The 72,089-nt window shown below is 43.0% G+C and overlaps 1 protein-coding gene across 1 annotated transcript; it reads right to left on the bottom strand.

Moving 5' to 3' along the window:
* Positions 1-19,628: 19,628 nt before the first annotated feature.
* Positions 19,629-64,155, bottom strand: CHST15 (carbohydrate sulfotransferase 15). Its single transcript, XM_051618969.1, has 8 exons — positions 64,075-64,155; positions 38,367-39,442; positions 37,220-37,559; positions 33,851-33,997; positions 29,301-29,457; positions 25,257-25,413; positions 21,484-21,631; positions 19,629-20,274 (listed from the first exon to the last, which is right to left on the bottom strand). Exons 2-8 carry the CDS (start codon positions 38,952-38,954, stop codon positions 20,084-20,086), a joined length of 1,728 nt encoding a protein of 575 aa, XP_051474929.1. The 5' UTR covers positions 38,955-39,442; positions 64,075-64,155; the 3' UTR covers positions 19,629-20,083.
* Between the last annotated feature and the right edge of the window lie 7,934 nt (positions 64,156-72,089).

Genomic DNA, 72,089 nt, shown 5'->3' with positions numbered 1-72,089 from the left:
GATAGAATTGTAAAATGTTGATGTTCACTGGCTTTGTAAATGAGTTTAAAAAATATCTGTTTAAAATTATTATGTAGTGAAAGATTTTCCCCCTTAGTTTAAGATGAGAGTAAACCAGGGAGTTATCATGGATGGACCATCACAGTCATCTTCCCTGAGAAATGTTTTTTTGGTATTTGGTTGTTTTTCATTCTTTGTCTGACTTCAGTCTCACAAAACCAAGAGTTGAGGGACATTGTTTGGGCTTTGGACAAGAAAAATAAATGCAAGGCTGTTTTCTGATCTGCTCCAGTTAGAAATGAAATGGATTGCTCTGTATTTTTTTTTTTTTTAACATGTCTGGTTAATTTTGGCTTTTTGGGAAAATACCAAGCCAAAAGTATTTCATATGTTCCCAAGACACAACAGGGTAATTGAAGTTGAGTTGTCCTATTTACTGTTCTCTTGGAGGAGCTGGACTTTTCTGGCTGATTTATCTTTTCTTCTTTACCATCACCACTAAGTGATAAATGATACTTCTGAAATGTGTATTTCAGGTCCCAAAGAGCATGTGAATTTAAATACCGGGTGTGGGAAATATTTAAATGCAAAAATTTCACAAGCCCCTGGGAAAATGTCACCAGTACATTTGGGACAGATATCTGGAATTGTCAGAAAAGGTACAAACATTTTGTGTGCAAAGGTCACTGAATCCAAACACTGCTGGTGTGGATGCAGCAATGCAAAGAATAAATAGCCCCCCCCAGGACAGACTCAAGAACAGGAACATTAATGAAGCTTTTATTTCTTTTCTTAAAGAACTCTGTTCATATTTCAGAAGGTAAAACCATTGTGGTTTCATCACACAATATGTCCAAGGAGGGCAAAGATTCTTTAGGTTAGAAAATGCATTTTGTTTACCCTTGTATTCTCAGGGTAAGGATTACCCTAGATCTGAGTTTCCTGCACTTTCTGCTGTACAGGCTGGTTTGTTGTGACTCACTGGGGACTATATTTTCTGAAAGAAAAAGCTTTTTCTTGGGAAAAAAACTGACATGACTTTCATCCAGCTGACAAAACAAAACAGTGAACAGCTTCAGGAGTATGTAAGAGTGGGTTTCGGGGCTTCTGTTTACACACAAGAATTACTTCAAGCAATGAATCAAACTGCTGGCATCTGGTTTTGTCAGGGCCTTATAATATCTTTTTCTTTGTATAATAATATTTACTCTCAAAGCACCCCTAATGACAGCCTGAAATGTCAATGCAATAGATACATTTCCCATAAAAGTTACAGCAGACAATTCCTTTTTTCCCGTACCATGAGGCTGTGGTTTCTGCTTCAGATTCCTTCCCTTAGTTCTCCTCCTACACTCATTTTTCTCCAGTGCAACTTCCACAAAGTTATTCTTCATATCAATCAGTGTGAACAAATGCACACACAGAGACACAAATATTATTGATTTCTTTTTGCACATCTCAAACACAGCCTGTTTATTACATTTAAATAAGAACAGATTTTTCCAGCTTTGCAACCACATCTTATTAATAACCCACAGTACTTCCATAAACTGTATCTTGCTGCTTGCAGTCATTGTAGGCTTTCCAGAGGTTGTTGCAGTAAAAAGAGCACATCCAGATATGTTCCTTAAGTGAGGTGCAGAAAAACAAACAAGATGAGCCCAGCAGAGAGATTTCAATGGCACTCCTCGATCTGCACGACTTGAAATCCTGATTCTTGGTGCTTCCCCTAGTCCAGCTGAAGAAATGCACTCTGTGCCTTCGTGAAGGTTTCTTGAGAAGAGGTCAATGCAGCACCCACATGGCTCAGGCTTTGTGATGGCCTCCCTCAAAGCCTTCCTCTGCTTGCCCCCTGCACTCCTCGCCCTGCAGTGCCCAGCAGAGGATGCCACCGTCTGTGGAGGAACAAGTCCATGGTGTTTCTCAGCATCCTTTTCTCCTTGTGCTGGTGACAAGGATGCAGGTCTCCAAGGACATGGGACGTGGGACAGTTTGGTGGCCCACCTCTGAAGTTACCAGGTCCTCAAGCCATAACTGTGCCGTGTGGTAGATGACTTGGGCAACGTGGATAGAATTTGGTGGCACCAGCTCAGCAGTCAGGGACACATGTCCCAGTCACTTCATTTGGACAGGACATTCACTTGAAAAGAAGATTAATACAATTTTCAGATTACTAAAAAAAACAAACAAAAAACCAATAATAAATATTATTATTAACCTCAAAAGGTAAAAAAATAAATGACATAAACAAATGTCATTTTGAGACCAGACAAGCTAAGCGAGGTCATTGTGTTGCAACCAAGAAAATAGATTCAATTTCATGAACAGTAGAGCCTGTGTTGTTGTTGTTATTACTATTATTATTAGTGTTATAAATGAAGGAAAGAGGGAACAAAAAGAAGAATAGATCTTATCATATTTCTTAATGTTCTAATGAGTTCTGAGTCAGTTTTTTCTTCTCAGGTTAGAGCATTAATAAGAGAGTAATTTTCTAGCTGGCTGTGAGCCAGGAATATAATTTTTATACTACTTTTTAGAACAATTAACAGTTAAAAGACTGTGATCGTGTTATTTACTAATCCACAGTAACTATGGCAGGAATTTCCAGACACAATAACCTCAAAATCCCTCTCTTCTATTTACTAATTTAAAATGATGCAGCCAAGAAGTCATGTGCTCATAACTCTTTTTTCTCTAGATGACATAAATCCATGGATGGACATTGTTATCAGCTCAGTAATATCAAGAGAGCTAACTAAGCATTCCTCTCTCTGAAAGTCACTCACCAGCTCCACCATCCTTTGGGGAACTGCCTTAAGGGACTGGGAACTGGCCTGTGACAGCAGCAAGAGGTGATAAAAGTTAAGGTTTGAGGTTTAATGGATCTAAGCTCCCTGGCCAGTGCTGAGAAAGCACTTTGCAGGCTTTCATTTTGATAATCTGGAGCACTGGAAAGGTATTTAAGAGTCTGAGGAACATGTAGCCTGTAATTTCAGGATGGCATGCTATGGTCAACTTTGCAGCTTGGAGATAATGACCTTGTCGAGAGCCTTGACCACACCTGGGGAGTTTCTCCTTGGTGACATCAGCTGGTGTTGACAAATCCCCTGCTCATGCTGAGAGGGGTGAAGAACTTGCATCATTTGGAGTGAGTCAAAATACAAAGAAACCAGCTGGAGGCTCAGGACCTGTCCAGGGCCATGTGGCAGACCCTGATCAGCCTCATTCTGCTTCCTTAAGCTTAGCAGAAGGGAAGTGATAAAGATCCTGGAATAATGAGCCAAAATAAGATCGTGTTTTAGAAAGACAGTTCCAGTCCTGCCATCCACAAAATAATAGCAGTATGTAACTGGGCAAGAGCTGACTTTTAATAGAAGCCATAATAAATATATTAAATGAAAACATGTGGTGCTAATGGGTTCAAAGCCTGCTCTGTTCTCTTGTATTGGCAGTTGCTCTTCCTCTAGCTCAGCACAAATTTGGTATTTCCTAAGAGTCTCAGGTGTTAGAACAAAAAATGCATTTTTATTTATATAGTGTTGGTCATGGTAAAAGCATAGAAAGACATTGTTTTACAGCCAAAAGAATAAGCAGAGTCTCTTGTGAAAATGAATTAATGCAAATACTTACTTTTGAGGAGCTCTACCCATAGAGTGACCGACACACCTGCAGCAGTAACAAGGCAAATCCATGGACCTGTGCTGACTGTGTTGGCTTCCAAGGTTTGTCTCAGCCTTGGAAGAGAGCTGGAGGTCAACCAGCCACCAGAGACCCACACAAACATGAGGAGAAGCCAGCCCATGAAGAACAGCACCACACACACCACAGCACTAATGCAAGATTATATTACAAGCCACCTGGTAACAGTATTTTCTTTAGAGGTCCAGTAGTTAAACTTCTTTACTGGGTGAGAGTCTTAGCTTTCTTTTAAAAAGAAGTACCTCTCTAGCCCACAAACATGAAGGCAAACATGAACATGAAATAGACACCCATGGATAACAGCTTCAGAAAAGGCCCAAATGTTTTTCTTTAATTAATCTCACATTTTGTGGGATTGGACTCACATTTTTCAATACACGGGCTCAGCAGCAGCTCACATGCAATATATAATATTTTTTTCTTTTCATTAAACCTGAAGTAACTTAAGCTCTAGGATTTCTTAGGTGATCAAATGCTTTTAAGGTTTTTTCTGCTTTATTGCAGCTCCACTGTGGTCCGAGAGTGGAGATCCTCAAACTGATCCAGGAGTGCTCAGTAAAACTAACCTCTCTCAGAAGCCTGAAACAGCAGCTTTACAGAATCAGATGCTGGTGCTTGGGCTGAAACATGGCTTTTGTAAAAGGTAAGATGCTTTCCTGGATTTTCACACACTAAAGTTGTGTGCATGACAGTAAAGACTGCTAGGAACTGAGGATTAATAAGAGGCATCAGCCTTGTACTTGCTAACGTCAATAAAATTCAGGATTTTGGATGGATTAACAAAATCAATCTATTATCAGCAGCCCCAAGTCAACTTTCCAAGACAATTTTTCATTTGGACCTTTGTGCAGTCCATTTAGAAGCAGCAAAATAATTCACATTTGCTTCATCTAGTTAAAATTCTAGTTGGGTTTTCTTCCACAAGCAACAGATTAAGCTGGATTTCCTATCAATCCCTTAGCCTGGAGTTACAGTACAATGAATTTGCCCTGGAAAATAAAAGTGCAGGACTCTTATTAATGTTAAGACTACTCAAACAAATGAGCAGATGCAGAACATGACTCTCAACTAAAAAGGCACAGCATTCAATAGATGAGAAACAGGATTATTAGAGGAAAAAGCTGAAGGGACGAATATATCAAGACATAGAATGTGCACACTTGTGGTGGAAGTGCCCTCACTTTGCCCTCTCAGAAGACCCAGAAGCTGGCATGGTGCTTTCACCCAGGTCCCACACAGAGCTGATTTGCAGACCCATTGTCCTTGCAGTTTGACACCTGAAAAATACTAGCTTGGCATAATAGTTATATAGAACTCTTCCTATTAATGACTAGCACTTTGAGGATGAGAAGCAAAATAATAATGATGAAAATGATGTTTGGAAATGGTATCAATCAGCCCAAATTAAGCTAAAAACATGGTGTTTCTCAAGTAATTCAAAGATGAATAGAAACAAGACCACATCTCAGTGAGGCAATACTGACCTGGAGAAAGGTGCTTCCTGACAAATGGAAAATTTAAACCTGGCAAAAATGCTTATAAAGACAGAAACAGTGATAAGTGATAAATTTCTCCAAATGGTGAGATTTCAATAGGAAATTCTCCTTGGCTTGAAGGTTTCCCCCGTTCTGAAAGCAGCTCTATAAAAAGTGGTCCAGTTCTAGTGCAACAGTTTATACAAGAGTTATAGTAGCTAGTTAGTATAACAGTTTGAGGCCAAAAAAAAACAACTTCTCACAAGCAGACTGAGAAATGTAGTTTAAATTTAGTAGATGAAATGTCAGAAATAAGCAAAAAGGAACTGTTGGAAAATGAACTTCGGGTGTGACAGCAACAGATGATGGTTTATCTCCTGTCAAGGTTCTGAGGCATAACACCCCATCCACTTGCACTATGGAAAAGTCTTCTGCAGAGACATCAGTGGCTCAGTCTGGCCACCAGGCATCTTCAGGGATAAGTTAACACATCGGGCTTCCTACTGCAAGGGGTGTGGAGTACAGCCTGCTGTCAGCCAAGGTGTCCCACCACATGGTTTTGACTTCGAGCTCCTAACAGAGGTGACCCAGAAGGATATTCAGGCTCCAACACTGAACCAACAAGGACCCATCTGCAGAGCTGGTGACTCCAGAAGGATCCATTTCATGCCTGCAAATGCCCTTCATCATGCCTCCCTAAGCACAGAGGCCAGCAGAACACATGCAGCTGGCAGCCACCAGTGAGGGCTTTTTTTAAGGGCGGGAAGGTCAATTCTGAGCAGATGGTTTTATTTATTTACATCTCAGCAGCCCTTTTGCTGCTGTATTTGTATTTATGGCAGGGGTTCTGTTCGTGCTGCAGGGATGGTGCTGGTGCTGTGGGGGTGCAATCTGATCAGCACTGACCATTCTGCTTGTTGAACAAATGACAACTGGCAGCTTTTGCTGCAGTTCCATTTCATAACTGCTTTCTGCTGTCTCTTTCCTTGATGAAACACATGGCAGCTCCCAGCAGCATAGGACCACCTGCAGCACATTAGCACATTTAGCCAGCTTATCAGAACTTTTTCAAGTGGGGAGAGCAGGACATGCAAACCTCACCCAGTCTTTCCAAGTAAAAACACTTCCAAGCATTTCCAAGCTGTATTTTAGCATTCCATAACTTCCAGGTTCACTAGGTAACTGTGTGGGCAGAGAGAGTTGGGGCTGTTCAGCCTGGAGAAGGTTCCAGGGAGACCTTAGAGCACCTTCCAGTGTTTGAGAGACCTACAGGAAAGCTGGGGAAGGACTTCTGACAAGGGCAGGGAGTGATGGAGTGAGGGGGAATGGTTTTAAGCTGAAAGGGGGGATTTACAGTGGATATTAGGAATAAATTATTTGCTGTGAGGGTGGTGAAACACTGGCACAGGTTGCCCAGGGAAGCTGTGTCTGCCCCATCCCTGGAAGTGTTGAAGGACAGGTTGGATGGGGCTTGGAGCAACCTGGGCTGGTGGGAGGTGTCCCTGCCCATGCAGGGAGGGTGGAACTGGATGGTCTTTTAGGTCTCTTCCAATCCAAACCATTCTATGAATGTGTATCAGAGGCTCTGAAAACTGCCGGGAACAGCAATATTGCTGCCAGGAGAACAATTGTACCTGTTAAATACTATAAATGCTATGAAATCTGAGCTAAGAGGAGATCAGCCTCTCAAGGGTAGATGCTAGAAGCAGGCTATCCAAGGGACTAATGGATCCTGTTTTTCCAAATTTAAATTTTATTTTTCCAGAACTTGTGATGATCTTTTGATCATGATCTTTATACATCTGCCTGCAAAGGATAATATGACTATATGATAGAATCAGAGAATAGTTTTGGCTGAAAAAGACTTTTAAGATCACCAAGTCCAACCACTAACCCAGCACTGCCAAGTTTTGGCAGAAGGCTTGTGCCCCCTCCCCTGCTGCCAGTGCTGGGGGTTGTTCTGTTCTCTCTGAAGCTCTCTGGAGATGGCAAAAGATCTCCTCATGGACCCACCTTGGTTAGGTCAGACTGGGTGGTGCTGAGGCTGATTTCTGGTCATAACTCCTGCTGGGCTGAGGTGCTACCAGCAGACAGGGCAGCACCTGGTTTTGGTAGGTAATTTGGGGATTGCCTGGGAGGGGCCTTCTGACAATTAACAGGGCCCCAGCCAATGGGGTGTTTTGGCCCAGGCAGAACAAAGAATGAATGAGCACAGGTCAGATCTGACCTAATCTTATTAAGAGAGAGCTCACCAGCTGGGGAGTTAGTTGGATTTTCCCTTGGAGTAGCAGGTCTGTCAGGATGCCACCTAAGGAAACTTCTCAATATGGAATGACCTCATCTTTGGTGAGTGATATATTTCTTCTGGATGTATCTTTGAGTAAGCCTGGTCCCTGTTGGACAAGTGATTCCAGGTACTCGAGGGGGAGGCTTTCCCCTTTGTCTGAGTGAGCGGGCACAGGTTGGATTACTGTTGTTATTATTTATGTTGAAACTAGTTTCAAAAGCTTAGGAATTCTTTAGTTGTGCTGTAGTGTTTTCATATTCATGACATCCAAATTTGTGGTATTATTTTTGATTGAACACAGGGCTAAATAGTGTTCTTTGGAATAAATATTCATTCTTAGTCAGCTCCAGGGTGGTTTTGTGTGCTTCCATCACACAGGTCCACCTCTAAGCCATGTCCCTCAGCACCACATCTACACTGCTTTTAAAACCCTCCAGGGTTGGGCGGGTCTTTGAGCAACCTGGCCTGGTGGGAGGTGTCCCTGTCCATGCAGGGGGATTGGAACTGGATGATTTTCATGGCCCCTTCCAACCCAAACCATTCTGTGATTCTATGAAGGAACAATGTGGGAAATTCCTAGTTATTCTATTTCCCTGCAAGAGCAACAGTGTTGCTGTGGGATAAAATTCCCAAATGTGTTTACAAATTTCCATATATTTTAAGTAAGTTCCTCAGCTTTTCTATTATTTTTCTTCTATCCCTGGATGTGCACTTGCTGATTTTCCAGTCTATTCTCATTTATGCTTCTGGAAATGCCTTGTTTATAAAATACCAAGATCCCAAGGTGAGATAAATTTTTGATGAGATGTTCTCACAGTGTTGAGCAGATTCAACATTTCACCTGAAAGTGCCTCTTCTGTTAAAATTAGGCCACTTCAGGCTATCAACTCACATGGCCAAGACAGCAACCCACACTTTCTGTTCGGATTTGCTGGCTGGTAAGAACAAGTTTCTCCTCCAGCAGCAGCCAAACGCCTTCACACACAGCAGACTGCTCCCAGCAGATCTGTTGGATGCACATCTGTTTGCTCAGGACCTGCTGAGCTGTGCATTTCCCCCACCCCTTGGTGGGACCACCACAGGGGAAGCACCTCCCACAGCTGGGACTTTCTGCTCTTGCAAAGCGCCAGGTCCTCCCAGACAGAGGGAGGTGGCTTTGTGCCATCCCACCCTTGCACGTCAGTGGAGAAGAAAGAAGGTCTTTTTTCACCAAAATAAACACCTAGAGGCCCAGGTCAGAGCTTTGGAGAGCTTCCCAGAAGCTTCTGCTGTTGTCTCCGGGGATGACTTTGGCACTGCCCCGTCTTCTCCTGCTGTCCCTGTGCAGCCACCCCGTGCACCCCATGGTGCACATCTGGGGCTTGTATTCCAGGAGGGATGTCTGTGTTGATGAGAAGCAAGACTGAGGCACTCTCTCTTACCCACCATGAGACTTGAGCAGAGGAGGCCCTCAGAAATGATCAGAAGGCTGGAGCACCTCTCCTATGAGGAAAGGCTGAGAGAGCTGGGGTTGTTCAGCCTGGAGAAGAGAAGGCTCCAGGGACACCTTATTTAAGCCTTTTGTACTTAAAGAGTGGTTTATAAGGAAGTTGGAGACAGACTTTAAAAAGTAATTATAGAAACAAGATAGTGATGCTGGCAGTGAGTGTTGCTGTCCCTTGCAGTCCTGTTCAAATTGACTTTAGCCATGTGAAATTATTTTTGAACTGCAATGAACATAAATAACTACATATACATTTTAGACCTCTAAGTTTCCTATTGTGGTTCCCCCAGACATGCTTGTCCTGGGAAATATTCTCTAGGCTTGCATTTCAAGGTATCTATTGTCCATATCCTAAAAATGGAATAACTTTGAAACACTGGAATTCTGGGGTAAAATACTTCAATGTCCTTCCCGATATGTTACAAAGTGCAGGAGAAGATTGGCATCAAAACATGAGGTAGCAGCTACAGGTCTGTGCCCAGGCATCCAGCTTGGCTCTCTTGCAGCCAAAGGTGGTGGCACCTTTGGGCTCAGAAATCTTGGGTTTGTGTTTAAAGACAATTTACACTTGATTTTGGGGTTATTAATTATATTGAAGATTTCTTCAAGTGGCAATTGTTGTTGTTTTTTTAAAAAAAATAGACATGGTGCAAGTATTTGCACCAGCCTCACCTGCAAACCTGAGCTGGTGTTTTCTGGGTTCCATTTGTTCAGGAAAACTGGGCTATTGTGAAAAATGCTTTGAGAATAACCAGGAACCAGCTCAGCTTGTTCTGGGAACTCATGTGAGCTGCAGAGCAGAAAATCTGCCACATGTGGGGAAAAACAGGCCAAACATGTCAGGAAAAGCAGGCCAGAATGGGGATAAATAAAAATGTGGTGTTTCTTTAGGGTAAGACTGGAAACATGTTTTAAAATCCTCTAGTAAATTTAGAGTTCTTTTAAAGCACATAGTAGATATAACAGCAGGTCAATTGGAAGGCCTCTTAAAAGACTAATCTTAAAAAGCATAATGCAGTGCTGAAAGCTTCTGTATCTGTGTTAATTTAGCAAAGTATCTATATTAATATTACAAAGATGGCACAGAGAAAACTGGAAGTGCTGCACTGGTAACTGATGCTCTTAATCACAGCACCAACTGCTCTCAGAAATCCTGGAACTGGTGATTTGCAGTGGAAATTGAAGCCTTCTCAGAATCTTGTGTCATTTATAGATTTCTGGCCTTCTGAAGGAACGATTTAGAGAATTCCTCCCTTTTTTTGCCATTGCCCCAGTGGGACAGCAGAGACCTATTTTTTTTTTTTTAAGTGCAGTGAGGATCTATTTTAACTGCTTATCAGGAAAAAGAGGTGAGGGGATGGCTGTAGAGGAGAAGAGTGCAAAATTATGCTTCCTTAACAATGTGCATGCTTCCAAGTATAGAAAAGAACAGAAAATCCCAATATTTTCTTGGGTTTAGAGACAACCATGTTTTGGCTACCCTCACAAAACTTTGTAAAAACCTCTGTGTATTCAAAAAACTCAGGATATTTTTCAATCTATGTGTTCTCTTTTGCCTTAACCTTTTGAAGCAACCAGTCAAGCAAATATCAGGCTGGTGTCTTGCACCAGAGGAATTTGTCCCCATGCCTCTATGAAAGCCCTTGAACCTCTCTAAGATAATCCTTCACTCTTCCCATCTTGATCTAGATGTGGTCTCCTGTCCATTCACTGTCTGGGTTTCCTTAGTAGCCTTCTTTTTTTCTTCTAGTGCCAAGTAACCTCATGAGACAAAGAACTTTTGGTGATATTCTCCTCTCAGAACAAGCATTAGTTTAGGTGTAATGCCAAGCCAACCTGGCTGATTTAGCTGTTTACCAGACCTGGAGCCTGGGTTGGTCCTGTTAGAGCTTCCTGACTGTCTGATGGGGGCCTGGGGAAGACATGGTCATTAAAATGTTCTGAGTTCCAAGGAAGGCCATTAGTTACAAGAGCATCTTCCTTTCCTTTAGGTTAGATGACTACAACCACGAGCTGAACATTTTATTTTTTCAGGAAAATCCTTGATGTGGCATTCTTGAAAGTAAAGAAAATGTGAACAAAAAAGAACACACAGCTCTTCAAAACAGTTGTCCTGAGGGCAGCAATGGATTTTTTGAAAGACCAACAGCTGAGGTCACTTCAAATTTTAAAGCTCTGCAGTCTAAAATGTCTTAGATACCTGCCAAAATAACAGTGACAATTCTTGCTAGTTCATTCCTTTCACAATTGGAGGAATAATTTACTCTGGCACAAGTCACAGTTTCTCTAAACTAAATCAAATTTCCTCCACCCTTGCTAGGGCTGTGCTTGCAGCCTGTCATCTCTCTCTGTCCTGACTTCTCCAGCATTTCAGTTGCTGAACTGTACAGTGTTAAAATTCCCAATTTCCTGACTCTGCTAGCAGTTATCTTCAACAAATCCTGAAGTGCTGGGTTTCTGAATCCAGCAGTGCCTCCTGTAGTGCTGGACACCTACAGCTTCTGCCTCCTGTGGTTTTAGCACACTTCTGCTAGTCCTAGTGCTTTAAACCTTCTGGCTTCAGAAGCCCAGGGTTTTGATTGCTTGCTGAATTGTTCTGTTCCAAATACCTGCCTTAGCTCATGCTGTGCTGCCTTCAGCCCCCCAGCCTTTAATTACACAGCAACCTGAACCTACCAGGGTGTTCATGAAGTAATATGCACTTCTGTAGCACATACAGAAGAAAAGAAAACGACATAAAATCAGATTAATGTAAATGCAGGAATTGAGTACTTCTCAAATGGAGCATTGCAAAAGCTCAGCCACATTGAGAAGGATAGGACTGCTCTGCAGCACCATCTGCTGCACTGAAATACACTGATCCAGTTTCAGAAAGGCACATGCTCACCCTTGAATCAGGCCTGACATCATGCACACCTAGCTTTGGGTTGGGGAAAAAAACCTTCCAGTATTCACCCTGGGCTATATGGAACAGCACTGTCAAGGACTGACCTGTTTGGAAGGTGGCATTTAAATGTGGGGGGGCTTTTTTCAGACTAAGAAGCTTATTTTCTGGTTTTGATAGTACTATTGAAGCAAAAGATGCTTCAACACGGCTCAGTTTGGTAATATCATTGTGAAGCAACACAGAACTTAGTCATTATTGTTTAATGATGCAATAAACACTGCCTGACTGCTGAGAGTGCATGTCTCACAGAAGGATTTTCCAGTGAGGGTGAATTGTTCCTGTGTCCTTTTCCTGAAATACTGTGCTACAGGATAACTAAATAATAAATAATAAATGCAAAGAAGTTGGGCTTATCCTTGACTGTTGCAATAAGGAAGTAGGGTTTTCATTTTGTACCTTCAAAGGCCACGTTAGTTGTGTTGAAGCTTGAGAAGAGAGCATGGGGCAGAGTGAATGTCAAGGTGTGGGGCCTCCCGAGTCCTGGTAATCTCATGCAGGAGAGAGAAAGGGGGTTGTGATACCAATGTGTCCCTGTGAGTGGCATCAGTGCTATGCTCTGTGTACAGGGCAGGTTTCTGTCCCTTTGCCTAATTCTCCCGGTGCTCCTAGTGTTATGTTATGGTAGCTATGTTGAGTTATGTATGAGTTATGTTGAGTTATATGGGAATTATAAAATCTTAGAATGGTTTAGCTTGGAAAAGACCTTAAAGATCCTCAAGTCCAACCATTCCCCCAGCCCTGCCCAGGTCACCACTGCCCCATGTCCCTCAGCACCACATCTGCATGGCTTGGAAATCCCCCCAGGGATGGGGACTCCACCCCTGCCCTGGGCAGCCTGGCCAGGGCTTGACAAACCTTTTGGGGAACAAATTTTCTCTACTATCCAATCTAAACCTCCTCTGGCACAACTTGGGGTCATTTCCTCTTGTGAGTCACTTGTTACTTGGGGGAAGAGACCAAATCCACTCGCTCCAGCCTCCTCTAATGGAGTGGTAGGGAGTGAGAAGGTCTCCCCTCAGCCTCCTCTTTTACAGAGCAAACACGCCTGGTCTGCTGAGTTGTGTTGAGTCACACATGGGTTATGTTGAGTGGAGTTATGGATGTGTCTGTCTTATGCAGCATGAGAACCACTCTCCCTTTACCACTCGGAGTGATTCTGGAGAAATCTCTGATAAAAGTTTTTTGTGTGTGGCCCCCTCCTAGGCTTGGAGCCCACCTGGCTGCAGTCACCAGCAGCCTCACCCCTTCTCTCCCCCTGGTTTCTTCTGCTGCCTCCCGGGTGCCCTTGGCTTTGGCTGGGCTGCCCATCCTACACCAGCCTCTCCAGCTGAATTTCCAGATATTGCCCTGCCCTCTTGTGGCATCCTGCTGGCCCAATCACACCTCATTTCTAGCTGGTCCTGCACACCCAGAAAATAAATGCTTGGTGACCCTTCACAGCAGCAGCTGAATAGTGCTGTGCTGCACCAGCCTCTCTCTGCTTCTGCCCCACAGCAGCAGCATCCCACCTTGCCACTAAAAATCACCAGTGTAGTTTCCCACAAACAGAGCCTAAAATAAAAGGCATCTTATTTTTGCCATCTGTTACACTCACTCTGTACTGGACTCCTGCCCTTAGATGGGTTCACCCCTCCAGACCCTGCATGCAGGGGTGGAGGATACCTGAGAAATCTCCTGATGCCAACCCTGTTCTCTTCTTAGCTATAAATGCAGAATTTAGCCCTCTTTAAAACTCTAAATCTAATCAAGTAGCTCCTGTTCTTATTTCAGCCTGTCCCCCTCCAGAAATGTTCTAGTCCCTTGTCCAGGTTTGAGCCAGGATCAAGCCAGTTTTCCTTAAGACAGTTTGATCCTTCCCAAGCCTAAATGAAGTGTTATACTCTGGGGTACAAGCTGTGCAGAGGGAGGTGAGGAACCCACACTTCTGCACATCCCACTCCCTCCTGACTGTGAGGTTAAACCTGCTAGCACAAAAAATTCCCTTACTGGAAGGGTTGCCAGGCCCTGGCCCAGGCTGCCCAGGGCAGGGGTGCAGTCCCCATCCCTGGAGGGGTTTCCAAGCCGTGTAGATGTGGTGCTGAGGGACATGGGGCAGGGGTGGCCTTGGCAGGGCTGAGTTAACAGTTGAACTTGATGGCCCTAAAGGCCTTTTCTAACCAAAACCAACTCTATGACTAAAAATCCATATTTTTTGTTTTAATCCAACAGTTCTGCATCTCTTTCTACTTATTTCTGTCTGATTTCTTTGTTGTCTACCCTGCTTGATTTTTACTTTCTTCAGTGCAATTTTGGCTGATCAATTTCTCTCACTTCTCCAGGATTTCATCTGACTCAACTGCAGGATTTCTTTCTCATTCCTCCATCTCCCATCCCTTCCTGGAGCTGTTGTGTCTCAGCCTTTGCCTCCTTGCCCTACTGTAGGGCCATGCTGCTCCATTCTTATCAAACAACAGATTTCATTGCTCTCTAGCTCTGATTTCAACACGCTAGGAGGAGTTACCATGTGTAGACACAATTAACCACCAGACTAATTGAGACCAGGGGGCAGGACAGCACAGAAGGCAACCTTTGGCTTCTTGCAGGCCTGGGATAGCTTGGCTGGAGATACCCAAGTGTATTTCTTCTTTAATGCCTATTTAATGGCAGTGAGACTCCTCTCCAAGTGGGGAGCTGGTAATCACTCTTCTCAGAAGATCTGAGAAAGCAAGAGTCACTTAACTGAAGTCAATTCAGGCCCAGAGAAATAGGTACAAATAAATATACACACACCATGTGTCACCACAGGGGCTGAGCTGGGAACATAGAAAAGCTGGGAACGGTCTAAATTATAAAGTGCACTTGTCTGGCTTATAGCTGTGCTCAGTGAGTCTATAAAGCCAGAAAAATAAACAGTGACATTTTAAACACTTTCTTTTTTCTTCCTACAACCACTTTCTTCAAAACCTTAGGAAAAAGACCCAGTTTGGTTGGGTAAACTGTGAGCAGCCAGTGAACAATGACATCTTGCTACGTGTGTGATGCAGGCAGCCCCAAACCAGAGAGCCAGAGTCAAAAAAAGGGTGAGTGGATGGGTAGGCAGAGGACAAGGGAGTGTGCAGGATCCTCTGCTGGGCTGGGGATTCCAACTGAAGGGCACGGTTACTCTGGGTGCAGGGAGTGAGGTACCTGGTGCAAGCAGAGGAGACCAGAGGTGACAAAACAGTCACAACATGGGCTTGGGACTTGACGCCTCTGCAAGCATCAGGGGTCAAACCCACAGTCGTCGTGGTACAGATGTGTACAGATGTTCCTGCCTTCCTGCAGCCTTAGACATCATTGGAGAACAATGCATTTGGTGGGTGGTAACAGGAGAAGGCAGATGGACACCTGGGGAGCCCAGGGGTGGGAGCAGCCCCTGCCAGCCCAGCCATGTTTGGGGGTGGGTGGAGGGTGAGGGATGGAAAGTGTGTCCTTCCTCTGAAGTGGGAGATGCTGTTTGCTGTGAGTGTCTCTTCCAAACCTTATTTTCTGCTAATTGTAATTTAATACATACACAGCAGGCCTCTAATTTTCAAATGCAGCTTTCAGCCCAGCAGTCCATTAAGCCCCTGTCACGCTGGAAATAATTTTAAGGGCTTTTCTACCGATGGAGGCAGCACAGAGAGCTGGGAGTCCTTAGAGGAGCTGCAATGTTGAAGCAGGTGTCCCCAGCAGGACAGTGCCAGAAGAGGCAGAGGTGAGCATCTCTCCAGCTTCTGCCACTGATGGCACCTTTCATAGAATGTTTTGGGTTGGGAGGGACCCCAAAGACCATCCAGTTTACTTTCTCCTAACGTTCTCTTTTCCCTGAGGCACATGGAGAGCCAGCATGACCAGAACCATGGACCAAAGACCTTCACAGCACTGCTGCAAACTGGGCTTCCCAGGCCACCACCCGGGAGCTGCTCTGAGCTGACTAACAACTAGAAGTACTACCACAATACCATGGCCCAAAAATACTCCTTCTGTGCAGAGGTACACGCTGCCTGATGGTCTGCACTGGTGCTGCCAAATCCTGGTGGGAGACTGTAGCCCACGTGGGACTCCTCGGCAGCTCCCCAGAAGGGACCACAAGGATGAGGCTGTAGCAAGGTAGGATTGCTCTGTTATTCCAGATAACAAGTGGCAGCACAAGAGGGAATGGCCTCAAGTTGCACCAGGTGAGGTTTAGTTTGGATATTGGGATCAATTTCTTCACCAAAAAGGTTGTCAGGCCCTGGCCCAGGCAGGGGTGGAGTCTCCATCCCTGGAGGGGTTTCAAAGCCGTGTAGATGTGGTGCTGAGGGACACGGTTTAGTGATGGGCTTGGCAATTTTAAGCTTAAAGTTAATTAAACGTGAGCTTGAAGGTCTTTTCCAACCTAAATACTCCTCTGATTCTATGATGCCGGGTCTGTGCAGAGCCAGAGCTTCTCCGCAGGGTCCCCAACTCCTGGGATGCACTGGAAATGATATTCCTGTGAACACCTGAAAATAAGTGAAAACTACGGGGTTTTTTGCACCTGCCTCTTCAGTGCAGCAAAAATGCAGGGTTGGCCTCGGCACCGAGCGCTGCTCGTGTTGTCCAGCAGATGGTACTGCAGCTCCAGCGCTTCTGGTAGGAACCGCAGCTGCTCTGAAAAGGCAGCACTGAACACGCCTGTGCCTGGGGTATCTGGCAGGAGTAACTCTTTGTGACACCGGGGTGCTCTGTCCTTACTAGAAGTGTGTTTGTCTTCCTTGGCAGCTGGATTAGGTCAGCTATATGCAGGAGTGTGACAACCTCACCCTTTACCTTCAGCTGACGAGCTGAAGCACGCACCGGGCGCCGGACTCTGCAGATGACAGCAAAGCATTTTCTGGGGAAACCAGTGCCTGTTTTTCTTAGCAGGAGACCTTTCGTTTTTCCTGTGCTTCCTCCAGCCAGCCAACAGCCTTGGCCCGACCACGCAAGGTCTTACAGAAAACACATTTCACATTCCTCTGCAGTAGCAGCGCGGACGTTTGGAAACGACCCTTCCCTCGGTGCCTTTCGCTCCGGGAAACTGCAGCTCTGCCTGATGACTTTTGTTCAGCAGAGATAAGAGGAAATGCAGCGTGAGCCACACATTTTTTCTGAGCTCTTTGCAAAGAGCCACTGCTACGCTTTTTGGCCAACGTGAAAATACATTGTTTTGGGAGTAGGCCCAATTTCTTAGCAAATGACTGCCTGGGGATGCAGGTCGGCTCAGTGCTACGGTGAATAACAACAATATGGAATTCTTTCACAGCTAGAATTGCCAATGGGAGGGTAGAGGGAACTGGAAGAACTTGGGGTGAGCTTTATCCTACGTAGAGATTTGCTGTGAAGTGGGGGTGAAGCCACAGTACCACGGTGGTCCTGGCAGCAGTATCACCAACAGCCAGCACCACAATTTCACTCAAGAAAATCAAATGTTGTTTTCCTCTCAGTCACCAGATCAATACTATTTTTACAGTCTGGACTGGAGAGCAACATCCTTACCTCCAAGATGTCCCCTTGACAGTTAATTTGCTTCTCTTTGATATCTAGTATAAGGGTGCAACGTGTTAAACGAAGAGATCATCTTTTGGAACTCATGAAAGAGATGAAGACATGAAAGCATCCTCACTGGGGACTCCACTTTTGGAAGGCTCCTAACAGATCATCTATAGCTACTGCCTCACATCCTTTCTCCTCCTTCTGATTCAGAACTAAGTAAGACCTCAACTGAGCAGGGTATGATCCAGCCTGAAGTAGAAATTTTGACCATGCAGCATAATTGGTCCTAGGTTGTATACACAGGTAAAGGGCAGAGACCATTTCCCCAACCACTGTAGACTGCATGGGTTTGCTGGTAGAAAGGGGTCTGTGAGGACAAACATTTTAGCAGGCCCTGTTAAAATGGGACAAGGGGTAATCATTTTAAACTAAAAGAGACTGGATTTAGACAAGATATAAGGATGACATTTTTTACCATGAGGGGGATGAACCACTGGCCCAGGTTGCCCAGAGAGGTTGTAAATGTCCCATTCCTGGAAACATTCAAGACCAGGTTGGATGGGTCTCTGAGCAACCTGATCTAGTTGATGTTGCTACTCGTGGCAGGGGGGATTGGACTAGATGGCCTTTAAAAGTCCCTTCCAACCCAAACAATTCTGTGAAATAAGAGTTCAGCACTACCCACCAGTGTAGTGCAATTTGTCCATGAAGTTCATGCTCACACAGATGACAGATACATTCATCAGCTTTTAGGGCTGGATAATATCAATATTAAGATAATACCATTAGATCATGATTGTAGCTGACAACTCATTGGTAATATTTGACCATGGCAAATCAGGTTAGCAAACGTTCTATAGAGAGTCATTCTGACCAGGCAGTGTTGACTCTAACTCAGAGCACAGCTGGCAGCAGTCTTTAGTGCAAAGAAATTGTTGACTAGAAATTTTGCATTTGCAGACAGTGGTGAATTCATTCTGATTTTTTAGAGTCATGTTACCATGACACTTCTTTTGTACTGCTAAAATAGTCCATTCTCAGTTCTCTAACCGTTTTTGGTCTGTAAGCATTTCTGAACTCATTTGTTCTGGTTGTCTAGAACTGCTTCCCTAAATGACTTGTTTTAGGCTTTCCAAACAACCAGACTGAATCCTTTTTAAGCAGGTGTCAAAGGACCCCAAAATGGCCTTCTGTTAGAAAAATCTCATGCCATCAGTCACATTAACATGTGTGAGATGTTCAGGACTCACGAAGTTTTCAGCATTAACTTCTTATTTAGAAACAGAGGAGGAGAAGAACATGCCACCACAGAGAAGAATGCTGAAGAGTTACATTTAGTAATTGTAAACATATTTGTGAGTCTGCCTGCACTTGGGGGCGGGGGGGGCAACATAAAGATTGAAAGGGCACGTTAAACCAATTAGAGACAATTCTTTGGGCTTTTGATACCTGCTACCTAGATACCAGCTTCAGTTGACCCACTCAATATGCCTTTAGGGAAGAAACAACCAATTTAGCCTTTGAAAGGAAATTATCAACAGGAATTGTTTTCATTTATGTCTTTAAAAAGTCTCTAGCTCAGGTAGACCACACTGGCCAGTTCCACCTGCAGGAAGATTGGAGTCTGTAGCTGCCAGTGACCATAATCAGCTGTGTTTGAAATCAAATATTCCTGAAGAGGGAAGCACATAAAGTGCAACTAATTAATTAGTTAATATATCCTTTTTTTATGAGGATGCAAGATATTGTCCATCCTGCCTATTCATTTAATAACAAGATTTCATGATGATTTTCAAATGCACATTCCTTTGGAATGGAGAAGAGGAATTGTGTAGAACCTAACAGAAGACTCTCTAAAAGCTCTCCAGGGCCAGCAACAGACTTTACATACAGCCCATAGCAGGTTTTCTGTGGAAAAATGTCTGAGGGATATGCATAAATGATACATATTTATTTATATGAGCAAAACATGAAAGACAGTGGATTTGTTATGCTAAGGACTAATTGGGCCTGTTGGTTAGATTTCAGTCATCTGCTCTTACCTGAAATATAAAATGTTCCTTTGCAGGAACTGTGGCTAGGGAAGTCCATTCAGCTTGAAGTTATAAATTAGACTTGGAAATAGATGCAAATGCAATTATCCTTTATCTTTGTTTCAGAAATAAGGAAACCTAAAAACCTTAGTGAGAGTGAAGACCATTTGTGAATATGCTGAAAAACAAAACAAAACAAAATTTTAGGTTGAATTCAATTAAAAAATTTAATGGCTAAATGATGCTGATAGTTTGAAAAAATGAATGAATAACATATATTGAAAATGAGATTATAAGTCTAACTGTAGGAAACTGATGCTAATTGTGTGTTGCAGCATCTTAGAGAAGGTTAAACTTCAACATCCCCGCAGAGAGTGCAAGACAACATCTTTGTACTAATGCTTTTCCACTCTCCTCTTTTGCTGGGGTAAAAGAAGTTGCAATAAACTGACAAGCAAGATGCTTTCCATTCTCACAAGGAAAATGTGGTATAACTGTAGTGAAGTGTGCTGACTGAAGGTGAGAGTCTGAACTCCTCAATCAGCTTCTCTTTGGAATGGGGAAAAAAAAAACCAAAACAGTAAATATCCACGCACAAAAATAGAATTTAAAAAAATAAAAACTCCTTTTTAAGCACTGTATTTGTGGCACCAAATTTACATATTATGTCCTCTTCCATAAAAAAGCATCATCAAAAAGAACTTGTGCCAGTTTCGTATTAAAAGGCCTATAGAAATCTTTTAAAATTGCCCTTGTTGTTGGCAGCATAGGTCCCAGATTTCTGTCCTCAGGTCTTCTAGTGTTTGATGCAGGACTCTTTGTTATTAGAGCTTCTTGTTTCTCGCTGAGAGGTCCTGTGGAAAAATAGAAAGTTATCTTAAAATATTTCAGCAAAAATGCCTGTGCTAAAGAAGACAAATGACTAACTTGGAAGGTTTGCCAAGGGAAGACAAATGGAATTTGTGTTAGCAGTGATGATGTTTCTGAATATTGAGAACCAGCTTAGATTAGTAAAATACATCACTGTTAGTAAATATGGAAATCATATGTTTTCATTTCCCTTTAATTAATCATCTTTGAAACAAGCAGCACAAAACATTTTGGAGGGAAATAAAAAACATGTTTTCAGAAAACAACTGAGATTGAGTACAACATCCTGTCCATGTTGGAGATGCTAATATTTTATGCCCTTATTTCATTTTGTAATGCAAGTTGTTTAATACGAGGTAGAAAACCCCACAAGCCTCCCTCACGGATGCCCTTTTATTTTTTGAGTTTGGGTTGGCAGTGGGATGGAAGTGATGCACAGGCAGAGTGATGCCCCTACTCCAGGAATAAACGTGAGCCTTTGACAACCTACTTCAGCAAGATAAAAACTCTCAGACTTTTCCAGCATCAACCATATTCAGCAAGAAGATGCCAAGCTCTTCATCTGTTCAATCTGCTACGTTCAAACTTTCTCATCATCTAGACCAGTGTTTGGACCTGCCAAGCTATTTTGAAGCCACATTTTCATCCTCTTGCTACTGTGGAATCAACATTGGGCAACATTTAGTCTGCCAGCGTTTCTCTGAGGATTAGCAACAGATGTCTCAAGCCACACAGCAAAAACACCCCATTTCCTCCTTCTTCATGGCTGGAAACACCACCTTTCCTCATGCTTAGGTTGAGATTCTGGACTGGTGCAGGCTGGCAGCAGCGTGCACACCACAATAGCACTTCAAGTTGTTTAAACTGTGTGGAGAGCTCTTGCACCTGTGGAAACCTGTGGCAAACAAGCCCTGAGTGCCTTCAGAGGCAGGACTGGCAGCTCTAAGGTAAAATAGATCCCTACAATTTAAAGGGGTTTGTGGTTTTTTTCTTGATATAGTCTTATTAAGATCTTCTAACACCACGCTTCAATTTAGGAATTTGAATTTTGCTTGACTCCAGGCAAAAAGATTAATGCATCCTTCAAGACAGATTCCCACAGTTCTGTTTTGTCTCCTAATAAAGCAAAAATCACCTAGAAGGATAATAATGATTTTTTTGCCTGTATCTCAAAACAGGCAGAAGGCACCTACCCAGATCCAGAAACTGGAACACCATGTGCATGGTGTATTTCACACTTGATGCATGATCCTCCAAGCGAAGAACAAGTATCTGATCTTTGTCAAAAACTGTCAGCCAGTCCAAAAGATACACAACATAGAGCCCAACCTGTAACCTCACCTGCAAGCACAAAACAAACAAACCCAAACCAAAAATTAATTCATCTCACAACCTTCTAGCAGTAACAAAGCAAAACTCACCTCTGTCTTCTGGGCAAAAATCCCAAATATGTGTCTTTGAGGGATGATGAAAAGACAGGAGTTGGACATTTTTTAAATCTTCTTCTCATTTTTAGTGCAGCTTAAGGAAATGTTTGCAAAAGGCCTTTCTGCTGGTTAGAGATGACGTTTTACTAAGGGCTTGGCTGTGCACTTGCTACATCAGCCACAGGGCTGCATGAAAGCCCTGACAGAGACAACCACATGGAGCAGGATGCTTGGCCACCTCACCTCCATGCTCCTCCATGCTTGGGATGAGCCAGTCTTCATGGAGACACTGAGGGCTTTCAGTCTCTGGCTAGACAGCAGTGGAAGATGCTTAGTCCTGATACCTTCTCCAGGCCCTAAGGCTGCTTATTTCACCTTGATTATCAGCTGCACCTGGTCACTCTGCCATGAGTAGTACAAATATTCTTATTCGGTGTCAGGAATTAGATTTGGGTGCATTTGCTTTGTCCTCTGATTGCAATAATTAGATGCAGATCTAAGGTGAAGCAGCAGTGGCTGCTAGACAGTGTTAAAGGTCCATTATTTGAGTATGCAATGAGAACCCTGACTATGTCATACCAGAGATGTGAAGAGCCAGATTTTCAGCCTGTCCTGACCTAATCTCTGTTTTTATTCCCTCCTCGATTTTATATAACAAGTTGAAACATGGAAAGGGTAGTCTGATGTTCTTAAAAGTCCAGTCTCCAACTGTGCTTATAAATATTTTTCTAAATCCCCTCAGGCTCAGAAGAGAGAAACATGAAACCCAAGTCATAAGTATCTTTCATAAAAGAGACTTAACGTCTTCAAGTCACATTACCACAGAAGTCAGATAACAAATAATCTCTCTCACTATTTCCACTCACTGGTGTGACTTACACTGATACCTAAATTCCACTAAAATAAGCCATATTGTGAATGATTGATAAGTCATTTTGATCATAATGGATGATTTGGATGCATGTCTTTGGCTGCCTGCAGCAAGAAGCTCCATATTTAGCAGATTTCTACATATTTCTGGTACAGAAAGATTTGAAATTTGAAAAGGATTTAATCAAATATGATTAAAACATCAGCCTAAGATACAGAATCCAGCAGGGCAGCAGTTCAACCCTGATGGGTTTTCCTTTTCTTTCTCCTGGGAGATGAAGGTGAGTGCAAGGAGGATGTGGTCTGGGATTGCAGTGTTTTCCCAGGTGGGCTCCAAATCTTTTTTAAAGCTTTTCACTGGAAAGACAAATTTTAAATAATATATCCCCCTCATTTTCAATTTTTGGGGGGATCAGCAAGAACCCGGATTTTCCTACCCAGTGTGTTGTACTGACTTCTTCTTCATCTCTGCTCTTCTGAACCAAATTGTCTCCTTCCATAAAATTCCAGTGCTTTCCCCTCTACATCAAAGGCATCAGTAGGTTTTCTCAAGCTGTTCTCCCCTCCATTATGCCCATTTCTGCACTTTCAGTTGGATCACCCTGGCTCAGCCTGCCTTTCTCTGGGTAAGATGCTCTTCACTGACTCTAAGTGAGGAGAAGCTGGCAAACACCCCTTTCTTTACAGGTCGCCATCTAGCAGCAGTGACAATGTCTGCAGCACCTTTCTTGTTTCAGGAATATATCAACAAACAGCAAAACAAAATTCTTCTGGTGTAGTTGCTTAATTAGTAATCAAATGAGCTCGCCATGGAAAATACTCCCTATTTTTTCCATACATAGCAAACCATGCACACAACAGACTTCAGCAACTTGGCTGAAGAAGCAGCTATAAAAGGCCACAGAGGAGCACACTGAGCATTTTTGTTTTGTTATGAACACCTGCTTGTGGCTCTCTGGAAAGAGGCATCCTGGAAAGAGGGCTGCCTGAGACAACAAATGAATCATCCAATCATAGACTTGTTTTGGTTAGAAAAGACCTTTAAGATCATCAAGTCCAACTGTTAACCCAGCCCTGCCAAGGCCACCACTGCCCCATGTCCCTCAGCACCACATCTACACGCCTTGGAAATCCCTCCAGGTATGATGACTCCACCACTGCCCTGGGCAGCCTGGGCCAGGGCCTGACAACCCTTTCAGGGAGCAAATTGTTCCCAATATCCAATTTAAACCTCCCCTGGCACAACTTGAGGCCTTTCCTTCTTGTTCTATCACTTGTTCTTTGGGAGAAGAGACCAACCTCTCCTCAGTCCAACCTCCTCTCAGGCAGCTGCAGAAGGTTGCCCCTCAGTCTCCTTTTCTCTAGGCTGAAGAATTCCAGTTCCTTCAGCTGCTCCCCATAAATCTTGTGCTCCAGCCCCTTCAGCAGCTCAGTTGCCTTTCTATGAACACACTCCAGCCCCTCAATGTTGAGAGACCCAAAACTGATCCCAGGATTCGAGTCTCACAAGTAAGATTCTGGTTCTGCACCCTAAGGACAAAGATAAGAAGAAAAGCTTTTTCTGGTTCTCTCTCTGCCTTTCTGTCCTCACTCTGGAAGAAAAGTGCTTGTGCAAGCAGATGACTTGCACCGTGGTACTTCCCAGCAGCAGCTCATGTACGGGGAGGTCCTGGAGTCTATCACCAAAGATCAGCAGCTCCTGTCTACCTGCCAACGTAAGCAAGAGGATTGTTCTGTTTGCCCTACTGCTGTGGGGCTCAAGCATATCCAATGCACTCCTTAATGGTTATTTTATCAAGTGGAAGAGGCAATAACTTCACCCTGGAGACAAAAGAGGGAAGAATTCCCTCTGAGTCCTTCATAGCCTGAGTAAATAAAACAGGATTTAATGGCAAACTGGCCAGATGGGATACTTCAAGTCAATCTCTTGCATATTACTCTCCCCCCCTCAAGCAAAATTTGAAGTAAGTTCTACACTAAAAATATGAATTTTGGAATACTGAGCCTGTAATACTTATCCATTCTCCTGCCAGCAGTTTCTGTAGTTCTCTTTATCATTTTCTGATGTGCATGATTTTTTTTAAAAATGGCAGGTTATTGGTAGCCTTCTCTTGTAAAAGAATTTATAATTGATTCTGATTTTGAGGCAATTTCATGCCACGAAGATCTCTGCCAGAGCTACTTTTTGGAGAGATCTGCAATCTTAGGAAGCACTTCCTCAAGGAAAGGGTTGTCAGACATTGGAATGGACTGCCCAGGGAAGTGGTGGAGACACCATCCCTGGAGGTGTTCAAGGAAAGGCTGAATGTGGCACTTGGTCTGGCTGATATGGTGGTGTTGGTCATAGGCTGGACTTGATGATCTCAGAGGTCTTTTCCAGCCTCAATAATGCTGTGAGTCTGTAACCTTCACTAAATGTGCTCTCCATAGACTTGCACAATAGAAAGGCTGCATTATTACTGTTGGCCTTCATCAGGGAACAGACTGAGGAGACAGCTGAGCCACCACATCAGCTTTTACATGCTTACATATATATTTATGTCATCTGCTTACAAATTCAAAGGGAGAAAGCTCTATTTCTTGATGCTTATTTGCCCAGTATTTTAACAACCTTGCCACAAGGCGACCATGGAAGAAGAAAGGAATCAAACGGTCTTGGAAATACGTACGGGCATGGCATTGTTCAGGGTGTTGTTGTAGACACAGGCTCTCAGGGAATAATCCAGCACACAATTTTCAAACAGCTGCAGTGATTCTGCCACCTTTTCATGAAAATCTTCTGCAGATTTATTAGCACTGGCAAAGTAGAGATAATCCGAGTACAATCTGTGGACAAGATACACACGTGAAAGCCAATGAGGCAGAAGATGAAAGAAGATTTCTTTGCATGACAATGGCAATCAGTGACATGAATGGAGGGAAAGAAAAAGTTACACATGGGGAAACATTGTCCACTTTTGATGGCTTTTGGCTCAGAGTAACATGCAGGTTGATATTGTTAAACATCAGCTCTGCTTTGAAGGTCAGCCTCCCTTGAGAACCTGACCTTAGTAATGGTGCAAGCCAATATTTTCTCCTGAAGGCACATTTCTCAAATGTATATCCTTTAAATTTATGGAGAGTAGAACTGTCTCAGCTGACACTGATACCCCTCTATATCTGGCGCCATGGATGGAAACAGTCCTCCTATCAAAAGCTTAGAGCTGGTTTCAAAACAACAGAGGGCTGGGATGGGTTGGAAAGAGTGATTTTTATATGATCACCAAGCTGGCTACCATCAAGAGCATGAAAGAGTCCAGATTTTCTTGGGTTTTTTTGTAGCAAGCTCCGCCTCCAAGCCTACAGTAACTTTCCACCAAAAACTTTCAATTTACAGCATTCCACCTCTTGGGTTTTTTTTAAGCTGAAATACTACAGCCACGTGGATGGTTGACATTTGTTCTACAGGCTGTAGTGCAGCTTTCCCCAAGTAGTCCAACCTCACTCTACTTTGAGGACACCAAGAGATGAGCCCGTGTGTGTTTCCTAGGTCACACTTTGAGCTCTATGTTTTCTGCCTTTCTGCCTTTCATAATTTCATTTCACTTCACCATCTTTGATTGAAGAAATGGTTCATCTAGCAAGGTGAGAAGTGGCAAAAATCACCGTGTTGTTCAGCCCAGAAACAGAGATTTCTGTAAATGAGAGCAGAGGAATTCCCCCTCATCACACATTATTAGAATAAGTTTTACAATTGCTTAATATTAATTTTAAAATATTATCTAAAATCAATCCCCCTTGGAGGTGGTGGTGGTGAAACAACCCAACCCCTACAGGCAAGTAAAATACCTACTTGAGAGTTAATCCTTGAAACTTTGATTAAACTTCTCCAAGAAAAACATGGTTCCAAGAGACAAAGGTAATGCTCTGACATGGCATAAATATTAGATCTCCTGAACATGGTACTATTTTTTTATTTCTCTCCTATTTGGACCTAGAAATTATGACCAGAACTAAAACAATATTGAAGGATTTGGAGACATTTTTGTAACGCTTAAGGAGTCACTTGCCTGAGTCTGTTTGCAGCACAAATATTACACCCCCATAGCACCCACCTCTCAAAAAAAATCCAGAACTCCTAAAGATCTTTCAGCCTCTTTCAAGAAAAAAACCGAACACAAGTGTCTAAGACCCCCCCACAATTGACTCATTTAGGTGTCATTGCTGCAGTAACCTTCTGTGTTGCACTTACTTTATTTCTCTTTTAACTTCCCTAGATTTTCACAGGTACTTAAAAAAATCATCATTTAATTTAGAAAGTTTAGGCCCTAATCCAGCAAAGCACTTAAGCCCAGGAATAGCCCTTCTGCACTCATTATTTGTGTTAGTGTCTTGCAACAACAGGATTTTAATTCCCATATGAAACAATGAAGACTCTCTGTTCATTTAAAAAGGAAGAACAGGGACACATCTGGTGCAGGATGCTTTTAGTTCAATTTTAAATATATTTTTTAGAAGAAAAAACACAGCAAACTACAGAAGATGAAGCAGAGGCACCCGGTACTAACTATAGGAGACACCAACTAAGAAAGACAAACACTCTGGTTTTTGTCCAGTTCTTCCTAATCTGGTAAATGCAACTGGGACATTTTTCTTTAAAAACAAACCCACCAGCTCCATCTCAGAGCAGAGGGAGGCACTGGGCTTGGGCCAGACTGGTTGGGCAGCTGACTTCAAAGTGATGCCCACCAAGCACTTGAGGACCACAACCACAGCACCCCATGTGTCCCATTCCTCTCCAGTGACAGACCTTGGGTCCCTCCTGCTGCTCCCATCAAAGAGCCACCCCAGAAGTGCAGGGTATGAGGATGAGCTCGGGAGAAGCTCCTTGCTGGGGGAAATCAGCCAGCAGGCATCACATACAGCGCGAGCCCAGCTGTAATTTTATTTAAAAGGTTTATTACAACTGCTTAGTATTTCTAATCACCCATTAAAAGGAAGGCATCAGTTCAAAGACTTTCTGACATCTTATGGAAAACTATGTTCTTGGAGACAAGTTCTCTCTCCTCAGGGCAGTCAAGATTTTCTGTGTTTCTCTCCATCTGTTTTCAGTTCTGAGGACATCTGCCTGGATATAAAACCTTTGCTGATTAGGATTTCAGCTGTTCCAGCTACTTGAAGTCATTATCCTCAGCCACCATCCATTACCATGAAATAATGACACCACTGACAACCACCATCACAAACCCTGAGGTCCTCCAAATATCCCCCTGTTGGAGGATGGACCAGAACCTGTGCAGGCCAGACCAGACCCTGTCCCAGACCCTGTCCAGGTCACACCAGACCCTGACCTATGTCCTCTTGGCTACTGCAAAGCAACTGTCCTGCTGCCAGTGGAGCTGCCTGGGCCACCACTGCTGCTTTTGCTCCTCCAGTTCAGATGAGCTACCAGCGACAGTGGCAGGGGTCATTGCAAACAGAAATAAACAAATTTATCATAAATACAGGAAGGGAGATGAAGCTGACCTCTTTTCTCACCCTTCTTAAAGCCAGCCAAGAACTGCACCCACATTACAGAGGGTGGTTAAAGCAATCAGGGAACTTGTCAGTAATTTACATGAGGAAGCCACTTCAGCCAGCTCTCTCACATAAAATTATCATCTGTTAAATCCTGAGGTCAGGAGATGCTGTTAAAAGTTGAGAGCTGCATTTGCTGACACAGGAAGCTAAGTCCTGTCATGGGGGATGGTCCTCAAGGATTCCCCATCCCTTCCCTCTGCCAGGTCACTCTGGGCAGCTGCTGGGCAAAGGGGTACAGGCTGCCTGCACAGGCCCTCACCAAAACCTGGTTCCCATCAACATTTGCACCATCCTCTCCATTGTTCTGGGTGTTTCTTGGCTTTGCCCATGAGCACTGACCTAGCCTTGAGTATCCTGAATATTTCTACAGAGCTACAGAGAGGAGTTCACACCCCCTTGGTCTGATCCTTTTTGGCTCTGCCTCCATCCCCTCCACTCTCCCCATCACCCTCATCATGATCATCCTCCTTCAGTGGAAAGAAATGCCCTAGGAATCTGGGAGAAGACTGGAGAGAAAAAGTGAAATGTGAGTGGACAGAAGGGTCTCCATGGGTAACACGATGGAAACCATCCAAGAACAGCCCACATCTCTGCAAAGCAGAGTCCTGTCACTGCACACAAGGCCAGGAAGAGAAAGAATTAACTCCTGAGCAACTGGTAGCTATGCAGCCTAAAATTGTCTAGTGAAACTTGATATGAGTGTTGCACCAAACATCTTTCAGACTTAAGTTTGTATTATTTGCTGACTCTGGAGCTGTTTGCAATCTTTTGATCATTTGGAACAGCGTGTCCCTTAGAGACACAAACCTTATTATCCTTTGACCCAAATGGAAGCACTTCCCAGGACCACTTATGCAGAGACATGTGAACATGGTGCCACCCCCAGTGCAGTGAGTCCTGCAGAGAACCAGGGCATCTTAGCTCAGGTAATGGAGTCATCTTGCTTTCAGCAACATACAAATTATCACACTATCACAATTCCCTATGCCACAATAGACAGGACAACACCCCTTGGCAGCTCTCATCACAAACCCAATAACTCTGTCCAACCCCACAAGAACATCCATTTGCATCCAAGACAGAGAGTGAATAAAATTACTATAGTAAAGATATTTTTTTTTCCTGCATACTGTAGCAACATGATCCTTGCTTACCTTTCAACAGGGTCTCTCAGCATAATGATGAGTTTGGCATTTGGCTGGAAGGCATGGAGAAAATCCTGGATTAAGAAGGGAGGTTCTCCTTCAGTACTGTTGTCATAAAAGAAGATCCAAGCGTTGTTGTCCCACATCGTTGAGGCACTGGCTTCCCCTGGAAATTATAAGCATCTCTGCTAGTAACTCATGTAATTCTTTGTATTGAAGGGAAAATGGCTCAGTTTTGAACTGGTGTAGGCTGTTTAAAATGGACTATTAATTTAAATATCTTACAAATTGATCTGGCTCATGCTCCCCAGAGCCAGAGCAATCACACTGAGCTGTACCCTTGCGAACACAATGATGGTTCAGGCAGGTTTTTATGTAATTCCACCTGAAATATTACTGTCCACTAATCACACTGCTTCTCATTAGTGGTTAGGACATGCAAATATATTTGATCTGGGTTGGAACAGGCTGCTCAGAGGTTTGGCCAACCCTCCAGCTTGGAGGCAGGAGCTGCTTGTTGCTGAAGACCTGCCGTGCTCCCTGTAGAGCCCTATGGGTTGGTTTCACTGCTCCTCATCTCAGAGAAGTAATTTGCTAACAAATTGTACAACTTGACACAAACTAAAGAAAATAAGTGGAAACGACTGCTGCAGTGGGTCAAAACAAGTCTTATGAGGAGGCTGCCTGAAAGGATGTTGTAGAGAGGTTGGTGCTGGTCTCTTCTCACAAGTAACTGGTGTTAGAACAAAAGGAAATGGCCTCAAGCTGCACCAGGGGAGGTCTAGACTAGACATTAGGAAGAACTTCATCTCTGAAAGGCTTGCCAGACACTGGAACAGGCTGCCCAGGGAGCTGGTTGAGTCACCATCCCTGGATGTGTTTAAAAGTTATCTAGTTGTGGCTCTTGAGGACTTGGGTCAAGGCAGGACTTGGGAGAGTAGGGTTAATGGTTGGACTCGATGATCTCAAAGGTCTTTTCCAACCTCAGTGATTCTGTGATTCTATTAAAATATGTTTTTAAATGTACTAACCAGCAGAATTGTATCACCATGGTTTGAAATATCCTTTTCTGAGAATTAGTTGTCAGAGCTTTTTTTACATGACTACAAGTATTCATGCAGATTAAGTAAAATATAAGTATATACTAAATATTAGACAAAAGAAAAAGTCCATGGAATAAATAACACATTTGGTTAAATGCCAGATTCTGATACCCTTAGTTTCTGAAGAAGCTTACTCTGAAAGTAATGCTACAGGGAGGAACACAATCAGTAACATCTCTGCCAGAAAAGGGTATATGATACTTCAGCTGCTAAATAAATGATCTGATATGATGCTTTGAATGGTGTAATCTCCCCTGTCTGCTTAAGTGGCAATACTGCCATTTATGGGGCACACTATTCTTGAATAAATCACCTACAGAAGCTTTTGGAAACTTCCACTCTGTGACAGCCTAGTGAGAGCTGGTTCTTGTTAATGAGGTTTTTTGAATCAAAAAGAATGAGATGAAAAAATAACAACATTAAAGATTTATTGACTTGCACATGGTCTCCCTCATTTTTTTCTCCTGGGAAAGTCTAATAATGGTTTTTAAATATGGCCAAAATTCAACACAGAAAAGATGCTGGCTCTAAATTTAAGCTTAATAAAGAGTGGGAGTTGATAGAAAACACATTAATCTCATGTTTTGTTCATTTTGCCTCTCTTCAGGAGGAGATCAGGTCCATTGGCTAATGTGTCCAAAAGAGCTCTGCATTTCCATCTCTGACACTTTTATTACCTGAGCTAAACCAAATCAATGCATTTACACATAAATGGGCAGATTCTCTGGGCGTCACAGAGCAGAACACTCCACAGATGTTGTTTCAGCTGGATCAGCTGCCACCCCAGAATGTCTAAGGGAGGGACAACCACAGCATGGCTGGATCATGCAAAAGCATCAGTGGGGGCTCAAGGTGCTGCTCTAATGCAGCCAGGGAGAATCTGGGTGCAAGGAGGCAAATCTTCCCAAAACAAGATGCCTGTTTAGGATTAAGGGGAGAAAAAAACCCCAAACCCAACAGACCCATCATTCCCTCCTGACTTTTATCATTTCGAGTTCCTGAAGCAGCCAAAAATACTCCTGACAATATGACAGTGTTCCTGTCTGGTTTGTAATACAATGTTATTATCTGTAAAGAGAATGAGCCATCCTAAACATCGGATAAATTAATCACTGCTATAGTAATTATGTCAAATCACAGCAGTGCAACCAAAAATACATTAATTTTCTTATGGACTTAAGGAACATACAAATTACTAAATTGGCTAAAGAAGAGATGTATCATCTCTTCATCCAGTCATGAATGGATTAAAATCATACTGTGTTTTCCCAAGACATTCCTCTGAATTTATCCTAGCAATAATCACAAATAAACAAGACCTGCTCAGGATGCCCCAGGCTAGACTAGTGTTGTCTTTTTGGTTCGTCTCTAAGCAGATGTTGGGTTTCTTGGGAAAATGCAGTTATTATCCACTAAGCATAACTTCCACAGAAGCTTAACTTCCAAAATAATGTAACATGATAAGCTACTGAAATGTTTATAGTTTTAATTTGATGTTTATTTCTAGTCATCTCAAAGAACCAAATGGAGGATTTCAAGTGGACCTGATATTCATAGAGTCACTTCAGCCCAGCTAGCTTTGTTTGTTGGGTTTTTTTACCAAGGTCATAAACGACTGACTTAATGAGTATAATCATTCAGGAATTTTCCTGTAAACTTAATAAGAAAAGCGAACAGAACCTTAATGAGACAAGAAATGAGACTACAGGAAAAAGAAACACAAAGTGAATTCTAGAAAAAGCGGTAACGGGAGGTAAGTAATCAAAGATGTACATTGTCAATTAGATTAGTGAATTTAATTAGTATAAGCGCTTCACCCATGAAAGGACAGGAGATGTTATTGTAAGGAGGAGGAAAATCTGCAGATGTCCTTGATGGCAACATTTCTTAAGACCTCATCTTGCAAATTTTGCTCAGTGTTGAATATTTAATCAAGTGAATGACGGACTTTGATGGAGGCTGAGGAAGTACTGCACAAACAGGAATAGAGGCCAAACCTCTGGTTTAAGTACCATAAGACACGGTCACCATTTCATCCAGCCAACAATAGGTTAGATTTTTTTTCTACTAGAATGAGACCAAAGAACTAAATTATTCTGGGGGTATGCCCTCTGAGGGCAGCAAAAATCTTGTCTCCATATCCTGTAGAAGACTGACTTCAGGCCTATTTGAAGAGTCTCATTTTCATGGGGAACTGTCTCTTGCACAACTAGTATTTTCATGGACTGTGCCTGGTTTCCCTGGGAAATTTGGGGGTGACAGAACCTTCTCTTCTCCTCAGTTTTCTGGTTTTAACAGACAGCAAAAGCAGAATGTAGGAATTTCTGCTGACATTCCTTATGAGCACTATAAACTCATCCCATTGTGGATCACAGTGGACAAGCATGGTGGGTCATGGAAAGCAATCCAGGGATCTCTCTCTAGAGCCCAGTCCTAACTAGTGTCTAAACCTTTTTCTTTCTTTCTTTCTAAACCTTTTTCAGTGTTCTTTAGGTAATTTAATATCAACTGAAATGGTAAGATTATATTCATATAGTATCCTGTACAGTGCCTCAGGGTTCCACAACTGGAAAGAAATACTGTGTAAGAGAGGTTCAACTCTGCTCTCTGTTCCTGGTCTTGACACCTGAATTATCTTCACTGCTAAAAAAGCAGCTCAGGAGTTTAATCACATTCATTTCAGCCCACTATAGGCTACACAGGGATGACACAAAGAATGGTGGTCATCCTTCTGACAGGTATCTTATACTGAAGCTTAAGAAGAGCTGTGTTGCCATCAGGGAAACTGTCTCCAGTCAGCCCCAGGCTTTCTGCAGCACCCCTTCTATGTTGCAATGCCACAGTTAGTGTGTTAGCCCAGACCCAGAGTTTGAACCTGAAGCTACAATCCCATCACCACAGGCAAACCCCTTGGCAGGAAAACAAAATTAAAGCAAAGTTTGAAGGAGTCACCAAGGTCATCCTCATTCTTTTTTTTTTTTTTTCATAGAATCACAGGCTGGTTTGGGGTTGAAGGGACCTCAAAGATCATCCAGTTCCAATCCCCTGCATGGGCAGGGACACCTCCCACCAGCCCAGGTTGCTCCAAGCCCCATCCAACCTGCCCTTCAGCACTGCCAGGGATGGGGCAGCCACAGCTTCTCTGGGCAACCTGGGCCAGGGTCTCACCACTCACTTTTAAAGAAAGATTTAACTAAAAATGCTGATGTTTATCAGACATGAATTGCTTACTTAGGTGTTTTCTAAAGATAATCACAACTCTTTAACAAAGAGTAACCACCCTCCAGGAAAAGGCAAGAACTTCTGCACTATCCACACACACCAGAGAAACCCAACATCCGGGGCTCGGTGCCATAAACCATCCACACCTGGGAAGATGTCCCTCTCATGCCTTAGCTACCAATGCTGCCAACCTGGAGCTGCAGAGACATATTTCAGAGGCTGCATTTGCCCTACCAATGATGATGTTGTTCATCTCGCCGTGCTCTTTGGCTGCTTCACTCTGCAGCACCCCCTGAATCTGATGAGCTGCTAAGTCAAACAGGTCCAGGTAATCTTCCACTGGGTAGCGACTGTGGAAGCCATCCCTCAGGCGAATGATGCCTAAAAACAGTGACAAGAGAGAAGATTAGTAGTAGTAGTAGCACTGATAACGAAGTGATGATAATATCAAGGCAAGATTAACCACTGGTATAAACTTCACATGGCTGGTGCTGAGCCAGTGAACACCAGCACAAAATTAGACCAATGAAATGTAACGCAGCTAAAAGTGCCAATAATGAAGTAGCTGAGATTTGAGATACTATTTGATTAAACTGTAAATTCACAGAGATAGGAAATACCTTAAGCATTCTGTTTAACAGTACCTGCATGAACAGCTTGCATTTATTTTCTTCTGAATTTAGCTTTTGGAATTAATGTAAAAGACCAGATTCTGCATTCATTTGCATCAATATGAATTGAAGTCTTATTGGACTCCCACTAGATTTACTGTATTAAGACTGAGAACAGGCTCTGATGCCAAATATGCAAATCAATGTGCACTTATCAAAGCCAGAGAAGTGGGAAATCATTGATGTTTTTATCTTTCACAAGTATGACAACAAAGCACCATGATAACATCATATTTTTTTTTTTCCTCCCTTCCTTCCCTACACTCCAGGGTGAGTTCATTAGCACCTTCTCCCTGCATTTCTCAGCATCTTGAGCCACATCTGTGATTTTTATACTCCTTTTCCCACTCTTCTTTCCAACTCTAGTCTCACTTCTCCACTTTCGGTCAATGCTGCCCATGCTCATCTTTGCATTCTTGCTTCTCACCACATGACAAGAGAGTTTCTTGAGCAGGCAGAGGTCAAGGACAGCCGTGGGAAGGCAACAGAATAGGAGCAAAACTGAGTATAGAGCAGAACTTCTCAGCTCTCCCTCTCCTGTTCCTGCAAGGCCAATAATTATCAATTATGTGAGAGGAAGCTCAGCAAGGGAGGTGTTTTGTCCATCCTCTCTGGTTTTCCCCTTTAGGAAAGTGGTTTTAATGAGGACAAGAGAAAGCTCAGCAGTGGCGTTTTTGGTGGGTTTGTCTTTTGTTTTGAGGGGAAAAAGAAAAAAAAGGTACATGCATGGTGCTGCAGTCTGCCTTGGTTTGTTGCCACCCCACTCATGGGAAGAGAAATTGTGGCCCAGAGCCTGGAAAGGGAGACAGTCAAGCTGGGACAGAGTCCTGTAGAGCATCAACCATCCCAGCAGAACAGGAAAGTGGTGACTTGCGAAACGGGCTTCTCCCCAGGAGGGCTGTTTAGCTTCAGCTGAAATTAGTCAGTCTCATAAAAACCCACTGAATCAGAGAATGCCATAAAACAAAGAGACTTTCTTCTCCGGATAAATGCTACAAGCTAAACCAAGTTACTAGCCAGGAGCATAGGAGTCATACCTACTAGGTAGAGAAAGTAACAGTTTCATTTGTTAGTCTATTTGTCATATTTATTTTATTAATTTATATTTTTTTCTGTTTTTAAAAATAACCATTAATTAATGGGCTGTTTGGGCAGAGAGAAAGGACTGAGCCACCAGGAGCAAAACTTAATCTTCCACCCTCAATAGCAGACAGCCTGAGATGATGGTGGGAGGGTCATGTCAACAGATCTCCCTACTGTCATATCCCAAGCTCTGCAATCTTCCCTCATTCTTCAGCTTTACAAAGTAACTTAAAAAAAAAATAAATTATGCAAAGAAAGTTCTCTTCAGGCTCTGCACTTGGTCCCCACTGGTTGACCACAAGATTGTGCAAGTGGAGAGCTTGTGAATGCCAGCACAGAGGTAGGACTGAATCCTTGTTCTCTGATTCTATGCACTCCAGCCTGATTTTGTAAACTCCTCTCCCTATTTTGTAGGTCCAGCTCTGAGCTTTAGTGACTCCAGCCTTGCTTTAGTGCAGCTGGATCCACCATTTCCCCCAACATTAATTCCAAACACGTATGTTGAGGCTGATGTAGAAGCAGAGAACAATTTAGTATAAAGGATTTTAGCCTAACATTTCCATTCAGCTCAGCCTTCCCACCAGTGCTCTCATGGAAGACACAATTTTCCACAGAAAGTTTTGCTGCCACTCCCTACACCTGCACTCCCAGAGACAGGCAGCATGGCATTGGTGCTGGATGGTGTCCAAGCCTTAATTCCCCTTTCTTCACTGATCTGACTTTTCACCTTCAGATCAGGAGGTACTTCTTATTTGTCTTCAACCAACTGCTGACCGTGATGAACAAGTGTCTTCTCATGGGACTTCTGAGGCCACCATGATGCTTTTCTTGTCTGAATTTGTTACTAGCTTAGCCCCCCTATTCACACTGGTACCTTCTAGGAGTGTCTCCTACGCTGGACCAAATTAGCTCAAAAGCAAAATAGTATTTTCATCCGATTGCTTTAACTCTTAGTTTCTAACATACATTTAGAAAATGCTTAAGCAAGTATTTTAGCCACTTTCTTATGGAGTTTGCAAAGGTGATAATACAAACTCTAAGAACAGAGCAAAAGTATTTCTGTAATCATAAGACTGGCCTTCCTTGGCTCCCAGGGAAGAGAGAACAAGGGGAACACAAACACTTGAGATGGCTAAAACAATAAGCCCTCAGACACCCTTTGAAGGTGCAATCAGGAGGGATGGATATGTCTTGCTCTAGGTGGCCCTAACCTCAACTGTTCAAGTATGCCTTCAGAGACAATGGGTCACTTCATGAAATATTGGTGTCAACGAGGAGGAGAGTACCAAAAATACAGGCAGGTTCCTTGATGTGAGAGCTTTCTCATCCAGACCATCTCTACCGTTCAGTGCTTGACTAGAGCTGCAACACTAACAAGGCTCCTACCACAAGGCACAACTGTGTTTATTGAACCATAAGAACCAAAGCCACCCACATTCCAAACACTGACCCATCATTTATTCCTGTAAGAATTTCACAGCACAAAACTCAGTGCTACTCTTTCAATCTCCCATCACAACCTCATAGTTCCTCTTCCTGTTTTTACAAATTCACAGGGTTGTGTTTTTTTCATCTAGTGTCTTTATTTTTTCCCTTGTTTCACCAAACCACTGCAAATTAAGCAAAAGACACATGCATCATCTCAAGGTTTAACCCAAAACACCATCAAACAAAAGCAGCCTGGAACCTCCTGAACACACATCACCTGGCTTTTTCAAAACAGCTAATTCCAGTGGCTGCACAATAAGCCAACATGGAGCAAATCCATCAACTTCATCCCAAATAGGCACGAGAAAAGTCCAAGTTGAACAGACAACTCTCCTGATTACCAGAGGACAGGTTTACTCACCAAACCGCTTCCTTGTCCACCAGTGTGGCTCTTTGATGGCAGAGAACCGAACATCTGGATGCAGCCTGAGCCTGTCATACAGGTCTGTTGTCCCACACTTGGGCTGCCCAATGATGTAGAAGTGGGGCAGGCAGCGCAGGCGATAGTGTTTGTCCTTGTAATGGTACAAGTGGTTCCAAAACACCTTCTTGAGGTAATCAAAGATGATCCGAAAGCGTCTCGAATACAGTGCATAGGAGTTGGTGGCATAAGGGTCTGTGGTTGTGTTCCCCCTGTACTCTTCGTACCAACAAGGATTCTTGCTATTTGGAAGGAATTTATTAGGAATTACTGAAAACATCTGCAACATAAAGAACAACAGTTTCAGTCAAGGCAGAAAAAAAAATTGACAGTTATACTTTTCTAACTTCACACAGTAAGAGATCACAACAGAAACGCTACGTGGACATTTTTAACTCCTGGGTTATTTAACTACAAAGCCTAGAATCATAGAGTGGTTTCATTTGGAAGGGACCTTAAAGATCACCAACCTAACTGATTCCTTCTGATGATCCTGGAAACAACTTCTGTACAAACAACTGGATTGAGAGAGGAGTACTTTTAGAATTCCTTTGATTTTAAGGCCAGAAAGGACCTCAATAATCCCCCAACTCCCCTGCAATTGTTAAAGTCAAACACTTTAATACTCAATAATACTCAAATCAAATTAACCTCCAGTTTTTAACTCTGAAATACAAGGCTTGCACTGACTGGATTTGCAGGGAGGCACACCGGTAATCTGGTCTTAGAAAGGCTCCTTTCTTATTTATCACTTAAAATGACTGGCAAATAGAAGTCAGAATGATTTTGCCTGAGAAAAGGTGAAAATTCAATGAGGTTGTACAGCTATCTGAAGACTGCCTGACTTCTTATTTCAGGTGTCAACACCATTTATATAACTCATCTATTTTGCCCAGGACTCAGAATTATGGGATCTACAAGATCAGCTTTTCAGCTGCTGTAAATCAAGAGGTTGTAGGTGGTGTAAATCCCCATATGAACATCTGAGCAGTGGTACTTTTTTTTTAATCTGGGTAGAAGATTGACCCAAAAGTCTTGGAGTAAACAAGTGTCCAGCAGTTTCAGACACACTTTAATTCATACTTACATGTGGCTCTTGTTTCCTCAGCTCTTCTAAATCAGGGCGCTGTCTTGTTATGAACTCTATCTTTGAAGTAATAGTGTCAATAATTAATTTAATGCTTGGATAATCCTTTACATATGAAATATTTATTTTAGAAGGCTGGTAATGGTCTTTCATGTCACTAAGGCTTTCATTGTCCATTAAGCTTGGATTGCTAATAAAAGCTCCATAATGAAAGGGAGACGGTATCAGCAAGAGGCCATGCTTGGCTCCAGTCAGTATGTAGGATGCCATCACAAGAGTCATTATAATCAACCCAAATATTAAGCTGCATAGCTTCCCCTTCCTCAAGCAGAAAAATCCATTCCAGCTTTCACTGTGATCAGTCCTCACTTCCAGAACTGCGAGCAACTTCATCTGCTTGCTGTCGGTGTACAAAGGGACCTTACTTTCTCCTTTGCAAACAGGACACTTCTGGTTATTATGCCTGGGTCCACAGCATCTGAAACACTGTCTGTGCAAGTCATTTGGTAATAAACATATGCAGCAATTAATGCAATAACTCATATTACTACTGGTGAACTCCTGTATCAGTGAGCCAAGCACAGCCATAAAAACGTTGCTGAAACGTATGAGTCATCTTCTGTCAGGCTGAAATGATTCAATTCCTTGAGTGATTCTACAACTACTCAGCAATGCAAGGGGACAGGTTCAAGCCAGAATAATTAAAAGCACTCAAAAAGTGACAGTTGTCATATCAAGAAAAAGAAAATCCCGCAACCAACGCACAAAAATGGATGCACTGTGGACTTGGTTTGAAGAATTTGGCTCAGTAAGAGGAATGTGGCAAAGTAAGAATCAGCTGCAGAGCCGGCTCCAGTTTTTCCCATTGGGCAAAATGAGAAGGAAGAAAAATTGTTACGTGGCGTGAAAATATGCAAAAAATAAAAATAGCTCATTGTCCTCTGAGTTATGCTGGAAAAGGCAAATATGGGTGGAAATTCCCAGGTATTCTCAAAACAGGTGGGTTCCAAACCAAATCGCTGCTGGTGGAAGCTTCATCCTCCCAGAGGTGGCTTCAAAGATTCACATTGTCCAACCTAAAGAAGCAGAACCGTGTATATAGAGAGAGACACAGAACAGCAGACACAAAATTCCCTTTCATACAAAGCCTTCACGGCAAAGTACAACCCACCACAAGTAATTTCACAACTGGATTTGAAAGATGTCTTCTGTTTGCCACGCACATTAATCACAGCAATCACAATATTAAACCCAGGCAACGTCTGGCTTCAAGCTCACAGGGAAGTGCCCTTTCTTTAAAATCACTCTTCTGTTTACATCAAGGAGCAGCTGTTATCACAGCTAACACTACACCACTTCCCTCAGCTGCTCACCAACCCGTCTAACAGACCTTAACCTGCCCCTTAAAGAAGGAAGCATTTTTGGACAGTGTTCAGTAACACAGCTTACGTTCCACCTGTGACCCTAAATTATCTGTCCTGATGCGGGGTAGGCACCTGGTCAAGAGGAACAGGAAGGGATAAAACAACAGTCTCCTTTCAAGCATGTGAGATAAAATATAGAAATAAAACCAAAAGCCACAAGTGAAATATTCAGCAAATTGAAGGGATTAAGTAACAGACACGAGCAAAGGCTCGTGACAGGATCTCTGGTTCCTGGACCAAATGGTTCTGGGGTGAGAGCAGCCACCCGTGACTTGCAAAGCCACCAAGAAACTTTCAGCTCCACTGAGCCAAACACGTTTTGAAAACATAGTGCTTGCTAAAGATGGCAAGACTTATTATTTAAATGAAATGGGCAATTAGTACTGCAGCTTCAAGGCAAGAACTTAGATTCAGCAGATCCTTCTAATGGTCTGCTCCTTGGGAGAGGTTGTTCAGAAACTGCAGGAGGGGATGGAAGAATTCAGAAGCATGGCAGCTTTACCTGAACAGAACAATAACTGTTGCCCAAAAGACTATGGATGATGAAATGCTAATAATTGCATCCTTTTTCAGACTAAATTAATCTGTGTTATAATTAACTTCACCAGACCAGAGAAGCAGCTCATTGCTTTATGGAATATCTAAAGGTCCATCATTCACTTTTACCACTTAAATGAAAATACGTTTCCACACATCACCATAATAAAAATATGGAATAGGAGAGATGTTCAATAATTCACACTTGGGAAAAATTAGTGTATTATCGAAGTAACACAATCAAATCAGCACCATTTTAATTCCCATGTAGGTGCAATTCTCCTAGTTAAAACACACCTCAGTAACCATGTGCAAATTTTTTCCTCAGTACTTTGCAAGTGGCTCCCTCCTCTGGACAAGCACTAGTTGCTGCTTCTCTGCAAAACCCCATCTTTCCTTTCAAGGCTCAGAAGTGCTTTTAACCTGCACTGTTTCCAAACTTTCTTTCTTTCTTTTCTTTCTTTCTGTTCTCTCTCTCTCTCTCCTTCTCTCTCTCTCTCTCTCTTTCTCTCTCCCTCCCTCCCCCTTTCTTTCTCTCTCTCTCCCTTTCTCCCTCCCTTTCTCCCTCCCTTTCTCTCTCTCTCTCTTTCTTTCTCTCTCCCTTCCTCCCTTCCTTCCCTCTCCTCAAGCAGCCTTCATTCCACCCAGAAAACTCTGACTTCACTCATCCTTTGGCACAATTCTGTCACCAGGAGAAATCTTCCCACCTGATTTTGCTTCCTGGCTCCTGAGGAGCAACACAACATGCTGCTGAAGAGCACATTTGTGCAATGTCCAGGACATACCAATAATGAAAATAATTTCTCATGATGATCCAATAGCTACACAAAGGGTCCTCTGATTACCCCTACAACAAACAAAATCACAGAAGTATAACCATGACTAATTATAAGTCCTAGAATTTGGTTATTTTACCTTTAATTCTTTCAACTCTTCTGAATTATTCAGAAATGTTGATATTACACCAGATAATAACTCCTGGCTCATTCCTACAAAAGTGTGCAGGTCAGATGGGGCAGTCACTTCAGATCTTGCATTACTCCTGTTTCTTTGAGCTGCATTTTTTCTGTGAGACAAAGCCCTTTGGTAAAATTATTTCTATCGTTGATGTTTCTCCCACCTAATACTGTCACATAATGGAGAATTTCTGCAATCACAGCAAGCAGGCTGTATCTCAGGGGCTCAAGAATAATTATTTAGATAATTGCTGAACAAAAGCATTTGCAAAATACCTTCCTATGGAAAAAAAAATAAAAGTTCATTTCCTTAATGAGTTTATTCTACAAGTCAGATGAGGCCAGTTACTATGAACTGCCTATTTAAAGGACAAATACATCCATTTTCTTTCCCAATCCTCTTCTAATGGAGCCTTAAACTTGCTTAGTGATACTGACTGAGCAGAGTTATCTGAGATAGTCTTCCAGAATCAATTCAAGGCTTGTGTATTTGACATTAATTCTTAAGTTTTCAAAAGAGCCATCAGAGACTCATTAATGGATACAGGGTGCAGGATCTTAGAAAATCCACATAAGCTTCTCAGTCCTATTTTATGTCCATTTCTTTGTGATTAAAATGATACTTGTCAGATGCAGACACCTTTCATGTAACTCCAGTACAAATACTACAAACTCAAGGAAAAATCATGTCAACTGCATCTTTGACAGCTGAAGAAAATGCTTTATCAGGAAGCTGATACAAGGGGAATAAAGCCAAACAACCACGCAAAAAGAACAACCAACAAAATATGCTCAATATGCTTGGGCTGCAGTAAAACTGAGATCTTAATCACACCAATCATAAGGGAAAAGGGGAAAATTTAGTTCCACCAGCAACCATAACTCTGCCAACTTATGCACACACACTACAACAGGCTGCTTAATTAGATGATCAGCTTGATGACCCACCACGGGGCAACAGGACATATTGCTCAGCCAGTGGAACAGAGAAGTTGATTTGATTTTATTTTAATAACTGCCAGTTGCAGACTTCCCACTTCACATGACTTTCCACTGTCTTGTTCATGTAGTAAAAATACTCAACTGTAATAAACACATAAAAATCAGGATATAATTCCCTACTGCCACTCCCTTCTCTTTACCAAGAAGGTTTTAAGAAAAGTTCATTCTCTGACCATTTTACCACACAATGAAGGCTGCCCAGCAGAAGGCCAGGATCTTTCCTACAAGATATTTTGGTTTCTTCCATTCACCATTTCCAGTAGTCATAACCACAGACACACTTCACCTTTTCTGTATTTCATTATAGAAAGCAGAAGGCTGTGAACTGCAGACAGAATAAAGGTTATGGAGATTTGAGTTGGTAATAAACCATTTATGGGTTGTTTTTTTTTATTATTATTATTATAGTTGCAAAACTGCTCTCAGTTCCCTGGCAGAATATGACTCTCTTTACACAACAAGCAGTGTCTTTGTGTATTGTTGAATAATGTAGCATGTCATTTCCTCTTGTTGAAATGAATGGTGAATTATTTATGATCGTGTCTATACGGTGTTTGTCTGTTGTGCAGAAATGTGTCCCAGCTCTAACCACACAGCAGAAGTCAACATCAGCCTTTTCAAGCTCCTTGCTCAAAAGCAATCCTCCTCATAAATAAGCTAGATAGGGTAAAAATATGAATTCCACCAAAAATTAAACATGTGGGATTTTTTCTCATTCACATCTTTTTGCTCACTGCAAATATTTGAGATTCTGTTTTCTTTTAAATATATGCTTCATAAAACTTCTCCCCTTTCTCTTAAAGGATTGCAAAAGAAGACTGTAATCAAAATTACTATAAAAAGAAATTACTTTAATGTGCTCAGCCATAGAACTGAAATTCTCCCATGAATAAGACAAAACAGATGGAATAGATTTTACATGCACACACTTCTTCTGGACATCTAAGTGTCTGAACTGCTTTTCAGGTCACCAGTCTTAATATTTAATGTGCTTTCCCTTGTTCATAATTCTTTAAAATCAAGATAAAACACACTTTTGCTCATACACTTAAGGCTAAATTTTATCCTAGCCTTGTTACTTTAATCTTTGATGTCAGTGGAGCTACAGCACTTTGTTTCCTCTCTTCACACTATATAATTAAAACGTGGGACTCAGTGAGGCCAAAAGTCTAAACATATTTGAAAGACTTTAGACCATGAATGAGATTTAATCTATCAATGGCTGCTATCTTAAATTCCCAGACACTAGAAAAAAGAGAAATCTTGTAATAAATCTGTTAATACCTGTTCTTACACCCTCACTGAGCATTTATTACTGGCTGTGGGCAGGAGAGAGGAACAGAGGTGTCTTTGCCAGTTGAAGATCTGAGCAAAAATCATCCTGGGCAGGTCAGAGCCTGAAAATAGGGATGTGTGAGACGGGATAGAAAAGAATCCACCTACTCTTAGGTGAGATGGGATGATGCCCAGCCAAAGCCTGCCACTCAGCTCCAGCTCCCACAGACAGGCTCTGCAGTCTCACAAAACACATTTTCTTTTCTCTTTCTCTTCATTTTCCTAGTCCCACTCATGTCAGGCATCACATCAAGGACTTATACTTTGATGTGCTTAATAGCGCTCAGAAAAATTATCTCTTTTTCCCAAGGAATTTTATTATTTCTCAGCAAGACTAACAACCTAAAACTATTCATAATGTGGAAAGACACAAGAGCACTTCATGTTCTTGTTCTGTTGCTTCCTTGTTATGGGAAGACCTTCAGCTGCTGGGCTGTCTGTTATTTCTCAGTGTGATGAGAAGCAATTGCACCACAAGAAGATACTTCAGCTGCAGCACCACCCAAAGCAGACATGTGGAACATCTCCTCTGCAGCAGGTAGCACTCACCCCCTTCCTCTTTTGTAAATGAAAGCTACAGATGTTATAAAAACAAGGATAGACACCTTCAGTGAAAATAATAAGAAAAGGATTAGGCAAAAGATAGCACTGCTCAATCTCATCTGGTCAGTAACTTCTGAAGGAACACATGGCTCCTCATTTAATAATACTTAATATCATTCTTGGAGTAACAGCCTTATTGTTTTAGCCATAGTCTCCTAATTGTTGTCACTAATTTAGATAAATATTCTTACTGCCTAAGTGCTTTCCCTGTCAAAGCAGAAAGATTTGTTGATTCCAAGTTCTCATTTTGTGCTGCTAATGTTGGGGTTTTTTTGAAATTTCAGAGCAAGGCTGATCCCATACCCCCCATGAACACTCCAGAAATGAACTTCCCTTTGGTAATGTTTCACTCTCAAGAGCTCCTGTGAAGACAGGACGGTCATTAGACACAAAAAGATGTAGGTCATTAAGTGAAATGCTGCCCACAATCAGGCCAGGGTAAACTCTCCATGACTCACATGAAGAGGAATGGAAACATGAAAGGGCACAGTAAGGCTGGCAGTGTAAAACCTTCATCAAATTTTCATATGAATTTTGTTTTAAATAAGCAATATTTAGTAGCAGTGCAGCACAACCAGGTTAATTTCTTTTCCATTCCTCCATCACCCACTTCATCACTGCCCATGGCAGCAGGGAACAGATGTCTCACAGCAGTGCTTCAGCCTGTGCAAAAGACATTTGTGACTTCCAAATACATAAATAAAACCTGAAAAACTTTACCCTTATGGATACTTTGGAGCTATCAAGCTCACTGGAAGGGATGAGGATTGAACCAGACCTCAGGCTACACGATGCTTTTGCTCCCAGCCATGGTCTCTTCAGAACAAGCTGAAGTATTTGTACAAGTGTGGTGAAGTATTTGTACAGCATGAGGAAGTTCATCCTATTAGTGGGCAGGTTGTTCTGTTTTCATAAATAAACAGTACAAGCCATAAAAACCTGACCTAAAAAAAAAAATAAAAGAAAATGAACTCAGGAAAGGAGATGAATAATTGTAGATTTTCTCTATCCTGCACAACAATTATTGTAGGCTCCTCAAGTTAACAGTTTCAGAAATAATCTTTGCCTGAACTCCTATCTATTTAACTCAGAGAAATCAACAAGCTGCTAGAAAGAAGACAAGTCAACTAAATGAGAAAAAAGAATCCCTGACCACTGCAACATCCTTGCAAAACAAACCAAACCAAAACAAGCTATTGCACTAGTTTGGAAAAGCAGCAGGACATTAGAAAGCTCAGCAGCCTCCTGCAGACTGAAGTTGTGTAAAGCTTCACTATTTGCTTAAAAAAAAAATAAAATTAAAAAAACCCCAACTAAATCAATGAAACCATCTCTGGAGAAATTATATAAAGCCACTGCAAACATTCTCAACAGTCCCATTTTAAAAGCTGGGATATGTGGTCATAACCCACTCAACCTGCTGAACGCTTGTTCAAGTGTAAAATAACCTTTACAGGCTCCAGTCCTGGATCCTTTTAAAGCCAAAGAAAACCTCCTGCATCACCACTGAATCAGCAATCTCACCAAATAACAATTGGGGTTCATTTCACAACCCAGCCAGTCTCTTTCTCAAGATCTCATCCAAAGATGCTCTGCTCCTTCCTCATCGTGATACATCCAAAGGAAAGGCGAGAACGGAACAAACGACACTCTCCATTTGCAAAAAGAAAATCAACAAACTTCCCTAAAATCAACATTAATGCAATCATCTCAATTAAATAAGGACCCACTCTAATTATTTGGGCTGCAGTGCTCAGGAAGTAGTTACTGAGCTTGAATCACCACTCAATTAGGGCATAAACACTGCCTGAATAAACAGATTCTTGGAAGCAAGGGAAAAAAGAGAGGGGGAGAAGGAAGGGGAGCAGAAGACTGTCCTGGATCAGCTTCAGCATGGCTGTGCCTCCCCCCAGAACCTGTTACTAGGTCTGAAGTCTTGTGCAGGTTCCTAAAAATTACCAAGGTCCAGCTTCTAATGCTCCTAACATGCCACATCCACATAGTCTGAGGTGTTAGTGACCCATTGCCTTGAAAATGAAAATTACAATTAAGCCTGACAATACTCACTTTTCAATTAAACTATTTTTCAGTGAAAAAAAATATAATTTTTTAAAAATCACTAAAAATTCTATCCACTTCTGTGTTGTGTTTTTCATCCTGGCTCAAACCAGCACAGTAATTCACCTGATTTAAGTCAGCCTAGAATCAGACCCACCCTTTATTTTTGAGCTACTCGCTGAATAAAAGTTCCAGATAGGAAAGTAAAACAAAACAACCTCTGGCCTACTAAGAAACTCCAAACTTCTTTATGGTCACCCAGTTTAGACCTAAACTAGCACACAGGTTTACGAGATAATAGACTATTTCCTCCACATTTAAGGTAGGGATGAGAACTTGCCAGCAATTCCACTAACACACGCCTCAGGTCATTTTCTTCTTCCATTCTTCTCCCATGCAAGATTTGCACTGCAGGTTTTATGAGAGCTGAAGAGAAGTATCAGAACCAGCACTGACTGTCATGTCATCTCCAGGAAAGCAGGTCCAAAAACCCTGGAACTAAAAAAGCACCACTGCCAGTCACCCAATCCGTGGTTCCCCATGTCCCAGGCAGAATGACTCCATCACCCTGCAACAGGTTAGAGCTCACAAGGTATTGGAGTCCTTCCTCTGATACAAATATGGAGCAAAATTCTCCTCTTATGCATTTAGTTCAGTCTGAGGGTGGTGAGACCCTGGCCCAGGCTGCCCAGAGAAGCTGTGGCTGCCCCATCCCTGGCAGTGTTGAAGGGCAGGTTGGATGGGGCTTGGAGCAGCCTGGGCTGGTGGGAGGTGTCCCTGCCCATGCAGGGGGAGTGAAACTGGATGATATTTAAGGCCCCTTCCAGCCCAAACAATTCTATGATTCTACAATTTATAAGGATGCTCAGAGCAGGATTTTGCCCATGGTAGATGCTGCTCCTCAAACTTTTGATGAAAACTTGACTATGACGTGCAACATCTCCAGCAATTCATCTCCTAACTTCATTTCCATTCATCTCACATAGTGTCTTGCTACAGAAACACTGACAGATTTATATCGACTACGAAAAAATTGCACACTGTAGAAAATACTTTGTCTCCACATAAATTACTCCAGTGTGTGTCTGCTCACAGAAAAGCCATTTTTAGCCACTTTCAGGAAACACTATGCATGGGCAAAGTTTAGCATCTTTCTTTTTAAATGCTCATAGTCACTGCAACCTCCCAAGGTATCCCCTGCAGTCCTTGAGGTCAACCTATGAAAACAGAGATAAAGTCAGGATTCCATTATCCCAAAAATCTGGCACCAGATTAGAACATTCTAGCATGCAGAATTATTATTAAAATTATTATATTATTATATTTAAATTACTGAATCACACAGACATAAAGTACTGATAGATGGAAGGAACTTCACTTTCACCCCTTGCTGAGAAGAAGTGTACTTTTAAACACTCAGAAAGACACTGAATATCAAAAATAAGGTGAAGACAGGCATAGAAAGTAAAAATCACTTCTTCAGAGATTTGTTGTCAGTGAGAATACTTCAGGCTGAATTTGCCACATTTCTTTTCTTTTGCTATGTAGCAAAAGAAAAAGAACCCAAGAGCTCACAGTGAAGGTGAAGGCATCACCTCAAATCCAACCTCAGAGGGAAAGCAATAAGCCTGGTCTTTCCACCAATGTTTTTATTATATTTCTAATAAGATCAAACTGCTGTGGAAGTTTCATTCCCAGCACAAGGTATCACATTACCTTACAATAATATAAATTCTTGCCTGCATGCTCTCTCTTTCAAGGAATAAATCACACTATCATCCCCCACAGCAGCCAGATTCCTGTTAGAAGAACTAATGCAACAGGGAAACACGAAGCATGAAGGCGGAATCTGTTATGAGGCTCTTCCCCTCCAGATATTTTTTATCAAACAAATCCAGGGGGTTTGGTATTTGGCAGGTGGGAAAAAAAATATCACCTCTAAATACAGCTCCTGTACGCCCTGCAGTCAGACTGTAATCAAAAATAAATAAGTATTTATCTTCAGAAAACTCCAGAGGCAAATGATTGTTCTAGTAGTGACAGAGCTCACTTATCAAACATGGGCTATTTTTTGCTCCACATTTCTTTCTGACAGCTGCCCATCCTGTTTTATGTTCAAGCTTGTTCAGTGCTTGAGCCTCTGGCCAGATAATGCTGTAATTTACACAGATGGCTCTTGGGGAGCACCTTGCTCCAGAGAGATCTGGGTTTTCCCTTCGTGCAAAGCTCAGTGGTGTGAGGGCAACACGGTCCTTTTCATCAACTTATCTGGACACAGGGAAATTGCTCTGGACAGCCAGTTCCTCTCTGTCAGCTCCCATTTCAGGTTTGAGTGACTGCCTCAGATTTAGACGTCTGCCACCAACACCTCCAAGGTTAGGTGAGATGAACACCAAGGCCTCACTGTGGAAAACAAAAACAAATCTTCCCATCCAGAGCCCCAGCTGACTCTTCCTCGAGGAAGGGATGGAGAGCTAGTGTAGCCCAGTGGAATTTGCAGGAAGAGATCTTTCAGTGCTGAACAGTTATTTTAAGCCCAGGTCTTTGTCTCTTGCATCAATTACTGGTCCAGAACCAGCACAAGGGACAAAAACATTAGGAGAGTATTTCCAATGATCCTGCCAAGCATTTTCAGCCTTGTCACACTGCAGAAAGGTGGGCATTCACAGTGATGTTACTCTGATTACCATCTTGTTCTTTTTACACATTTGATGTTACATGATTTTAGCAGCTGCTATCCCCACGTTGCTTTCAAGTGAGAGACATATTCTTTCCACCAGCTGAAAGCTAATTCTTGCTGCCACTTTGCAAATGGCACACGGTCCAGATCAGTAAATCTCATGGGTTGGGAGAGATCAGCTGCTAATTTAAGGCTGCTTTTTGGGATGAATAACATGGTATGGAATAAAAAGAACATACAGAACATAATGCCTTCAGTGCCTGTTTATCTCACAGTGTGGATAAATGTTAGATGCAATAATGCAAGCAAATGATACCTACCAGAATTCCCTTGATACACCTTCACACTTCATGAAGAAGTCTTTCTGAAGGGGATCTGTCCATGCAACACTTACCATTGCTTTAAACACAATATTGTTGTGACAATTCTTGAGCAAATTATGTGCTAACAGCTGCTCATTCATTTTTTAGTGGCTGAGGAGGGATTTTCCTTCACCACCAAGCTGAATTTGCTCCATCAACTTTACTATGGAATCCTAGAATGCCAGGTTTGAAGGGACCTCAAGGATCATCTGGCTCAGCTTTTCTAGGTACTGCTATGGTTTCATATGAGGTGGCTCAGCACCCTCTCCAGCTGAGACTTAAAATTGTCCAATGTGGGGGAATTGACCACTTCCCTTGGGAGACTATTCCAATGTTTGATTGTCCTCATGGTGAAAAAGTTACCTCATGTCCAATCAGAATCTCCCCAGAAGCAACCCGTGTCCATCACCCCTTGTCTTTTCCATGTGACTCCTTGTAAACAGGGAGTCTTCATTTTCTTGGCAGCCACCCTTTAAGTACTGGAACATGGTAATACGGTCTCCCCAAAGCCTTCTTTTCCCAAGGCTGAACAAGCCCAGTTTCCTCAGCCTCTCCTCATATGGGAGGTCCTCCAGTTCTCTCCTTCTCATCCTTGTGGCCCTCCTCTGGACCCTCTCCAGCCTGCCCCATCCTTTTTGTAGAGGGGGGAGCAGAACTGAAGGCAATACTCCAGGTGTGGTCTGACAAGTGCTGGGTAGAGCAGGATGACAACTTCTTGATCTCTGCTGGTGATGCCCTTGTAGATGCAGCCCAGCATCCTGTTGGTTTCCTTGCCCTGCAGCACACTCTTCACTCATGTTGAGCCTGTTATCCACCAAGACCCCCAGGTCCCTTTCCACAGGGCTGCTCTCCAACCAGGTGGATCCCAGTCTGAACTGGACTCCTGGGTTGTGTTCCCAGGTACAAGACCTTACACTTCTGCCTGTTGAACTTCATAAGGTTCCTGCTAGCCCACTCCTCCAGCCTGTCCAGGTCATCCTGGGGGGTTGCTCTCCCTTCTGGAGTGTTAACCTCTCCACTCTCTATCTCAACACAGTCATTTGAAATGTTTTGTGATGACTCATAGATGGTACATTCTCCAGGAGATACACATTACAATGGATGGAAAAACATATCTCATCTGTACATAAGTACCATGCAAGGAGTTTTTTCATGAATGGGGCATTTCAGCTTTCATCTAGTGCTGAGTGGGTGAAAGGAAATCTACACAGCTGCACCCTGAACAAACTCAGTATTAAGAGTCTGCCATCAAAGTTTCTTGTAAATTCAAACAAAAATTAGTTGACAAAAATTACTCATTGATGACAAATCACAACTGTGGTTTGTTTAAAAAAAAAAAACACCAAAAAAACCAAAAACCTCTGTGTTCCACACTTAGCAGTAACTTTTATAAATGTTCAACAACTTGAATTCTTTAAGCAACAGCACAGCAGATAAATGCCAGCCCATTAAAGTACCAAGAAATTACACTCTTGTTCCAAAGTGGATTCAGAGTCCAAGTGGAGATCCTAAAAAGGTCTAAGTATTGTCAAGAAACTGCTAATCAGTTATCTCTGCAAGAGTAACACAGTCTCACCAGATAAAATTCCTGCAGGTAACTGTGGCTACAGTTACTTAAGAAAAGCCTTTCTGATGGAATATTTTATACTGCTTTCAGCATCTTAGGGAAGTGTTTATTCTGCACAAGTCATGCAACATTTACTTCCCAAGTCTCCTACCACTGAATGTAATTGTTTCATCAAAGGCTTCAACTCCATCACTCATCATGTGCTCTTTAACTACATAAAAGTGCAATAAATGTTTACTACCCAGCTTAAAAGACACCATCATTTTGAAGTGTTTCTGCAGGGCTATATATGCATCTTCATAGGCAGAGGACATATTTGCTGTGGAACTTAATGCCATTTGATAATGGACTAAACACTCAATCTTGTCCCCCCTGGTATCTTTGGATCATCACAGCTAAAGACCAACACTATCACAAACTTCAAAGAAATTCAAATATTCATAGAATCATAGGGGTTGGAAGGGAGTGGTATGGTTTCAGAAACATTGTAGAAGTTGGTTGGTGTCTTTTAATGCTTTCCACCCCCAGAAATACTGTTAAGAAAACATGGCATCAGTCTTTGGCTTCTTCAAAGGTCACTCCACTCCCACATCTAAAGACAGCAACATGCAACCAAGTGCCACGAGATGCCACATCTTCCATCAAAGCTGCAGGGCTGTCCCTCAGCAGCTGGCACCAGCAGCTTTGGGCAGTGCAACCCCCTCTGTCCTGCCTTATCTCCTCTGCAACTGAGGTCCCAGGAGAACAAAGCTGTCCCCATCCCACCACTTCTGGCTTGCCCCTGGTTTCAGCAGAAACAGCTCTAACACCAATTCAACATCCCAGTCAGCCGGACGTGAGGGCCTGGGCAGTGAGGTCATCAGCCAGACCTGGTGGTTTGGGTTTGTCAGTTATGAAGCATTCTGCTGCTCTTCCCATGAAAACCCTTCACTCGTTGGCAACATGACTGTCCCATGAGTTCACCTCTTTGCTGATGCTTTCAAGGGGAGTTGGCAACTCGACTGTGACAACCCCCTTCTTCAGTAGAGCAGGTCCTGCTTTGCACAGCCAGAGCAGAGCTTAGAACCAGACAGAGTCAGCAAGGGAAAGTGCACAGGGATCAGCTCTCTGGCCATGATGGAGAAACTCTTTCTAATGGACAAAAATGAAACCTACTGTGTCAATAACTGAGTCAGTCCTGCTGCTTTTATAGCAGTTACTTCACCAGTATGAGGAGAAATGAGGCATGCTAGAAAACCATCCATCCTGGCTCTGCAGGAGAAACGACAGTCTCACCACTGAGCATTTGATTTAATTTACAGCTTTCTTGCAGGTTAAAATCCCTAAAAATGCCTTCAGTATCCAAAACATTTGTAATCACAGTAAGTGACTTCAGAAGTTCCAAATCATCTACAAACTCCGAAAATTTCACTTCTCACAGAGTGAAAAAATAAATGATGTGCTGATAACGTACCTCATTTTCTATAATGCCTGGCTCAGTGCTATAAATTAGACTTTAATAATACTAGTGAATCAGAGGAGAACATTGCAATTATGTGCTTTTGCTTCCTTTACGTGTGAAAACTTGACTTTGAAGTCACTCTAATTTTTCCTCCTAAATGTTCCTTGTACAGGGCTAAGCTACTCCAACAAAGCTGATCTGGAAGAGGCCAAATCCATCCTCCAGATGTGAACATTTCAATACAGCATATCCACTGTTTTCATCATCTTCTAATATAGAAGCTTCTGTCCAAGATGAAAAATAAATTAACTTAGTAAAGGAAGTAGCTTCATTGCAAACGTTCATGCCTCTCACAGCAGACTCTGAGGATGCTGGAGAGCACTCAAATGTATCTCAGAGTTTTATTAATGTCCATGTGCATCAGACCCTTGGGGCATGGACAGTACTCACCATCTCAGCAACTCCCAGAGTGCTTTTCAATTCCTGGATGACAAAATGACAGAGAACTGACACACATCACCTATGCGCTACCATTCAATAGCAAATGCCAAAAAAAAAAAACAACCAACCCCACTTCATCTCCCAGCTCACTCTCCAGAATCCCAATACACGGGGATTCAGGGATTTTGAACAAAATTTAACACAGAAAATCACTGGCAACCAAGTTTCTAAATAAGCCACCTGAGGCAGACAGCACTGAACCTGAATTTCCCTCCACATTAAAAGGAGCCAATTTCAGTCTTTCCATGAGCTCCAAAGCCAAGAGAAGGTAATTTTTCCAGCCTTCCCAAACTGCCACCACACCCCCCGTTCCAGAGCAGTGCCAGGACCCCCCTGCATGACAGTGGCAACCAGCACTTTCTGGAGCCAAAGCTGGCAGGTGGCATTTTCAGGAGCAAAGGTGCAAGATCTGCAGCAAGGAAGTGAAACCCTCAGTCTCATAAACAACTCAGTTAAGACACTGGAGCCCTCATTAATGTAATTGGTTTCAGACTAGCTGCTAAATCACTAATTCACTCCAGTTAGAAGTCAACACACCATTTCTACTAGTTAAGGAGGGCTTTGCTCACCTCTATTTTTGCTTAAGCATAGAAAAAAAAAAAAAGGGAGAAAGTCTGTCTCATCCTCTGCCTGCAGCTAGTGCATGCCATGCTACAGTGTATTTTTCACCACAGGTGAAAAATTGAAGACAGGTAAGTATTTCAAAGCAGCTGCTCCTGAGGACTCAAAAGGAAAACCATTTGGAGAGCAGCCCTCACATCCTTCACTGAGAGTGATGGATTTACCTCCCCCAACCTGCCTTAGATCCACAGAGTGTCAGTCAATCCCCAACTGAAATCTGAGGTGGAAGACACATCCAAAACATTACAACAAACCACAGTACTACCAGTGGAAAAACCAACCACTAATCATTCCCCTTCAAGAAATCACTGCATTTTCAGTCTTTGTGCTTCAAGTACAGAAAATTAAATTTCCCCTTTCTAATGGTGCTGCCTTTGAGTACAGACCAAAAAAATAGATGAGCACGAGGCTTCTGCAACCATGGAGCAGGAAGAGGGTCTGCACCTGTCAATTTAGCATCTCTTGGTAATGGAAATAAAAAACCACCAACCCAGATCACAAGCCCTTTGCTCACCTCACTGGTGAGCAATTAGTCATCTCATCCTGCTCCTGAGACTGTTCTTCAACTTTGGGGTTGGGAAAAAAGAGCTTTGTGTTGGGTACCAAGTGTTCCTTTCCAACTTTAGGGATATATCCCCATCTAGCTGCCTTTATTTACTCTTTTATTTGAAGCTTTTAAACCCTGAGGATGAATTGCACCCTTCTACAACTGGATGCTGTTCCTTGATTCTAGAAATGGTCCTTCCACCTTGGTTTCAGTCCTGCTTGTCTTTAGGACTCATCTCACTCCTTTTAGCTTGCCTGAAGATGAACAGATATTTAAGCCTCTGGCTAAAGTGTCTCTACTGATAGTGCAGTTCATAATAATAAAACTGTACATAAAATGTACTTTCACCCTTTTGAAAATTCAGTAAGCCTATTCATTATTTTCTTAAAGTCTGAATTTCCAAATGTGGCTGCTGACATTTAAGCCTCATTAAAAACACAAGTCTATCTTATCTATGAGAAACAAGTCCCTACAATCCATCTTAAGATGAAAACATTTCTCAACAAAGACAGTTGCCAACTATGAATACAAACAGAAAGAAAGCCACTTGTAGCAAGTTGCTCTCTTTTAGCTTTTCCATACCAAGGGCAGAATTCTTCCCACCACAGTGGTGCAGAAAATAAGGAACATCTGGTGGCTGTATGCTTTAATATAATAAGGCAACTAGTTTCATTTCTGCTAACCAAATCAATTTTTAAGTTTACTGCTTCTTAGCAAAGCTTTTCAGGGGTTTTATTTCTTTATTTTGACACAGATACTTCTGAGACTCCTGGGCATCACCATCTTCATGCATGGTGACAACTGCTGTTATCTAATTAAAGTGGGATTGTCATGTTCACATCAGGAAGGAAAACAAGGCTCCAGAAAGGAATTAGCAAGGCATAGCAAACCAGCACTAAGATTCAGCTGGGCAACAGCAGTGAGAACTGTACAGAGAGCAAGGAAAAGCTTGAAGAATGTTGCAAAGAAAATCCTTCAAGTGCTCTGAGTAATTAACATCAATTCAGGTTTCCCTGATTCATTTTTTTGTTTTCTTTAATTAGATTTGAATCAAGCAATAAAAAAAAATGCCTGCAATTTTCATTCTGAGCAGCAGCCTGGAGACAAAAACTTTTGCCAATTTGAAGCAGCCTTTCCACTTGCCACACCTCATTGATCCCCGGTGATGGTCACATCTAATTCAGCCAAGCCTTCTGCACCTAGACCTGCACCTCCAGACATAAAGCAATTACAGCTCCCTTCTAACTCCTACAGCCTAGAAATAAAGTTGTCTTTTAGAAAGCTAGAAGCCTCGGTTGGATAATTAATAAATACACTGTTAGCCAGTGACAGCTAAAATTACAAAATTGCAATTTCACTGCAATTTCTAGGCTTGTAACACCAATTTCTTCAATAATAAGTAGTTACGGAGAAAGAAAAAAAATCTGTAAGCACCATCTAACAGAAATGAGATGAAATCTAAACAGACTCTAAATATTTACCAGCAGAGGAAGTCCAAAAATACCCCTACAAAAATAAAGCGGATGGGCAGGCTAAATCCAGAGCCACTGAGTGTTCTTCGAAGGATGTGCTGGGAGGAACTTCAGTTTGACAACGTTAAATCAAATTAATTCCTTCCTCCTATTCAACTGCTGCAGACAAATCCTTGATGCCAAAAGGCCAAAGCTAAAAATGCCCCCACAAGCCATGGCTGGGTGCTGCAAAGGGCTGCCCAGCCGCCTCTCCCCGCCACGCACCAGTGCCGTGTTTTAAACAAAGATTTGGGTCTTTTCAGCACTTTTAAGGCCTAAATACCCTCAAGATGAATGTCCACCTGCACGGTCAGCTTCCCTTAGCACTGAAACAGACAGGTCTGCAGTAACAGGGGACCTCTGGGACAACACAACTACCGATATATTACCTCAAAGAGAATTATTATTTCCTTTCCACGTACTCTCATCCCCACCAGACGTTCCCTTCACCTTAAGACTTCCTGGCTGTACCAAAGACCATATGTACAGAAAAGTACAGCTGAATAACTTCAGCTCCAGGAACTCATCAAGAAGACTTTTTAAAACCCTATTTCCATTTATTTTTTTTTTAAATCCTGGCACGCTGAAGTCAGCAGGAAGACATTTCATTGCCTTTAATGAAGCCAGAGGTTCATCCTGAGAATTACAGTTGGGAATGAACACAGCATTTATATTATCTAATTTGAAACCCTCCATTTTATTTTTATTTTTAAATGCAACTTAATGATATTGGCTACATCCGAATTATTTTGTATCTTTAAAGCCCCACAAAGAAGGTTATTAAAGTCCTGCAGTGTATCCTTTTTTTGTGTGTGTGATTATGGTTGGAATAGTCTGGTTTCACTAGCAGGGAAGTGTTTTTAAAGGGCAAATATAAATGGTCATAAAGTTTCTGTTTATTTTCTAATACTGAAAAGCCTTAGAACCTAGGAATTGTAATAGTTCAACAAAAATAACTGTTGGTATTTGCGTGATCATCTGCATTTTTACAACATATTTTAAAATAGTTCCTTTTTTTTCATTTATTATCCAATGAACTAGTACAGCATGACAAAAATGAAAAACTGGATAGATTATCACACCACTTGATGGGCACCACTAAAAGAAAAAGCTACCAACACTCAGCAGAAGCTCTTTGTGCATTTCCCCCTCTTACAGCAAAATTCATCATTGCAACATTGCAACTCTGATCTCAAAGGACAGGAATTGTTACAGCTGTATGCAGAAATAAGCAGCAGGTGATTTGAAGCCACCTAGAGAAGGATATTTTACCCAAATTGTTTGTTTTCTTAAAAAAACCAAACTAGTGCTACAGCAGATGGTGGTTTTGGTTTGCCAGCCCCACCACTACAGTCACACTCTTTGTCAAGAAGAGGACCCAGAAGTTTTCCAAAACAAATGGGAAACATTTTTAGTGCCCACAACTTAGAGGTGCAAGATTCTGGCCCCCCTTTACAGCAGCGAAAACCCAGGGCTGAATGACTTTTCATCTCCCCTAATGCAAGAGAAATCCACGTGGGATTTCCATGGATACCAACATATATTCCATCCTACTATGTGGTGTGTTTTTTCATTGTGCTGATCTCCTGAGCAATGTTCAAGTGTCTTCTCGGAAGAGTTAAAACACTTCAGTATTTAAAATAACCTGATTTTAGAAAAACGATTTTTTCCCATCATGAGATGGATGAGCTCTGGTTGCCTCCAGTTCACCTCTCACATCTCATTTCTTGTTGAAACTGCTTTAAATCTGGTATAAATAGCTTTGCAAGGTAATTCTGATACTAAATGTCAAGAGTAATAGTGGTTTTGTTCTGATTTATCCTTATCGGTTCGTCAGACAAGTCAGTCCTCAACCTGAGATACTGTTTTCATTGCTAGATACATGATTTTATGAACAACAAATGAACTATAGGTTTCTGGTATGAGAATAATACAGATTTAGAAAATTTAGAAAATTAAGACATACACACACCACTTTTGATGTGTTTTTAAATTTACCTATGCATTCAAGACATACATTTCAGTAAGAGTAATTCTATCAAGGCAGGATTTTTGGCTGAGATAATTTATCCTAGAAAATATTTGAATTAAGAAAATGAAAAGTCACATCCATTCATAAAAATTTACTTGAATTTTTGAGCGAAAATCTGATCTTAAAATGTATACATATAGAGACTATTGAGGTTAATAATCTCTGTGTTAGGTAAAAACATAACAAAGGGAAGAATTTGTTCTGATTTACTCTCATCGGTTCGTCAGACAAGTCAGCCCTCAACCTGAGATACTGTTTTCATTGCTCTATAATTTCTTAATATTTTCACCTAAATTATTTACTTTATGAATGGCTCTGATGAGTTGCCCAGGGTGTGAAGCTGAAATACTCAATGCTAAAGTGCTCAGGAACATGTTTTTGTCTTTTTAGATGAAGAGACCACCACTGTATCTCATGTAACTGCTCTTATATCCTCTAATTATCCATGTATCTTATTTAACATTAGCAATACCTATTGAACACTATTTAATATCTCTATAGCTCAATTAGAAGACCAGCTTCTCAACTAACAAGTAGTCGAAGAGGCTGGAAAGGAACATCAGATATTTGATGGATTCGCAAAAAGTGTTGGTTTTAAGACCTGTTAAAGAATTGTCAGGAGATGAAAGTTCCCAGGGAAGAGCTGGCCCTGCAGGCAAACCCATCTCATCACACAACATACACTCCTAACAGTCTATTAAACTGCCCTTTTCCCTTTCCTCCCATTTTTAGCCTCACAGAGTCAAACCTCCTGGCTGCACCAACCAAATTCCTTCTCCCCTGGATAAACGAACTCTGGCACTCCCAAGCTTGCTTGGGCACAGCAAAACTAGCACCAGACTCTTACATTTTCTTCAAACCATGTGCAAAGCCTTCCAGAATCCTGAGTTCTATTACTTTGTTGTTGTTGAGGTCTCTGCTATTTGTTTGCATCTCTCTGGTGCCAGATCTAAAGCATGAATTGAATGAAATGCTTTTTGCCCTCCAAGACCTGGATGTCATCTGGGCACATGGATCAGATAAGGTCATTGTCATCTTCATCTTAAACCAGCCAGTATTACAAACCCACACCTAACATGCTGCCCACTTTCATAGCTCTCTTTCAGCACTACTATCTACCAGGTCTCTCTTCCATCCCTAAATACACACATTGCAGAAAATATTTATTATTATTTTCCCTACATATCTTACAGAAATTCGTGGTGGTTTTTTTTTAATGGCCTTATTTTTTTTCCAAACAACCATGAATCTTTTTCTTCACTCTTTTTGTTTGATCTCACAGTTCTTCCCAGGTAGGACTCACCTGTGGGACAATGACTGGCATTGTTTGAAAGAAAGGGTTCTCCTTAAATTCCACAAAGTCCTGAGGAGTTACCAGGTCTAACTTGAGCTTGGCAGATTGAAGCCATGCACTGATACATGCAAGAACATAATAATACAAAAGTCGTTTTCAATCCCCTCATTTCTTCTAATTTTATGGTAAGATAGGAGGACACATTCACCCACACTGAACATCAAGGTTTATTACAGGAAAAAAAAAACCTCCTTGTGAAACATATTTTTCCCTACTGGAAGGCGTGAAGCAAATGAAAAATGTCAGTTTTGATATTTTGCTATTTAGGTACAGATCTGCACCTTGTACAGAGAGGAACAACCTACATTAACTACAGAGCTGGCACAAAGAAATCTTCTTTTTAAAAACTACTTATTTATAAAACGGTGTGCATATTTGATGAGTCCAAACGACAGCACAGTTTTAGACTAAAAAGTGTGTATTTAGTAGTGCTTGGCATATAAGATAATAAAGGCCTGTGTCACTTCCCAACCTCTCCATCACATTTCTCCACATGACAGTGTTCACTTGAAAGGAAACCCATCACACAGAAGGCAACCAAGTGCCTTTCACCATCCCTACAGCTGCAGGGGCTTTAGCTGCTCTCTGCAAGCCAAGGAGAAATGGTTGCAGCCCCAGAAGCTCCAAAAATGTTTGTAGAGCTGAGTTAGCTTAGGTGTTCTACCACATTTCTTGCGAATTCATAAGGAAAGCAGCAGGCTTGCCACTTTAGGAAAATATGCATTTTAGCCAGGTGAAGCTATTGTGGGAATTTTAAGAAGCAGGATCTGGAAATGAGAAGAGGGAGGGCAATAGGTTTGGAATTGCAAATCCATTAAGACGGGCTGAGAGAGCTGGGGTGTTCAGCCTGGAGAAGAGAAGGCTCCAGAGAGACCCTAGAGCACCTTCCAGTGCCTGAAGGGGCTCCAGGAAAGCTGGGGAGGGGCTTGGGACAAGGGCATGCTGATGGGACGAGGGGAAATTATTTCAAGCTGAAAGAGAGGAGATTCAGATGAGATCTTAAAAAGAAATTCTTCCCTGTGAGGGTAGTGAGACCCTGGCCCAGGTTGCCCAGGGAAGCTGTGGCTGCCCCATCCCTGGCAGTGTTGAAGGGCAGGTTGGATGGGGCTTGGAGCAGCCTGGGCTGGTGGGAGGTGTCCCTGCCCATGCAGGGGGTTGGAATTACATGATCTTTAATGCTCCTTCCAACTCAAACCATTCTGTGGTTCTATGATTCCTGTGCCGAGGACCCTAGAGCTGGATTAAAGAACCTGGGAATGAGAAGAAAGTAGGCAATGGGTTGGTGGTTGGCGGGTCCATGACCTCAGTCCTGCTGTCACAGGAGGACAGAGGACACTGGGGCAGAGCCACCCATGGACCACTCGCTCCCATTCACATTCATCATCCCGTCTGTTCTCAGCACCCCCACAGCTTCCTTGTCCTTGCCATCAGCCACCAGGACCCAAATGGACCTCACTTTCTCTTTCTGCTTCTTCTCTCAAGTTATCAGGCCCCTTATCTGGTTATCTTTTCGTCCAGAGTCTGCCAGACTCCTTAAAACTACTGCTTACAAGCCACATCCAACAGCTGCTGGAAACCAGGTGTAACACAAATGAATAAATATTCCATGGAAAAGCTGCATTAACTTGCCTCTAAAGTGCTTTTTAGTGGCATGTTGGGCCCAGCTGTGTAACCAAAGGCTTACAGAGCTTCCATTGCAAGTGTTCTCTGACATCCATGCACATCCATCCTACAGCTTTTTAAGGGAATGGGTCAACAATGCTAAACATGATCAGGTAACTGCAGTAAAAGTGGAGAGATCAGTGTAATGCAGGCTGCTCTGAGATAAGAACTTGTAGGAGCTTAGAGAGCCCTTCCCCTCACCTGAATAGCTGCATTTAGATTCCAAACCTGGCACTGCACTCATCAGTAAGAAAAACAGTGCACTTCACTAAAACACATAAATAATAAGAAATACTAATTTGTGGGGAAAAGAAGTGAAAAAAAGCCACAACAAAACCCACATGTTCTCTTATTGGAAATACAACTTGTTTTTCCACAGCACTTCGGATTCTTCCAGCTGAGCAACATCAGTCTAGCCAACGAGTACGATTGGAATTCAGAGTTATCCCTCACTGTGCAAAGCAGGGAGGAAAATAGGTGTGTTAAGGGAAGAATTGAAGCCTGAAGACAGCAATTAAAGAGCCCAGTGGGATATACAGCCTTTAAGGATACAGTAAGTGCAAGGGTAATTAAGACTTGGGAGGGAGAGGGAGTACATTGGCACCTGTTATAGCCTATCTTCACCCAAATGATGCATCTGTATTGAGAGAGAAATACAGCTGGATATTCTAACTTCCTAAATCAATGTCTTTTAGGCAAGATCAGGCAGATCTCTAGAAAAAGTACATCAGAACAGTGTTAAAAACACAGAGCATAATGGTAAAAAAAAATGCTGAGTTTCAGCTTCTTAAAATCTGAGCACACAAGGAAGGCCTCAGCATAGGAAAAGTAGTTAGTAATAATTATTCCCTTCCTGGTCAGTAGGGGAATTTTATAAGAAATCCTTATTGGAGGGTGAAGAGATTGCAGTATCACAGTGAGCAATGTCCCATGAACTTTGGAAGAGTTTGCTGCCACCCACCTAACAACTTGATCCGGAATCTAAACAAATACTTTGGGAGACACTTTAGCCTTGGGACACAGTTCCAGCTTTAAGAACCATGTGCAGTAACACTGAAATCAGCTGTTCTACAAACATCATCTCTGCCCACTGCAACTCCTGGTTCTCACTGAGCTCCTGCCACAGGTTGCTTAAAATAATGCCAAAATATAAGCTGTATCTTCTTTAGTTCTCTGTGATTATGCCTACATAATCCCATCCTTGCTAATGCTGCTGGTGGGTTACATAACCTCATCCTTCCACTGAAATCACATAAAATAATTCAAATACTAGAGTCTGCTTCAACCTTCTCATTTATACAGCTCCCAGCTACCTACTTTTAGTTGAGCAAAGCAGATAACATCCATTACTGTCTTCCATTGCATTAGTGGAATTAAGTGCTTTGCCATGTAAATCTCCACTGTTCCATCATGTCCCTGTTACCAACCACCAAATAAAACACTCTGAATTTGAGATTAGTCCTCCTGTTACAAAAGCTGAACCATAAAACTATTTTGTTATTGATTGCAGAACTGCATGGTGACTGCACTTACAGACACAGGATCTAAGTGCCATTTAAAGGGGGGAGGGGGGGAAAGGTAGTTTCACCACTAAATCTTCACACAAGCAGTTTCCCCTTTTCTGCATTCAAATTGATTTTCTTTCTTTTGGCACGTGAAGAGCCAGATGAAGCCTTTGACTCAATGCCCAAGAATGAAATGGCACCAGCAGCAGCAGAGAAGCTCTCAGGGCAAGAGATGTGTGACATCATTTTAATCACTGACAAAATAAAAGCTTCAAGACAACTATTCCAGTAGCATTTACTGTTTACAAGTGAGTATATAGATATATGTGTGTGTGTATAAAATATATCTGTGTATATACAGCATCGACATAAATACATATTTATATTCCATATATAAATTGTGACCTCTTGTTGATGGAAATTCCACTCTTTTTTTTGCCAGAGATCAAGTAGCCCCCGATTAGTATCAAGTTCACAGTGCTCTTGAACTAGGCATTTCTTACCCAAACGTATGACTTTCAGCTAAACCTTAAAAATCTTTACTCCTCATGAACAGCTGTGGCAAACTTGGAGTTTTAATCTGTAATCTGCTCACCTGACTACTCTGCTTGCTTTTTATTTTAGCCATGAAAAACAAAAGGCACACGTTTGTTGTGCAGGAGATGCTAAGGATTTTTTATCGGGGTGGTAATTCAAGAAGTGAAACCCTTCTTATGTCCTAAGCAAGCAAATCAATACCAAGAGAACTTTAGGCCATAGAATCATTTAATAATAAATTTATAAATGCCAATATATCTCCCTACCTGAAAGTTTGGTGGGTGTTTAGATGCACCATCCTAGAAACACTGTCATCTACCCTATTAACCTACAACCCCAGCTGTGTCTGAGAAAGTCAGTTCACTGCAGAGTGAGGCTGTAGTAGAACAATGAAGCAGCACAGGAGAAAATAAACCACAACAAACCAAAACAACAAAACCCAACCATAGATGACACCATCAAAGTTCAGCTGGTGAATTGTTGCTTAACAGACTCTAACCATCATAACCCAGGGCTGAACCTTGGCTGCATTCTCAGCAAAAACATGCCATGAAGCTATTTTTAACAACCAGCAGCTTGCATGTAAGAAATACCCCTCTTCACCTCAAAATAAGCTTCAGTGAATGGCAACATCCATCCCCGGCTTGAATTCCAGGTAGGATGCGCTGCCGGAATTCAAGGAATCTTTCAGAGAAAACGGCTTGACAAGTCTCTTCCCTGCCGAACCACCGTAAAACCAGCGCGATTTGCCACGGAGCGGATCCCAGGCAGGGGATCTGCCCAGCGCAGCCGAGATGACAGCAAATCGCATTATCTTTGTCATCATTCCGCCCTCCCCGGAGCCCTGACCTGGGCTAAAAGACAAGAAACCCCCCCCCCCCCCTAACTCCAGCTTCTCCCCTCTCCGCTCCCCCTGCCGCCAAGAGCCGGGGATGCTGCACCCGCCGGGCACACACCCCGCACCCCCGGGACCCTCCCGCCCAGTAAGGGGGACCCCCCCACACCCGTTTTTTAGGATGGCACATCCAGGCTTCACCCTAGAGCAAGGCGGGGGGGCGGGGGGGCCGCCGGGGGTGTCTCCGCATCCCGGGATGCTACACTCTTGGGGGGGGGGGGGGGGGGTACCCCGGGATCCTCCCGCGGAGCGTGTGGGGATAAGACACTCCCGACCCCCCGGTTGCTGGGGAGGCACCTCCAGCCTTCCCCCTGCAGCAAAACGCGGGGGTGTCTCCGCACCCCCAGGGTTGCACCCCCCCCGGGCGCTCTGCCCGGTACCCGGAGCCGAGCCGAGCCGAGCCGAGCCGAGCCGCCCGGCGGTACCGGCTGCCCGCCCAACTTCCCGCAAAGTCCCGCAGCCTCCAAACTTGGGGAGCCGCGACCCGGGGAGCAGCCCCCCCCCCTGAACCTCCAAGGAAACACCCCTCCACCACCACCACCACCACCACCCCCCCTAATCCGCATCCCCGCACCAACCTCCGCCGCCCGGCTCTGCCCCGCACCGCGCTCGGTCGCTCTCCCGTCCGTGCCCGCCGCCTCCGCCGGCGCTGCCCTGCGGGGGGGCGGAGGAGGAGGAGGAGGGAGGAGGAGGAGGAAGGGGGAGGGAGGGAGAGGGAGGGAGGGAGCAGCCCCGCTCTGCGCAGCTCTGCTGCCTCTCGGCTCGGCCCCGCGGGGGCGGGGGGTCCCCGGCCGTGCCCTTCGGGAAGGGGATGGGGATGGGGGGTAGAGCAGCTTCACTGCCCGGGTCTCCTCGGGGGATCCCCACCTGTGCCCCCCGGGGATGTATCTGGGGTCAGAGCAGCCCCGCTGCCGGGGAAAGGAGCGGGGAGCCCCCCCGGTCCCCAGCGGGGTGGAGAGTGGGAGAGGAAAGATTGCGGGGCGGGGGGTTCCCGCTGGACATCACCCCCCCACCCCCGGCAACGCGGCCCCCGGCAGCGATAGCTGCTCGAGGAGCTTTTTGGATGGAAACGTGCCTGTCCTGAGCCATCCTGCAGGAGACAGGAGGTGCCCCAAGCCAACGGCGTTTGCGGGGAGGGGGGGAGCGGAACCAGCACCCCGGGTTGTGGTGGGGCAGGCAGAGCTCAGCCCCAGGGGACACATTGCTCAGACGCTGCCCGGTCCCCATCCCTTCAGCAAGTCAGGCTTTTGTGCCCCGTTCCTTGCAGGATTGCAGAGCCACGATCCAATTTTCAAACGGCGACAGCAGCAGCGTCGGCTGAGAAACCAAAACCTTGTGCTCAGGAAGTGCAAAAAGTTCATTCCCCAACCAAGAGCGACCTACCACCCTGTGTATGTAAATATACATGTAAATGTATAGTCTGCTTAGGAAGTCACCCGTGTGATGCGTGTGTGGCGTGGCACACACAGTTCCACAGGCAGGTCTCATGCACAGCTGATGGTTTCAGAGGTCGCTGAGCATCTTCTGACTGCCTGTGGCTGGGCAAGGTTTGTGCGCGCACACCACAGCAGGAGAGCTCTTCCTATTTCCCTCCTAACACTAAGTGAACCCACCACTGGGCTTAGAACTGCAGGTTTCATACCCAGCAACATTATTTCTAAGAAACAGAAGTGCAGAAGCATGGGCTAGATGTGGAAGTACAGTGGATACTGTGCTTTAGTTTTAACTTTCATGATCAAGTCCATCTCTGGTTGCAGCTTTCAGAGGCATCTAAAACTTAATTTGTGGGAATCTGTTTTGAAGTGAAACTACATGCAGCTTAATAGCAAAATACAAAACAGAAGCTTCCCAGTTACACAGTTCTGACTGAGAGCTAGACAGTTTAAGGCTTCCAAATGGGTGATTATGCCATAAAACCATATACAAATAACTAAGAGACTGACTTAAAAATCACCTATGCACGATTTCTCTGCAGCACCATGTATTGTACCTCTGTTCAGGTCACATTTGATTCTCACTGAATTCTTTCTTAGCTAAAAAACCCTCACAAATTAAAGCACCTGATGAGGAGAAACCTGGAACTTACAGAATATTCACACATATTCAGAGTTTCTGGGTCTGGGTTAAATATTCTGCCCTCCAAAGCCTATTTAGGCCTCCTGGGATGCACTGAGTAACAATTATGCTTTGCCAGATTTCTGCATTTTATATATATTCCCTTCCTTTTTGCTTTGTTTGTTTGTGGGGTTTTGGTTTGTTTGTTTGTCTTTAAATTAAAGAAGCTGGCATGAAAACATGACATGAAAATGAGATCTTCCTTCCCTGGGGAAGCCTCTGTTCACACTATTCCTCACCAGCCATCAGGTGGAGTAAATACCTTGCTGCTAGTATCTAAATGTGGTACCTCAGACTTCCAGACACTCCATCAGGTTCTGTCTACCCATCTCATGGACACTTCTAAACTATCTTCAACATTACCCGGTGAGATGAGGGGGGAAATACAAAATTTTATGGCCTACTAAACCACTGTCCAAGAACTAGTTGTGTCACCATGAACAGTCAGAATAAATAATCTAAACAAATCTATAAAATAAGACTGGACTTTAATTCTCATTATTCAAAATGTTCAAAGTGAGAGGAAAATAAGATATTTCAATATAGAAATCATAGTAGAACTGTCTTGAGCTGGATTGGTTTTCATAAAATGGAGGCTTCTGACCTTCACCTTTATAAATGTGATTTCTGCTGGTTGCCATGCTTACTCTGCAATGTATAAAGGATCATCTCACTTTCAAAACAACTTTGTACAGATTTCTTAGCTCTGATCATGTTTATCTGGTAAAAAATATGGAAGAGCCCTTCAGTGGTGCTGGAAAGCAGCACACAGCCAGTAGTGCAATTTTAAAGATGACTGTTTTCCTTACTGCTGCTGACCATGGCTTGGGCAGAAATCTGTTGAAGGGGTCCAGTGGCTGGGCTTGATAGCAGCATTTATAGCCAGATTTAATTCTGGGATAAGCAAATCAGAGTGTGTCCTCAGAACACGCTAGAATGGGATGCTAATCCAGGGAAACAGGCTGCTCTTCCTCCACGTGCCTATCACTGCATCACCAGCCTTCAGTTGTTCTCACAAAGAGGGGTTAGAAATACAGATGCTTCTGCATCCTCTCTCCCAAACTCAAAAACCAGAGGGAGAAGCCCATTGCCTGCAAGCACCCAGGAGCCTTTTGCTTCCCGCTCCTGCTGCTTCTGGGGACTCCTTTTCCCATGACACCCCCACCACCTGCTGCTGCTTTCCGAAGTTTTCTCCAGGGATGTTGCTGCAGGGAACTAGCATAAACTGATACTTCAGATTGCAATCTCACCCAGAACGGATGTGGGTTGTGACAGGAAAAGGCAAAAACTTGCCCCAAACGTCTCTGTCCCGCTTCTGCCACGAGCAGCGAGGAGCCAAGGGCCATCCCGAGTTCCCCACGGGAGCTGCCTGAGGGAGCAGGTTCAGGATTCCCCCTTTGCCTGGAAAAGCCAAGGGGGAGCTGGTAGCAAACCATTTACTGGGTGGGGACCTTGAAATTTGGCCCGGGAGTTTCCTTGCAGTAAATCTGAGAAACCACCAGGCGATACGTATGTTGTACTTAGCAGGTTTAGGACTTAACCCTGCCAAGCTGCTCTGCTGATCCCAGGCACGACTCCCAACTTCCCACAGACATTCAATCCTACTGGACACACAGTCGCTGTCTAACCCAGGCTGGGGTTGGGATGCACAGCAGCAGCATCCTGATGCCCACGGAAACTATTCCCACCCTTCCTCCAACTCTGAGGCTGGGCTCTGAGCTGTAAATTGGGGCTACAAGAAAATTGCAGAAAGGCTTATTCTTCTTTGTGGCCTGTTCTTGCATTAAAATATTAGTCTCTAGTTCTCCCTGGAATTAATGGAATGTGTATGTTTTAGAGAAATGCATTATTACCTTTATTTTCCCCACGGTATCCTGGCAACAGACACATTCCTAAAATATAGACCACTAATTTCATATCCAATACATCCTTTGGCTCTCAGTAAAGGGTATATCAACCTTCAAATACTCAGAAAGCTTTTTTGCTGTCTTCCCAGCTTGGGTTGGAAATTATTCTTCTCAGCATGCACATCCCTGGACTGCATCAGGGAGTTCTTGCTCAGCCTTTAATTGAAGACAATGTTTAATTTCCTAGAATAGGCAAAAATTAATACTGAAGGGATAAATGTGGCAGAATTTGCTTTCCCACAAGTGGTCTGTTAGATTTTTATGATGTCTGTCTGGAACTCGTTTCCTTTTCCCTAATGCCATTCTTTTATCCCAAGTCATATGCCCTTAAGCACCCTGAAGAAATTCCCTTTTATTTGTGATATTTATGCCCTCCAAGTACTTGTTGAAGGGTAACATCTCCCTCTTAGTCATCATTTAGCCAAGCAATACATATTAAGTTCATTTAATCTTCACTCATAACTCAGTCTCTTCAGACCCTTAATCATTTTTATTGCTCTTCTATGAATTTCTTCCAATTTCTCTGCATCTCGCTGGCAATGAGGCCCCAGAATTTAATGCCTTCTTTTAGGTGTGATCTCCCTGCAGCAACAGAAAAGATGTTGCCTCCTGCTACTTTCATTTACCACTGATTTCACAATATCCTGGTAGCCAGGAATCAATTAAAATAGATTTGAAATGGTTCAGAGCTCAGAATTAGCATAATGCTTTTGTGGCCCCACATGGAATGAGAAGGCTTGAAGCTGGTTGAAATCTTTTGGAGACATCTGTGTGTGACTTCCAGGGCAGGCCAAGCTTTTAAAGCTGCTGCTTGGCCAGCTCTGTCATGCTCTGAAGGAATATGAACGAGGAGTTTTGATTTAAAAGACAAATGGAGATGGGTTCAAATGAGCACCAGAAATAGCTCACGTGTGCTGATGGCCTGGGGCTTTCACACTGCTCCTCCTGTAGCTTTTAGATACGTGACACCAACCAAGGGCTCATCACAGCAATGGTGAAACTAGGTGAGACAGCAGACAAGGAGCTTGACAGTAGGTTGGTTCAGGCTCTTATTTAAACTGTTTGCTTTAATAATAAAAAAACCTCTGTGGAAATCTGTGACACATCATGAGCTTTGATGTGTTACCTCCCCCCTCCATGGAAGTGTTGAAGGGCAGGTGGGATGGGGCTTGGAGCAACCTGGTCTAGTGGGAGGTGTCCCTGCCCATGCAGGGTGTTGGAACTGGATGATCTTTAAGGTCCCTTCAACCCCAAACCAGTCCTAGACTCTTTGATTCTACGATTAAAGAGCTTGAGACAGCCAAGGAGCAGACTAAACAGGGAAAGATGCTCTGAGACCTCTCAGATCTCTGCTAAAATGGTCCAGTGGCTTCTCTGTCACTGTTGTACTTGGTTCCTGGTTGAAGACACACATCACTGGCACTGAAGCCAACAGAAGCTCTGCTCCTGGCTTCTCCCTTCCCACAGGAGCAACCCTCTTGTTTGCCATTGCTCTTGTGAATGAGGAGGGAAGAGGGTCACTCCTGGAGGCGCTTCCTTTCCGTTACGGGATAATCTTTCCCCTCTGAGTCATGTATTTAAACTGTCACTCTGCAGATCTATTATGTATGTTAATATATTTTGTCTCTGAGCCACTGGTAGGGAATTGTAGGTCACTGAGCCATTTTGTGTGCACTCCACTGCCAGGAGTTTTTACTTTCATGTAGCTTATTACACCTCCTTCAGCTCCTCAACTCAAAACGAAGCATTTAAAATTTGTTGAGGGAGGTGTTCTAATGAGGGCTTGGATTATATGTGTGCTTTATTCCCTTAACTAATTTTCACCATTCCATCTGCCTCAAGAAAAGTCAGATTAACTGTATTTTATAAGCTCTTTTCCCTGCATACTCCAGACTTCCTTTTTGCTCATCTGTGGCTCCTCATTCGTGCCTAAACCTGAAGCTCCTTGCAAACCTCAGCCCTCAGCAGGAGCTGCAGAGTTGAAAAAAAGACCAGATTGCAGCACGAAGCAAATATACATCTATTATATGTGCATGCACATATACATCTTTCCTTAAGAATTATTTACATTTTGGATAAACAGCTCATATTGCTGGACAAAAGGAACAACTGTCCCTTTCGGCCCTAACATATAAATATTTCAAGTGCCAAGGCTGATTTGTTGATGTTGAGTTTGTGGGATAAGTGCTCACCATATGGACTTGCCATTTGTTGCAACAGAAGTTTGTCAGGGAAGAGGAAAATCCTGTACCTGTAGGAGAGGGGATTCAAGGGGAGCATGGGTGTCCCTCATGACTGAGAAGAAGTTGTCACCCAGCCAGAATTAGGGTAGAGAGGGACAAAATCCAGAGCCCAGCTCTGAGCTCCCGTTCTGCCACACTTTCTCACACTCCATTTAGCCCAGGAGGTACCTGGTTCAAGGAATAGCTTGGTGAGCCACTGTTCCCATGGGGATGAAGTCATCACTGAGGTCAATGCATGAGGTCAGCTTGTTTTTACAAGAAGAGGCTTCACTTGTGCAGAGATGGCCCCTGCCATGCTCCTTTCCCCCTGGGACCAGAGGATGGGTCCTGGCCCCGTACAGCTACAGAGAGATGAATTTCCAGGCACGTTCTGCTAGATCAGCCTTCATTTTAGATACACAAATAGAGTCATTTCACTTGCTAAATTTTTACTTGAAAAATATCCAGATAGATCAACTGTCTCTACCATCAAAGTTATGAAAACCATTATTACCAAAATAAATCACATACCTCTTTGCTGACATAATGATGTTTTCTCCAAGTGTTATTCTTTCTGCTAATTTCAGGGGGAAATTGTCTGCCTTTTTTGCCAACTCAGGCTTTGTTACAAAGCCATTTCAATTTGCAATCATTCTTCCAGTCCACCTGCAACGATAGAACTGATAAACACTTCCTTATATTATCATTCTTAGTGAATACCATTGTTCCAGCAGAATTTTGGCTTTAGGAAGAATACCAGAAGTGGCAGAAAACAGATACTGCTTCAGTCTTCTTCATACAAGCTGAAGAAATAGCACGGGAGGGGTGAATTTCATACATGTATTATCTATTCTTAAGGCATGTATTTTTTTTTTTGCTGATAGGGTTCTACTCACGTGGTGGAATCACTGCCATACTCCCATCTGTAAAGAATCTCCCAGTTTCTCCTCCTGCTGGTTACCTCCTCTCTCCCAGGCCCTCAAAGCTGAAATCTAACAGCAGAGTTTCTGCACACTGGTCATATCTTGCTGAATCAGGCAGTTTGGTGCAAAGCCAGCTCCTGTGACTCCTGTGGTCTCGCATGAGAAATTACTTCTGCGTTGACCATTTCATACGCGGTGCTCAGGGCTCCCCCTGTATTCCAAGAGCACTTGGAGATATTTTGATACCCTCTCCGGGGTTTTTTACAACCTAAATATGTTCCCTGGGTATTTATTCAGCTTTGCATTCTTGTGCTCATTCATGTTTGCAAGGGTTTGGTGGGGGAGCAGAGAGGGAGCCTAACCACTGCAGGCAGCTCACCTAATTTAGCACAGTCCTGTCCTTTCCAGTTCATCCACCTGCAAAATGGGAATAATAATAAGCACTTGAGGGAGAGTATTCACATGTCTAGCTTGAGACTGGAACGTTAGGCTCTCCAGAGGCTCAGAAGAGAGAAACAGCTTCTGATTCAGGTGTTTTGAATGGGATTCTAATTCAGCTGTTTTGAATGGGCTTCTAATGGAGCCTGCTCCTCTCTGCTGGCAGTAAGGGAGACCAAGTTCTCAGCTCAAGCCCCCCTACATAGAATCGTACAATCATAGGGCCATTTTAGTTGGAAAAGAGCTTTAAGATCAAGTCCAACCATTAACCCAGCCCTGCCAAGGCCACCACTGCCCCATGTCCCTCACCACCACATCTACAAGGCTTGGAAATCCCTCCAGGGATGGTGACTCCACCCCTGCCCTGGGCAGCCTGTTCTAGTGCCTGATCAGGCACTTCATTTACATGCCAAGAGCCAGGCATTGTGAGGATCCCCCTTCACACCTCATCCTGCAGCCCGTGCCATGCTCAGCTTTCTGCTGTGGAGCAATATCTGCTGAACTCCGTGGTTTTCCACATAGGCAAAGCGAAGTGGATTGCAGGATGAAGACCATGCATACCCAGAGTGATCAGAATTAGTACTTCAACAGCACTTGACATGCATTAAACTCGGTGAAGGTGCTATTAATTATCAATATGGTCAGTCATTATTATTCATTAGTGGTTACAGCAAACTACAGAGATTCAAGGTCTTTGTGTTTCAGCCTCAAGACTGAAACTGTGTGAGACTGAGCAGGCCACTTGGCTTCTCTCATCCTAGTTATTCCTGTCATTAGGATATTTGCCTCATCCTTAAGTGTGATGTGAACCTTAATTAGGCTTGAAAAGAGCTTTGAGAACTTCTGGTGAAAAGAGAAATATTAATATCACGCCTTACCATACAGCTGAGGAGAGAGGGCAAGGGTCTGATCCCCATTCAAAGATCTCAGACTGGTGGTGCCATGGAGCATTTCAATGGCTTGTGAATTCCACCCAGCAACACTGAGA

This window comes from Apus apus, chromosome 4 (genome assembly GCF_020740795.1).
Source record: "Apus apus isolate bApuApu2 chromosome 4, bApuApu2.pri.cur, whole genome shotgun sequence".
Classification (NCBI taxonomy): domain Eukaryota; kingdom Metazoa; phylum Chordata; class Aves; order Apodiformes; family Apodidae; genus Apus; species Apus apus.
This window is presented reverse-complemented; position numbering and strand designations above follow the sequence as displayed.

Excerpts from the sequence above, each read along its gene's own strand:
- CHST15 (XM_051618969.1), bottom strand. The coding sequence starts at position 38,954 with ATGGCTGTGCTTGGCTCACTGATACAGGAGTTCACCAGTAGTAATATG. Across the intron at positions 33,998-37,219 it reads GTGGACAAGGAAGCGGTTTG|GCATCATTCGCCTGAGGGAT; the intron begins GTGAGTAAACCT and ends CACTGTTTTTAG. Across the intron at positions 20,275-21,483 it reads GTTCCAGTTTCTGGATCTGG|GACCTCTCAGCGAGAAACAA; the intron begins GTAGGTGCCTTC and ends ATTTTTCCACAG.